General features: G+C 44.4%; 1 protein-coding gene and 1 long non-coding RNA gene across 2 annotated transcripts in view; one reads left to right on the forward strand and one right to left on the reverse strand.

The window, feature by feature from the left end:
- Positions 1–3654: 3654 nt before the first annotated feature.
- wnt7bb (wingless-type MMTV integration site family, member 7Bb) lies at positions 3655–36540 on the reverse strand. The gene is made up of 4 exons (XM_056416510.1): positions 36016–36540; positions 28998–29224; positions 9555–9826; positions 3655–5348 (listed from the first exon to the last, which is right to left on the reverse strand). Exons 1-4 carry the CDS (start codon positions 36084–36086, stop codon positions 4869–4871), a joined length of 1050 nt encoding a protein of 349 aa, XP_056272485.1. The 5' UTR covers positions 36087–36540; the 3' UTR covers positions 3655–4868.
- Positions 36541–64884: 28344 nt separating this feature from the next.
- LOC130195165 (uncharacterized) overlaps positions 64885–72089 on the forward strand; it is a 22186-nt gene continuing 14981 nt past the window's right edge. Inside the window, exons 1-2 of the long non-coding RNA XR_008832026.1 lie at positions 64885–65068; positions 71053–71096. This is a non-coding gene — a long non-coding RNA (uncharacterized LOC130195165). The remainder of the gene's footprint in view (positions 65069–71052; positions 71097–72089) is intronic.

Raw genomic sequence — 72089 nt, forward strand, 5'->3', positions numbered from 1 at the left:
TATGTATATTGGCATAATGGTAAATGCATGTCCTTGACAGCTATGTTACCTCACGACAGTCTCTCCTCAGGGAATAAGACCAGAAGCATTAGCGTCCAGGACGTATATCGAGATGAACCAATGATCCTGACACCTGAACAATAGCCGCTTTAAAAGAACAAAGCAGACTCTGTTTTTCTATCTCATATTTTTTATGACAACATTTTTTTCCTCTCATAGTATTCTGGAAATAATTTGGCATTTTGGGAACTGGGTTGTTCGCTTCCCAGCTGGGAGTTAGATGAGAAGATCAAGCACTCTAATGTCTGTTTGTGAAATGTGTTGCTATGCTCTAGCTTCTTCTAAAGGTTCTGGAATCTGTCTTCTCGCAGCTTACTGATAAACATGTTTATTAGAAAGCAACAAGGGGGGACTATTTCTTGGGCGGGTGCAGTGAACTCCAGCTAAATAACTGTAAATATACAACTTTCCTGGATAGATATGAGAGTGATATTAATCTTCTCATTTCAAAATGTCCCATATGGTCAAACTGTTACTTTAAGGGTTGTTTTTGTTCTTTTTTTTACAAAGAGATGGATGCGTTTGACACTTTGTTGGATCACGCACCGGACAAGCTCAACGTGGTGAAAACGGTATTAAAGACCTTTGCTTTGCATGATAATATAACAATAATAGATGTAGTGGATAGCATAATAATATGATTAGATTGTTTAAAAAAAACAGATTAATAGATCATTGACCCTGTTTCCAGTCTCTCATCACCTTCGGAAACGAATGGATTTATGTTTCCCCCCCAAATCCAGGGGGGGGGGGGGGGATGCTTCATGGTTCCGGTGCCCAGGGCTTCAGACAACTAACAAAACATGTCTTACTTCTGCTCGGCCGGCCGCCTACAATGCTTTCCACATACAGGAGGACGAGTGGGAGCGTCCGGCGGGGAAAAAAAAGACGAATGAAATAGAGCGGGGCCTCTTTCACCACCGAGCCGCTTCAGAGAAAAGAGCTGCGTGTCACCACGTCCAAAAATGGTGATTTTCTGGACGGCGTAAATCACACCGAGGGCCCGGAGAGAGAGCGAGTATGATGAATGAACTATCTTCCGAAGCAGGAAAAACTGTTTCCTCCGTATCTTTTTTTACCATTCTGTGCACATCGGCCCTCACTCGGTTCGAACAGCTGCTCCTACTTATACGGTGCGCCCACCCTTTCTCCAACAAAAAAAAACCCACTCTCAATTAGCTCCTCTCTTAAATAACCACTCTTTTCACTTGCAGTTTCCGGCTACACATGCACCGCCTTGTTCCCCTTTGCATGCCATCCCATCCATCTCGAGAAAAAAGCAAAAAAAACTCACAAAAGAAGTACACTCTTGTGTGTGTGTGTCTGAAAACAAGAGGCACACTGAGCCACTTCCTATTCACATCAGGGTCATTTGCATGAAGGCCCTCGTCCCTATTTAGTGACTCCGAGCCGGCTCACGCCGAAACACGGAGAGGCCGGAGTGGCGAAGGCCAGCTGTCCCCAATTTATCCTCATGGAGTTTCATCACGCGTTGAGAATACACGACGAATATGAACTACCGAGACACTGAATAAACCTGTAGAGTGGAGGTAAAGTGTGCCGGACCCCGAAAAACAGCATTTTCATCCTGAAACAGGGAAGGAAAAAAAAACACAATTCCAACTTGATGAATAATCATCGTTGCCGGGTTGCTCCGTATGTAATTTGTGGGGCATTGTTTATTTATTTTTTAACGGAACATTCCAGTTTTCCATAATGCGTGTTGTGTTTTTTTCTTGTTTTTTTCTCCTCCCCCCTTTCTTGATCACATATTGTGCTTGACACTGACACGGAGGGGACGCTCCTTTCCAAGTGGGGGGGGTGGGGGGGGGTAATTGACTACTGCTCCGTGCGTGCCACAATCAAGACACGGGACCGCAGCGCATTATAAAAAATGCGCTGTCCGCAAAACGACGCACGGCTAGATTTATTTATATGTATTTTTTCAGATTTCTGTAATGATTTATGCTCTTCTAATGCGTTCGCCAGTTACTATATTAGGCGTGGTTGGAATGTTTGAATAACAGACTTCTGCATAAAGATTGGCCTCAGAACCCGGACACACACAATGACTCGATTTAATGTGTGTGTTTTTCTTCACAACGGGGAGAATTTATGAAAATAATAGCTTTGGATATTTGTTGGAACGGTCGATCCGGGCAACTGAACACTGAGCGGGAACATTCTTGTACCAACATGCGCGGAACAATAAAATTAAGAATGTGGATTCCTCACTCGGGGTTGGAGGATAAACTTTCTGGTGTCTTTCATGACGCAACTCGTATAAATCATCGATAAATTAAAAACAGATCAGCTTTTCATGTGAGGAAATACGTTTGCATCCTTGTCAAAGGAAACATGATGATTTGACGTTATTATTTGAATTTATATGTAAGAACATATACATGTCAGAATCAGGCTATGCTAGATATCTTATATTAATAACTTACTTTAATTGAGTAAATATGTATGTACATGACAGTTGTGTTTGATCCATCTGAGTAGCCCCTCCACTGAAATACAATAAGTTAAAGATTGATACTAATCATGCAGAGTTCAAGGCTATAGGGAACATCAGTCTCTGAATTTCTTAAATATGTGGTTATTATTAATGATCAAAAGTTGCAATACATTCTCAAACTATTGTTTCATATGAAAACCAAAAGATACACTGGTCCTTATAGTCCGTAATTTTGAAAAATATGGCATTATAGATCAAAGTTGAATAAACGGCAGCAACATGAATATGTCAAATCAAGTGACGGTCATAACCCACATTTTCATAAATCATAAGTGTTAGCCTCTTTCACACTGCATGGCCATTCTTTTGGAAATTCACTGGTTCACTGGGAGGCAATGGGTTCAGCTTCGCGAAAGATTAAAATAATGATCATGTTTTACATTATTTATTGAACGCTGTAACATCTCCTGGACGACGGCCGTTACCAGCGGCAACCGAGTACTGTTGTTCACGAGGAGATAGTTACTCATTTCTATAGTGTTGCTCCTCATTCCTATCAGTTATAATCACGTTTCACTTAAGATAATAGCAAATGGTCTGGGATCATTTGAAATGGCTAAAAAAGGGAGATGGCTCATAACGTTATTTGGAAAAACAAAGAGCGAGCAGTTGACCGACGGTCCCGGCCGTGGGTGGGCCCGCCATTACAACCGGAATTTTGGGTGTGCTCGTTCCAGCAAAGTGGTCCGACGTCACGGTGTTCCCACATCGCAGCAATTAGTTTGAGTACAATGTAATTATGACCGACCAAAATGATGTCCACAAATGAATATCCCAGTTGTTATTTAGTGGAATTTCCCTTTTAACGTTGAGCGAGAGATGCATCGTCAGGCCCAAGTGAGCCTTGTGTTAAGTGATGAACATTATACTTTTGAACAATTGTCTGGCAACACATCAGCTTAAATGATAATAATAATCATAATAATAATAATATATTATATGGGCTTTTCCATCGCTGCTGTTATATACATAGTTAACCATCACTCCGTTGACGCAGTTCTCCAGATATTTTGAAAAGAACGGATTCGGACGTCTCTCTAAACTAACTATATTTTAGCAATGAACTACCAAACTGAGTCAAATGGGAGTTTATTTAATTCTCATGAGTCGTATCTGAATGGAAAATATCAGTGCAGCACTCAACAACACATTCAGCAACATATCAGCTTCATGTTTATATGAATCGAGGAAGGATGAGTTCTCTTGCTACTGTCAGTTGTTTGAAATATGCAAAAAAAACATTGGATGTTACTGCTGGGGGACGGGGGGGGGGGGGTGCTACAAACAAACTACTCTACAGTAAAATAGAAACCAAGGTGTTTGAACACCAGTAGCAATGAAACCTTTTTTTCTTCCATATTTCTTTCAATTAGGTGTTTTTAGGGATTGGGAGGAGGGGGGGGGGCATTTTTCTAATCGACACATATTTTCAGTCAGTTTCTAAAAAGTATATTTTTTTCTTTACACTTAGTACAAAAAAAGACATCTCTACCCGTTAGTGCTTCGTTTTTTTAAGATACTATAACATAAATAAACAATTTATTTTCAGTGTTCAGAACAGACAGTTCCAGTGTGACTGGAAAACTAACATACTCCACCATATTCCAGTTGGCAGCAGAGGGTTTAACAGAGTTCTCCACTCAGATTTTGGCGCACCCCAACGCACCGTACTTACAAAATGTTCTTCATTTCTACAAAAACAACAACAAAACTCCAACAACATAAGCCCCAGCCAATTTGGGGGGGTCATTCATGTCAAGATTCACTTTTTGCTCCCCCTGTCGTGAAAATACGATCAAAGTTTTCTATAAAAAAAAAAAATACAAAAACTCGACAAATCTCTCCCTCATCAGCTGCTGTCATTTCTTTGATCACCTCCCAGGTTACTGTTTCCTCTCCATGCACAAAGAGTCTCTTTTTTGAAATGAACAATTCCAGATCCCAGAGTGCAAAGAGCACAGGTCCCGACAGGGGGCGCCCTTCGTCGCCCGCAGTCCCGACATCGGTACGTGAGCTCAACCTCTATGTGACGGTAAAGTTCTGGGGTATTACCGAACCGATATTTAGCATTTACTTTCAGAGAAGAAATTAAAATAGATTCTGCTGTGCAAAACGATGCCACGAAGAGCTGATAGCGTAAAGTCCCATTCCTTTTTTTCTCATTTCAAAAAGCTCTCACTGGTCCACGTCACGCGTTTATCATCTCGGGAGGGGGTGGGGTGTGTCCGCTCGAGTCTTCTTCATTCAAATAGTCCTTGGAGCCTCACTTTCTGGCACTCGAGTTTCCTTACTTGCAGGTAAACACCTCCGTCCTCTCGCTGCACGTGTTGCACTTGACGAAGCAGCACCATTGGAACTTACAGTTGCACTGCCACACTTTGGTGTACTGGTGTGTGTTGTAGCCCCGCCCACAGCACATGAGGTCGCAGCCGTCCGTGTGCGGCGAGGTGCGGTTGCACAGGCGTCCCTGGGTGCCCACGCTCCCCGTGGCCGCGTCCTCCTCGCAGTAGTTGGGCGACCTCTCGATGTAGACGAGGTCCATCTCCATGGGCTTGCGGTAGCCCTGAGTCTGCTTCACCTTGAGGTGGGTGGGCTGGCGCAGTCGGCTAGCCCGGACCACCTCCACGTGCACGGCCTCGTTGTACTTGTTCTTGAGTACGTAGCCGATCTCTCGGAACTTGGGAAGCGTCGTCCAACAGGTCTTGGTGGTGCAGGAGCCGGAGACGCCGTGGCACTTGCACTCCAGCTTCATCCTTTCTTCTAGTACCTGGAGAGAGACACAAAACCAAAAAAACCATTGTCGAACTGCAGCAAATATCGATCCAAAAAGGATCCGTCTTTCTTAAAAAGTCAGTTCAGCGAAATCATGATGGGAACGCTTGCAATAACCAACAGTGAATAGATCGTTTGTTTGATCATTTTTTTCGGGTTTTGACACATCGCAATTAATTCAGGGCTAATTTTGTGTCAATAAAACATGCGCCAAGCATCTGACATTTTCCAAGACAAACTTTGCGTTAACTTTCTCTTTTCTCTATTTTCTTTTCTTCTGCATTCCATAAACATTAATGGATACATTGTTTGAGTAAAAATACACTAAACGTTGGGTTATTAAAGGGCCAGTGTGTAGCATTTTGGGGGCTCTATCATCAAGAAATTTACCATAATAACTATGAATTAAACAGTGTATAATCACCTAAAACTAAGAATGGATGTGTTTTTCTTATCTTACAATGAGCTCTTCATATCTCGATAGAAAGTGGGACCCATGTTGCGCAACCACGTTTCTACAGATGCCCAGAATGGACAAACCAAGCGAGAATCTTTTGCTTTTTTATGTCCCCTGAAGGCCACCGTAGTCCTCCCACACACTTGTGAAACTACAATAACATGATCGCATGCTGCTGTCTGACTTCAGTTGCTCGTAAATTCAGTGTTTAGGACTCGGCGGCGGAGCAGAGATCTATCCAGTTGGCGGCAATCTGCTACCTCACCACTAGAGGCCACTAAATCCTACACACTCTCTTTAATCCACCCACAGGCTGGCTGATGCTATCGTTGTGTTGTGCAATGACGTAAATGGAAAACAAATGTGAAATGTGTCAGATCAACGAGATGTTGAGATATTTTATCATTTCTTTTGTGCGTAAAAAAAAAGGCGCTGGCAAAGCAACGTCTCTTAGTGGCATTCAGGGTCCTCGTAATTGGCGATTGTGCTGGTAGCTCATACTGCATTTAAGTACTGAAATTAAATTGCCAAATTGGCTTGAGTGCAGAGTGACAGATCTCTGTAAAGTAGACAATATAATCACCATTATAAATTTCAGTCAAAGATGACATGCTGTTGCATGTCCTTAGGGAGGGGAAATTGCCCTGACTGGTAATATTCCACAGAAAACTACACATACGACTATAAATCATCTCGGTTCATTTCAATCCAGATTATTGCGCATTAAAACAAAGACAAACTAAATGAATTGTTTACGGCTGGACGACAGATCTGACGTTCATTTGACCGCTTAAATGATGTGATAAATGGAAGAAAGCAAAATGTTGCCACATGCATGAAAGTGAATCGTTGTTATAGCTTCAGATGCTTTTAGTCAGTCATTTTTTAGGTTATTCACTTACTCAGTCTTGAACTTAATTTTCTCTTTGAGGTTAAGTCCAACATATGGTACACAGGGCAGAAAGTCTTTTCCTTGAGGCTTAAGCCTGCGGGCATATGGGAAATATTGTGCGCTGTCGTCATAATTTAAGTGTCAATCCTTGAGAAACAAAAAAATAAAAACTGTGCCGTCTTCGTTTTCGGCTGAACTGTTCAAAAAAGGCAAATGGACAGAGGGGAAAAAAGGGGGAAAGAGTTCAAATTGGTCACATTAACACATCTGTAATAATCCCGACATGACTTCTTTCACTAAATTAGGAATCCCCGATTTGCTCGAACGCAGCGCGTCTTTGTTGTATGCGATGTAAGTTTCGGTTGGCAGGGCATTTTTCCAGTGCAGCTTTTTTTCCTGGCACCTCGCCTCGCCAGAAGCACAAGTCATCATTTCTATCAGACACTTACGAAAAATGTACACAAGAGTTGTTCAATAACTCCGTCTGTCTTGTCCGTGGACTCGTGCGGTCGCAGTTTCCCAGATTCGAAGATATTTGATTGAAAAAACATGAGCTCCGCCGACCGTGAAACGGCCGGGGGTCAGCTGTCAATCTGGCCTCGCATGTTGATTCAGAAACGAGGATTTCCAAAAATGTAAGGGCCCGAAAACCACGAAGGAATGCCTGGTAGAAGGAGCCTGACAGATGCATGGAAACATTTACTTAAACTGTGTCCGTCAAAGCCTCTGATCTGTTATTAATTAGTCCAATATGAGCAGATTCCCATCTAAAGATCACTTGTCAAACACACATCCCAGATGGGAGATGAGAGAGGTCAGCTGACTCACCGGGTGTTCACCTTACAGTCACGGAATCTATAGTTTTCTGTTTCAACGACGGTCCTTATCGGTTATTAGAAAACACGATCTCAGCTGTTTGCCAGTGGATCTATTTTAATTAGCTCATTTAACGTCAAGATTGATGTTGAAGGTTGTTTCAAATGTCTCGTCTCCTAGAAAAATGTGATTTTAAAGCACTTTTTCCTTCTTTTTTTGTGTCTTTGTTGGTCGAAATCAGTGGAATCACACTCCAAAGTCTGGTGGTAATCCACTAGAATCTGTTTGGGGACTGCCAAGAGCGTTAAAAAAAAAGAGATGGAAAGCTACCTAAGAACTAGCCACAAACTAAAAACAAATACACGGAGGAATCACGTCCGTGGATTATGAGCGACACCAACGTCTCAGAGGCTCAGACCTTAATAACTACCAATCCAAGAGAGATTTGGGCTTCTTACCGTCTCAGCAAAGAGGAAATCGGACTTTTTGCACATCCTCCTAGAATGCGATTTTCCAACAGCAACAGTGCCAACTCCAACCCCGGCATGCCAGCTATCGGTCGGCCGCGTTAACATCAGCTCTCACGCCCCGAACGGACGCGGTCAAATGACAGCGACGTGTTTTTTTGGGTATCGTGCGGAGAACCGCGATCGCATCCTGTTTTTCCCGACTTCACGATCCCATGAAAGAAGCTGGAAAAAGGGCAACGGCGGTCCTCGATGCGGCGACCGCCGCCTGGAAAGGCCCCATTGTCCCATCTCTGAGTTATTAACTGGATCCATTTGTCAACGTAACATCATCTTTTCTCTTTTTATTTACCTCTCACCTAATGATGACTAATAGCAAACAAACACGTCCACGACGGAGTTTGCCCAACGCGCTCGCTCGGAAATGAAAGACGCCCTCTTTTGGAATGGGAAGAAATGTCAATAATCGGCCGAAGCAGAACAAGCAGCTGAAAGGCGGACGGGGCGATCAATCAATCGGCCGCTCGGTCAAACCGCACTCCTTTTGTCACGTGACTTGTCGCTCTTTATCTGGGACTGTTTGCTCTTCTGCGAAAGGAACACATTACCAAACGCGCGCACGCGTGGAGTTCGTCGAGTTTCGAGTCACGCATTGTTTTGCCCTGAAGGAAGATCGAAGGGATCATTACGCTTTATTACAACGTCGGTCTGATTCCCACCATTTGTATCGCCTGCTCTTCACATCGAGGGTTAATTATCTTAACCGCTGGATCTGGAGATGAAAACAAAAGCGGGCGGGCGCGCCCGACATGTCGGTAACGATCCTTAATCGTCCGGGAAAATGTTGCTTCGAACACAATATACGTCGAGAGTGACGTCTATGATGGATGATTTTAATGGATCATTTCACGTTTCGTGTGTTTTTTACCCACATCTGACTTCATTTTTCGGAATGTCACCACATTCCTAGATCTGAGTCGTTAACTCATTAGATCCAAGATGTAATGAATCGGAAATTGACCGTTTTTAATCAGGTCATTAAAAATAATTCCAAAGGGTTTCGCTGTTGTTCTCCCTTGATCGCCGTGGACACAAAAAAAAGAAAAGTGTGTGTGCAAAGCATTTGAGACAGGCACGTGCACAGACATTTTGGGGGGCAGGTGCTCAAACCAAAAAAAAGGGCACCCATTGCCAAAAAGAAATTCTGACAGAGTTGAAGCATAAGCAGCAATACACTGATGATGCTGTCCTCGACCTGCGTTTCCTCTGGCAGCATCAGACCGCTAGCTTTCATTTTCTTTATGAATAAAGATGAATTATTATATAGCTTGTGAGCGTCGGGGCGAAATTCTCACAATAACTCAAATAAATGCCCCGTCGGATATCAAATCACATTTGTGGGGACTTGATGACAGAGAGTAACTTTTATTCTTAAATCCTAAAGAATGAAAAAAAAAGTGTCTCCGGCAAAAAGGGCGCTTTACTCATCCAGGGCAAAAGGGGAGGAGCCTGAGCACCACTCTACCTGTGCACGTGCCTGATTTTTGAGACGACGAGAATCCTCTTTACCTTTCTCCCCGCCTCGTTGTTATGCAAGTTCATCAAGCGGCGCGGCGTCTTCCTGATCTCCCGGGCGTCCACGAAGCGGCGAGAGAACTCGATCCCGTACTTGATGTCGGCCGAGCAGCCCCCCCACTTCCAGCCTTCCTCCTGGTTGTAGTAGCCTTGCTTCTCCCGGTCGCAGCCGCACTGGCTCAGGTTGCCCTGGCTGCACGCCGCCGTGATGGCGTGAGCCACCCCCGCCGCCGTGATGGCGTAGGTGAACGCCGCTTCCCGACTGCCTGGAAAAAAACGAGGGAAAATAGGTATTTTTGTTTCGGGGAATCGTGCGATGGGTCGTGATGACATAGGAAAGGTCAGGGGTGTCGTGTGTGTACAGAGTGTAAAGGAACATTCGTAAGTTAATGATATTGGGCTATGCAAAATAAACTGAATTGATTTAACCCTCCTGTTACCTTTCGGGTCAATTTGACCCCATTCAATGTTTAATGTCGGTGTTCTTTGGGGTCAATTTGACCCCAGGCTGTTTTTCACTGTCAAACATATAAGAAATATCAACTTTTTTATTTATTTAAAGGGCTATTTAGGTAGTCAACAAACAAACATAAAGTACCTCACACTTAAACTTGGGAAACAATATTAATTCTAATAATTTTCTGGAGGTTTTAATTGCTGGGGTCAAATTGACCCCGAGGGTAAAATATGTTAGTAAATGTGAAGGTAACAGGAGGGTTAAAAATGATTGTTTTCGATGACTTCCGCGATAAAGTCGCTGTACTTTCATTCATCTTTACTGGAGAATAACCAAGTGAGTTCATGTTCAGCACCCACAACCATGGAATACTCATTTAATTTCCCAATTATCGTTCATGTATCGGCTCAAAATGACTTCCGGGGTTGTTGTTATGGACATTTTGGCTCTAATAATTCTGTATAAATGTGTTCATGCTAAAGACGATGCCGACCACCTTCAGACAACTTTCAACACTCCACTCCTGACAGATAATGAGATATTTGAAGCTCGATAAACAGCAGAGAAACGTCAAGTGTGCTCCTTCATCACCGTGATAGGCTACACAAACATGTTTTCCCTCCCCCCCTCTCCCCAAAACTGCCTCCCTCCTGCACCTTGGAAGAAATGTGGTCACATTTCCGACCGCAAAGTCCTCGGGCCCAGCCTGGGAGAGTGTGTGTGTGTGTGTGTGTGTGTGCAGTGTTGGGATTTCCAGTGGGGAGAGCGGGTCTAGGTGCTGTCCAACGTGCTGAATTCCTCCTCCAGGAGCACCTTGCTCTGCTGCCCACGCTGCAGGTGTGCAGGGAGCGAGAGCCCGACGGCGAGAGAGGAGACGCTTTTTATTTATTTTATTGCACCATTTTTTACAGTGTATTGTACTTTGCTCTTTTAACTGTTGACACATTGTTTTAATTGACTACTCTCCTGCACTTTGACACAATAAACTTTACTTACTTCTAATTAATCATACATTTCTGTCATATTCATTGAATGTGTTTATGTAACTCTGTATTGTTTCCTTCTGCTCACATGACATCTGTTGCTTCTGTCCATCCCGGAGAGGGATCCTCCTCTGTTGCGCTCCTGGAGGTTTCTTCCCTTTTTAAAAAAAATTTGGGGAGTTTTTCCTCAACCGATGTGAGGTCAAAGGTCAGGGATGTCGTATGTGTACAGATTGTGAAGCCCTCTGAGGCAAATTTGTAAATTTGTGATATTGGGCTACATAAAATAAACTGAATTGAACTGAATTGAAGCGTGCGCTTAGAAGAGGGTGTGTCTACGCCAGGTGTGTCTGCAACGACCCCCCCCTCCTCCTCCCCTCCCCCTAATGGGCTGGAAGGCAATCGTGAAACACACTTTATTAAAATTCAAAAACAAGCGCCGATGTATGCGGGCGATTGGCTCGAAGTCCTCGCGTAGGGCAAAAAGCAAAAGTAGAACTATCAAGCTGTCGGCCGGTTCAGCAGCGCGCCGTGTGTGTACTCACCAGTGTGTGTGTGTGTGTGTGTGTGTACTGGTAGTTCCATGAGCCGTTAGCCGGTCCCCATACACGCCGTCCAAAACACGCGTGAGCAACTGTTTTCATATCCTGGTTTAAAATAATATATAGCTGCAAATCCTCAAATTTGAGAGGGTCAAATGTGCAAATATTTGACATTTATTGTTGACAAATGCCCTAAAAGATGATTCGTTATCAAAAGTGCTATTTGTTTGAGCGCTGCTAGGTTTATCACGTTATGAAATAATAGTTATGTTATGGATTTGAGATGAAAAGGATGGACACGTTTAGCCACAGGTCGATGACAAATAAACGATGTTGTTGCGTTCCTTTTATTCTTCCTAAATATCTCAGAGTCCTCCCCTCCTCTCCTCCTTTCCAGAGGGCTGAGGGCCTCCCTTCAACTGGCAGTAATGCAGAGACGAGTTCACCGCAGAGCACAGGGGAACGTCTTTTGATGTATGTTGTGTAATGTACTCGGTCTCAATTATTTGAATATTTCTATATAAATTGCTTTTTTGCTTGCTTTTTTTTGCACTCCAGAAAGCCAAAAAGCTCCTTTTATGATTTATAATGTCCTCAAAGTCCTTTCAGGGGAAACAGGAAGCTTGTCGCATCGGTTTGGTGACGTCATCGTATCACGTTCCACAGATTTAAAAGGCAAATCCTGGTTTATAAATTGTATAAACCGTCTGAATCAGCGATTTATCAGAGACATATTTGTCCATATTGGACACGTTGGCTGTAACACACTCCAACATGTCAAATGTGACACACATGTGCAAAATATGTTTCACGAAATATGCAAAAAAAGTTCTGAAAGCTGCAAAGAATTCAAATCCGTCGAAAGACCGAATGAAGAAATAAACGTTGTAAACATTCACTGCCTACAGTAAATAAACTGTCGGATACTCCAGACGGACCCACAGTCCCCTCAGAAAACCGAAATATCCTGAAAGGAGCAAATGGAGGAGATGTTTACATCTGCAGCGGCAAAGTACAACAATAAAGTGAAAGTTATAAGGAACTGAAACGCAGAAGAAAAACATCTCAGTATAGCCAAACAATCTTTTAACAATTTTTAAACGTTACTAGATGTAAAAAAAAACGTTGCTTATTTTCCCCGGTTTAACAGGCCCAGACGGTGCGGTCGCATGGAGTCCAGCCTTGGCATGACAGCTTTACACAAAGCGGAACATTAAAAAGTACTTATTTGCCTATTGCCCGGATTTTATGAAGCTTCTTTTTTCGTGTTATGCACTTTTAAAACAAACTGCTTCTTTGCAGACATCTTGCATCTGTTTTTCATTTGGATTCCTCTTCTTTCTTCAGAGGGATTTTTTTTTAAAACATTTTTTGCACCTCTTTATTCTGCAGTCTCAGGGGGCATTTTCTGAACTCTCACAGACGTTTTCACCCCCAAAAAAAGCCGCCGTTAATTTCCTATCCTGGCACCGGTGCCGCCGCGCTAACACCACGGCCACGGGTTTGCCCGATGGCGACTGACTCACGACCACTTGCTCCTTTTTCGGGTTAGCGGCGGAGCCGTGTGCCACACCGGCTCGTGGTCACTGCCGCCCCCCTCCCCCCCACCTCACACACACGTGTGCACGGATGGTGGCGGGCAACCATAATGCACGCAGATACCGAGTGACCGGGCCATATAATAAAAATACACAAAACACTCAACACTAGCCTCTCCATCCTCTCACGCACACGGTGTTAAAAAGGCACAAACAGAGCGTCGCTGTAATGTTTAAAACAGGATAAAGGCAGTTTCCAGAGAAAGGGTGGTTCCCTGAGCCGGAGATGCGTGCCCATTTCTGGGCCCATTGAGTTGTGCCGCTCATGGGGAAAATGATGATGATGGGGCCTGCACTGGTCGACACCCCCCCGGTGGGTCTGGCACTGCCAAGGCTCTCTGCATGGCCGTGATGAAAGCCAATTACACAAGCCAAGGGACTGTGGCTATCAAGACCCTTCTTCTTTTCTTTGTGCAATAAACCAAAGAAGACATCGGAAATCAGACTTTTTTAAAAACATGTTGTCCGTTGGGTTTAAATACCCATTAGAATGGGCCCTTCAATCTCCCTCTTGCCTCTTCAATTATATTATATGTGAGGATGATATGAATCCAAAACATGAAACAAAAATTACAATCACAGTTATTACCTTCGCATTGAAAATGCGGAAGGTTATGTTTTGATTGCCGTGTATTTATTTATTTATGCGGAAGTTTATGTTTTGATCGCTGTGTACTTATTTATTTATTTATTTGTATGCGTGTTACTCGCATAACTAAAAAAGTATTAAACCGAATCGCATGACATTTAGTGGGATGATTGGTTATTATCCGGGGGCCATTTGATTAGATTTTGGGATTGATCAGGTCAAAGGTCAAGGTCATGAAAAGGTCAAAATCTTATTTTTACCATAGCGCGGTCAATTTGTATCCAATTGCCATGCAACTAATGCCAACATTTTCATAATTCAATGCCCAATCTTGTGGTATGCGAAGGTATGCGCTCTACCGAGTGCCCGTTCTAGTTCATTCTGTAATAAGTGCTTGAACTGCTGTTAAACTTATTTTCAAGTCCGAATTGAAGTAGAAACACATGAATAGAGAATGATGCTGTCCCGAGGTGATAGAAACCCCAAACCCAAAAGGTTCTGAAAACCTCAAACCGAACAACCACGACCAGGAACACTCTGTATTTCAACAACAATGCTCTTGTGTTGGAGGTTATATGTGTGTGTGTGTGTGTGTGTAACATGATTGTACTCCTGCGCCCTCAGGAAAGGAAGGCCCACGGTTTGCTCGACAGCCATGTGGTTGATGAAAAAGGAGAAAAAGCACCCATAACAGCAACTGAAAGCCCTTCAGAGGTTGGCCCCAGAGTCCTGACAGCCCTCCAGGAGGAACCACCCTGGGATAGCCTCGCTAGCTGCCAGTGGAAAATTGGAGTGACCAGAAAAACCTCAATGAACTTGGAAACATCCAGGAGAGAAGGATGGGGGGAATATTAAACCAGATGTCTAATGGAGTTTAGTGGCAAGTGTCTGCTACACTCTCCAAGAAAGTCGGGAGGAAGAAGATGAACCGTTGCTTCCCTCACAACAGGTATATAAAAATACACATAAATATATATATATATTCATAAATAAGCCCAAAGCATCCGGCTCTTTCCCTGCGTCAGCGACGGACTCGGAGGGCCTCGGGCCGCGGCCGTTTGACCATCTGCCCCCGGAAACCGAGACACAAAAAGAAAATCTCTGGATGTCGCGGCTCGCCGCTAAAAACGGTATAATCTGTGTTTAGAGCCATGAGGCAGGCCTCGACCGCCGGACACATTTCCCATGACACGGCACGGGAGATTTACAACCGGCGACACCGTGCAGGCGGTGCTGCTGGTGTAGTTTAGGCGAGCCGGTGTCGTAACACCACCGCTGACCTCAAGCCGGGGCCTCGCTTTCTTCACCACTGTGTTGCTGACGAGGGAGGAAAGGGACTGGAGCTCAGGGCTGGAGCTCACTGCTCCGTCCTCCAGAGAACAGCCCAGAGAGGTTTGATTTATGCCTGGGGGGGGTTAAAGTCCCTTGGTAGTGTTTGCCACACAACTTGTATCGGTAACCCTAACCCCCTTTTTTTTATTGTTAACCTCTAAACCCAGACTTGCCTCAGATGTCCACAACAAATCCCTCCCATAAACACCTTCATTACCTTCGCATTGAAAATGCGGAAGGTTATGTTTTGATCGCCGTGTATTTATTTATTTGTATGCGTGTTATTCGCATAACACAAAAAGTTTTAAACCGAATCGCATGAAATTTGGTGGGATGATTGGTTATTATCCGGGGACCATTTGATTAGATTTTGGGATCGATCGGGTCAAAGGTCAAGGTCATGAAAAGGTCTAAATCTTCTTTTTACCATAGCACGGTCAATATTTATCCAATTGGCATGCAACTAATGCCAAAATGTTCATAATTCAATGCCCAATCTTGTGATATGCGAAGGTATGCGCTCTACCGAGTGCCCGTTCTCGTTCATTTTGTTGTTGTTGTGGACCTTTATCTTCATCAATCTTTTACAGGAAGCTACAGCGGACTGGAGGAGGGGGGGTGGGGACTGTGGACTTACATGGGCTTGTCTGCACTCCCGTTGGTCGACTTGCCTTTGCTCCAATGTTCTGTTCTTTAAAATTTGTTAGGCTTTTTATTGAATTTTTTTTTTCTTTTTTTTTTTTGCATAACCATGCACTTAATATTTTAAATACATTTACATACAATTCCCAACATTTAAAAAAAAAATATATTCCCTGTGTGCCCGCGCCCCACCCACGCCTAACCCTATCGCACGATCGGTCTGAAGGAGCGCCGCAGCCACGACGCAACGATCACAGAGCCAAGGAGGACCGGATGTATGACAGGAAGAGGACAGAATATTCAGCAGATGATGAAAAAAAGGGCTGGAGAGAAGTAGTTTAGGCTGGAATACTGGTGGGGGTCTTGTCAAGCAACAGAAAAAGCACAAACACACACACACACACACTCACACACTCACAGACCGGCAGAGCCCAGCAGTGCAGTTGAATGGCCTCTCCACACAAGCTGAGCCTGTTGGTGGAGCAGTGAAGGGAAACGCTTTTTAAAGGCTCCCACCCTTATCCCGGACATGCACTCACCCCCCACCCCCCCCCCCCCCCCCCCCCGGGGCGGACAGAGGAGAGGACTGGATTGCATAAGAAATGACGTCTCAAAAAAACACGCCGATACACAGGAGTGTTTTTTTTTGGGAGCTTCACATCCATTAAGCGAGAGGACGTCCTGCCACGGACAAACGATGGCCCTGAAGTGACCACAGGGGAAAGTGTCACCTGCTGGTGGGCCGGGGTCTCTGCACGTGTGGTGATGTTGACGACAGCGTACGACAAACAGGACAGGACTCTACTTTTTGTTTTTCTTTCATCCAGAGGATCCAGCATTTCTCCTCAATTGCCCACCAACAACACTACCGTTCAAAAGTTTGGGGTCATCCAGACAATTTTGTGTCTTCCATGAAAACTCACTTTTATTTCTCAAATGAATTGAAAATTGAATAGAAAATAAAGTCAAGACATTGACAAGGTTAGAAATAATGATTAATATTTGAAGTATTAATTTTGTTCTTCAAACTTCAAGCTCAAAGGAAGGCCAGTTGTAGTGCTTATATCACCAGCATAACTGTTTTCAGCTGTGCTAACATAATTGCACGGGTTTTCTAATCAGATATTAGTCTTCTAAGGCGATTAGCAAACACAATGTACCATTAGAACACTGGAGTGATAGTTGATGGAAATGGGCCTCTATACACCTCTGGAGATATTTCATTAGAAACCAGACGTTTCCACCTAGAATAATCATTTACCACATTAACAATGTATAGTGTGTATTTTTGATTAATGTTATCTTTATTGAAAAAACAGTGCTTTTCTTTGAAAAATAAAGACATTTCTAAGTGACCCCAAACTTTTGAACGGTAGTGTATATTTAGTGGAGATTGAAAAGGTCAATTCTCCAGCCGCATGTCGGTTCACTGAAAGTCTACTAACTGTCTACTTATTCCCGGCTGCTTTCTTTTCCACGCTGCACTCCCACTCTCCGAATAACGTGAACATCCTAAAGCCAAGATAGTCCCTATACTCTTCCTATATATCTCTTTAGGTGCTTTTAAAAATAGATTGAAAGATGTGGAGGGAAATTCATCTGGGTGTAGATGTTTTCTGTGACGGAGGGATATGCTCCTGTGTAAGCTGGGTTGTGTTGACTTGAGTCTTAGTTTTGGTTTTATTCATGCTGTGATTTTCTTTTTTTCTTTTTTATATTGCCTGTCACTGTTTTATGTTGTATTGTCTGAAACTTTGCGTGACGTGCTACTGCTGCTGTCTGGGCCAGCACGCTCTTGTAAAGGAGATTTTTAATCTCAATGAGGCGTTTCCTGGTTAAATATATATATTTTTAAATAAATAAATACTCTTCTTACTCTTCTGTTAAAAAAGCAAAAGAAAAACTTATATACGATAAATACAAAACTTCAGCAAGACTGAATCAAATAGAAATCTGAGATTTTGCACAAATTGTCTGTAAAAGTTCACGCACGCACTATAAAAAAGAAAAAAAAGAAGCACATTTTCCACAAAGTCCAGTTATGATAACGTTGTAACACCCAAAACACTGAAAACGATCTCTAACCAATGCCTCGCCGGCGCTGGAGCCGAGTCCCCCGGGCCTCATGGAAGGGGAAGAAAGTTGGAGGAAAACCCCCTCGCTTTGTATACCAATCACCGAACTGACTAACGCGCTCTCTCCTACTGTTTTCCGTTCCGCTTTATGTACCGTTGCTATGAACGTATGCTCCCGAGCAAATTATAGGCAAAGTTGTGGTCCGTGAGGTTTGCAGCTTGAGGAATTAGCGCAGCCGTGTTCCTGTACAATAAAATAATATTGTTTTACCAGAACTAGGCTCCACAGTCTCGGTGAATACACATCATGGAGCTGGGGGGGGGGGGGGAGTGACACGCTTTGGCACAGCCGCTTACTGTATAATAAGGAGGGCTTTGAGCAGTAAAGCTAAAACAATTACGAGGGTATTTAACAATGCCGGTATTAAATGCTGAGAATCTAAGTAAGCTGCCTCCCAGGCATAGAAAATTGGGCTGGCAGAAAACATCTGAAAAGCATCCTTTTTCTTCCCTGATCTCCCTGAGGTGCAGATAAAGCTTTTTCGCTGAATACGCAGACTTGCTAAAACAGGCACAACTCCTCCTTCCTACCCTTTCATCCTAACAAGGAGACTTGAACATCAGGGACCTCACCTGCTCAGTTTTGGAAACGTAGTGCCGGTATGTGCCGCACACGGTATTCATCAAGTTCAGTTTAGGATTATTCCTCAAAATCAGATTCAATTTTATTGTCATTGCACTGGGACAACGAAATGTAGTTTTACATCTGACCAGAGTGCAAAGAAGCAGTATACCATAAATAAATAAATAAATAAAATGCAGTCCAGATATGGTCAACAGTGGAAATGATATATAAAAATATCTATTAAAAAATCTATATATTTAAATATATATATAAATATAAATGCATATATAAATGTATATATATATATATATATATATAAACATGTACAAACAGCAAACCAAAACCCAAAAGTGCAAGTGACTAGATTTAGACGTTTACGGTGCAGTGTGATTGGGGGAGGGTGTGGAGAGAGGTTAGGGATGATGGAAGGGAGGGGGGGATTATTTCAATCCCTTTTGGACTTTGTTTCATCTGCAATAAAAAACATATTTACGGAGATATAAATCAATCTCGCGTCATATGATCGAGGATACCAACACCGTCATCACCATAATCAGCCAGTCAAAATGACACGTTCGGAGCCCATGTTTCCCATATTCGTTGATATTCATCAAACCCCTCGCATAAAGCTCCAGGTGTAACGGTTTAGCTCCACACCTTCCTTTTTTATTAGTTGTTTTCATCCTGTCTCACTAACTATCACGTCATTCCAGATCCTGCTTCCCATCTCGTCAGTCCAACTCCCTTCACCTGCCTCTGATCACTCCCTCGTTAGTCCCTCATTACCTTCACCTGGTCTTCATGCCCATCTCACCTGTTGCCCATTCCCTCGTTAGTCCCTGTCTACTTAGGTTCCCTCACTTGCCCTTGTCCTCTGCCAGATTGTCTTGTGTTCTTCTTGACCAAGCCCTCCAGCGTTACAAAGTGTATTTATCTGTTCCCGTCTGTTTTGTTCCTGCCGGTCCTTGGAGTAAAGTTAATTATTTTCCAGTTCCGTCTCCTGAGTCGTGCATTTGGGTTCACCCTAATACTCCCGTGACACCAGGTCTCTTAACATCCCCTCCCACCAGTGTCCTCTCCGCCTCCAAACCCACTAACTCTCTGAGCTCTCACCTAAGTGGGCCAGTGCGCGGTGTGATTGTTGGCACATGTAGACGTCCAGTGGCGGCCCCGCGTGTAGAGAACACAGCGATCGGCCTGGGATTGTGTGGGACAAAGCGCGCTGTGAGATTACAGCTGATCCTCTCGCATCCTGTTTCCTCCTGCGTCTAGCGGCACCGGCAGACACAGACAGACGCAGATCCCACCGATAACGCAACCACACACACACACACACAGGGGCCCGAGGGCCAGGGCCCGGGACGACCCCAGGCCACGTCAGCAGACGGACGGTGGGTGGGCAGGAGAGAGAGAGTGAAGGGAAAAGAGAGGAAGAGAGGGACCCGCAGCTCTCGACACACCCACACATGTCTGAGACAGAGACGATGATGGCGCTCGTTTAGGCCCCGCCCCTCGATGCAGACACATGTGGTGGGCAGGGGATGCGAGGCCGAGAAATTGGGAAGGAAATTTGGGCAGAGCAGCAACACATCAGACTCCCTTATCTGATAAAGGTTAGGGGAAAACATCCTACACACACACACACACACATGTATACGACTGCTCTGTTTTCTCTGGACTCATACAGACGAGGGCAGAGAGGATTACGGCTACCCACATGATGACGGGCTGAAAAATGGGCCTTTCATACTCCACGGTTCCCACATTAACACAACGCACGCATCATTTACACAACGTTATGCACGTAGCATCGAGCCCTTGGCAGCATGCGAGTGAAACCGCAGTGATAGTAGGTTGGCACTACAGTGCATCAGAGATAGTAACAACATCCTTTTTTTTTTTTCTCTCTTTACGGGATAACAGAATAAGGTGAAATATGACATATGTGAGTCGATATTCACAATGGGCCTGAAGGGTGGATAAGCAACTAGAAACTAATCCCAGAAAAGGGGAACAAAAACCTTGGCGGCAGTGAGATGATTGATGGTACTTTAGGAGACTTCACCAGTTTCAAAAGTACCCAATTAATGAGTTTTTATACTTCCTTTATTACACGAGTCCTGGGTATAACAGTCACGGCCAACTCACTGAGCTCGTATGTCAGACAGGGTAACGGCGTTCGTTTTTTCAAGGGAACATTTAACTGTGAAGGCTCTCTCTATACACACACACACACACATATATATAACTTTTTTTTCAACACACTCCTTTTAAATGACGTCAACTACATGATAAACATTCTTTTAAAGCAGTGGTAGAGTGTAACTGTATCTATCTACGCTGTCAACCCCGTGTTTATTCAACATTTAGAGGAGAGAATTCATATATATATATTTATATATATACATATATATACATTTATATATATACATTCACATTTATATATATATTTATATATATACATTTTTTATATATATTTTTTATATATATATATCTATATATATTTGTATTTTTGTATATATATACATTTATATATATATACATTTATATATAATTTTTTTTATATATACATGTATATGCATATATATATATATGTATTTTTATATATATATATATAAATATATATATGTGAATTCTCTCCTCTAAATGTTGAATAAACGCAGGCTTGACAGCGTAGATAGATACAGTTACACTCTACCACTGCTTTCAAAGAATGTTTATCATCGAGTTGACGTGATTTAAAAGGATTGTGTTGAGAGAAAAAAAGTTCAGCTGGTGGAAATTAATATTTCAACTTGCATTTCCTTTTACTTTGTCAAAATGAGGAAACAAAGCACGCGGGGAACCACAGGGCCATGTGAATAGATGACCTCGTCCGTTCATTATTAGCCTTAGGTTGCTCTGTGATGTGGTACTTGCATTCTGCCGGGATATGATTTCACCACAAATGACCATCAGCTGATTCCGAGAAGGGGAAGGATCTCCGCCAAAGCGTTTATAATCTGCAAGAATTTTGTTGTCCTTGAAAACCAGGAGCTGGTATAGTGCAGCGTATGAGAGGAGAAAAGCAAACGCATGGCTAATTTAATAAGCCTTCAAGAATACAACAAATCCTAAAGCCAAGGAAGTTCCTTCTCCTTAACTTATACGGGGCGATATATACAAAACTTCAGCAAGAGTGCATCAAAATGTGAGGATGGTAATATGACTGCCACTGTAGTGTTTTTTATATTTTTTTAGAATTCCACTTGATTATATGTATCAGATTATTGTGACTCATGTTTGCCTATGAAAGCAGTGACCATTGTCTCTTGTTATTAGTAGAAAGGGTTCTGAAAGGCCTTCAGAGCTGTTCATGAAAATTGGGTTGACGCGACAAAAAAAAAACCTAAAAAAACCTTCAGACCCCAAACCCCAAACCCAGAGCATCTCTCTGACATATTGCATCCAAAAAAACATTCAATACGCTTCAGCTTTTTCGAAGAGTGTAGGCAACGCAAAACTCTCCACCAAAAATCCCCCCAAACTTCTATCTACCAAGTCCTCTTTGAACTCCTCCTCCTCCTCCTCCTCCGACTCCTCTGGGGGATACAACGAGACAACCTCAGCCCTGAGTTCTGTCTGAAGGCAGTGACCTTTCCTCTGCTCGAAGGGAGTCCTGCATCTGCAGCTCCCGATCGAGTACGTGCCTATTCAGGGAGTTCTTTTCCACACGAGTGGTTTTCAGTGAACCTGCTGACTTAAAAAACATCCTTTTTATGTGACCCAACACTGATTTGGCCCCTGAAGCCCTGGAGCCCTGGAACCCTGGAGCCCTGGAGCCCTGGCAGGTGGATCTCGCCCGCTTCCTTCCCCACACACTGAGCGTCCAGGGGGAGATCGATGGAGGATGGAGAGGGAGCGACGGGATGGGAGATGATGATATATATCTATAGATATATTGGGAATGCAGACATGGCCACGCCCTCTTTTCTCTTCCTGTGAGTCTCAGCCTCCACATTTGATCACACTTGAATTTGTTTTGGTAACTACTCGTAGACGTGTGGTAGCCAGTTCCCATGTTCTCAGAGTTTCTAGTAATGATGCACAGCTCGGGGCAACAAGGTGAGAGAGAGAGAGAGAGAGGGAGGGAGAGAGTTAGGGAGAGACAGAGAGAGGGAGAGAGTTAGGGAGAGAGAGAGAGTTGGGGAGAGACAGAGAGAGAGAGAGTTAGGGAGGGAGAGAGAGAGAGCGAGTTAGGGAAATATAGAGAGAGTTGGAGAGAGAGTTAGGGAGAGAGAGAGAGAGTTAGGTAGAGGGAGAGTTGGGGAGAGAGAGAGAGAGCGAGTTAGGGAAATATAGAGAGAGTTAGAGAGAGGGAGAGTTGGGGAGAGAGAGAGAGAGTTAGGGAGAGAGAGAGAGAGCGAGTTAGGGAAATATAGAGAGTTAGGGAGAGAGAGAGAGAGAGAACTAAAGATAAAGCAAAAGGGAAGAGAGGCCTGATGTAGGTCACAGAGAAAAACAGACTTTTCCTTTCATCTTTTCTGAAAAGTCGTGGTGTTCTGTTCTTCAATTTGGGTCTTTTGGCGCTGCTAAAAAAAAAAAAAATCACTATTCCCACTGCAGCAGAAAGGCTCACCTGTTCAAGTGCTGCACGTATTCTTGTGCAATGCCCCCCCCCCCCCCCACGCCAATATGATTGAACTTTTGTTATATTTCACTGCCGGGAAACAACAAGAAACCTCTTTCAGCATGAAAAGCGTGAAAAGCATGAATCACCACGGTGACACACAGGCGGAGGAAGTCAAACAGAGGGTAACCAGAGCGGCCTTCCTACGACGAGAGGGCCGGTCGGCCTTTGATGCCGAGTGTAGCCGTTGAGAGGTGTCCGTTTTCAAGCCCTAATCGCCAACATCAAGTGCATCGCAGTTTAAACGCAGCTGTAAGGCGTCCATAAGCAGGTCTTTTAAGTCTCTATTACACGTGGTTTACCCAAGGAATGTCTGACGGGAGATGCTTTTTTTTTTTGTTGTAAGTCAAAACATAAATACACAGACATGGAGTCATAGTGGATTTGATGAGTTGTGCGATAGAATAAATGCAACAGGAAAAAATAAAGCACCAGCAGCGTAAATACAGTTCACTTGTAGAAGTTGAGAGAACGGGGCGGGGGGGGGGGGTCAAAGGTCACGTCCACTTCTTACGGGAACTACGTGGTTTTTTTGGGATGTACTTCACACTCAAATACGAGTAGGTAAAAAAAATGGCATCAACAAATCACAGCCTATGTCAAATAGAATGATTCATCCAGAAATCAGGCCAAAGGGTTATGATTGGAGGATTGACCACGTTTTGACATTGTTACCACCCCCCCACCCCCTGACTCGCTGACGGACGAGTCTCTCATTTCGTTATTTCTTCTCGATAGACGTGGACACGCCTCTCAATAACTCCCATTTTCTGTTTTCCGCAGGATAACTCATTCCACGTTTTTTGTTGCTGTCCCGACTGAAAGCCAAAACGCCGTATATATCCGGGGCGTAGATCTGCAACCGGAATGGGGAAGCTTTCATTTTTCCGTCGATCCGGTCCACCCTCAGGCAGAAGAGTCCACCGACCGAGCCGAATACACCGCCTTCTGTTCACAGGAGCGGAGTGAAATTAACATCGAATGACCCCCGCCTTTGAAACTGGAAGCCCAGAAGAAGAGACATCTCAGGCTCTAGTAATGCTCAATAACACGACTATTAATGTGGACGGAATCCCAGTGGAGACGCTCCGGGGCAGAAGGAAGACGCCCCCGGGCGGCACGGAGAGAATGCATTAGACTTGCGGTCTTGAAGAAATGCCGACATCTCCTCCCTCCCCGGTCCAAAAGTAAGACTGGATCACCGAGCTGGGGGGGGAGGGGGGGGGGAGGTTTAGTGTTCATAATTTGGGAGGGATTTGAATGAAAAAGTTCAAATGGGAGCGGAACGGGAATATCTTTTCCTCCGCACTTGATTATGCCGATGTGGGAATTTGCTGATTTCTGGTGGGGGTGAAGGGATTGGACTTTTTTTTGTTTTGCCGAAGGGGCGTCAATTAATGGTGGAGCAGTAATGCTGCGAATGACTGAGGCTAATACGGTCGTCATGGATACGACGCCCGTGCATCGCGATATTTCACCATTGTTACTGCTTTTAATTCACACAGGATTTCGGCTCCGGGGGGGGGGGGGCACAACTCGATAACTTCACCCCCCCGCCCGCTGCAACAATAACACAAAAAACATGCGAGTTAATACGAGCGCATTCAAGGACGCCGCCACTCCTCTCCGGATGATGGTAGACAGCTGACATGTTTCTTAACCATAGGTCTCTTTTAGGGGCGGGGCTTGTTGAACTGCATGTTTTCTGATCTACGTATCCCACAATATACACATGAATTAAGTGTCGAGCGTTTTAGGTGTTTTTTTTCCCCCTCCCAATAACGCTGATTAGATTATAGATATGGTTACACTGGAGTGATTTGTTTAATTATTGCTCATATTTTCCATTCAGACCCCCCCCCCCTCCCCCCCACATCACGATGACCTTTGTGCCGATACAAAAAAACTCTGTCGCTTCGGTGATGAAGAATTCTGTGAATTCTCGTTTAAACTTCTCAAAACATCAAGCGACGAACTCATAGCTCAGTTATCAGGCGACATTAATAGATACCTGTGCCAGTTGAGAATCAGCTCAGGCCGGATTATTCATATTTCATGTCTCCAGAATGGAACAGTGGTGAGAGAAGTTGATTCGATACGCCGTCATTATTATTTTTTGTTCGGCTGAAGTTCCAGTCAGTGAGAGAATTTATTGTTCTTTTGTGAACTTTTGTCTTGCTTTTCACCACAGCTTATCAAAAACACATGTATCAAAAAAAAACTTTTGTGTGTGTGTGTTCATCGATCTGTCCCTCGCCAGCATTGACAGAAATATCATGACACATGCACACTGAACTTTTTTCCTCCTTTGTATTGATACTTTTAGCACTTGAAGCTCTTTTGTGTTATCTTGAAGAGAAAAAGAAAAAAAAAACCTGATCACAAAAGCCGAGTGTCTGTCGAGACGGGTTTACCGAGCCGCCGGACAAAGAGCCGCTGTGTGTTCCTCACAATAAGCCCACACTGTCAAAAGGCACTTTCCCCTTTATTTGTGTGTAAATCCATTCACTTGAAGGAGGAGAGGAGGAACTCGGTGTGTCTGAATCCCTGTGACATTTTTGAAAAAATTTTTTTACAAAGCTACAGTCCTCCAGTGAGATCATCGGCTCCCGGTGACGCACACGCGGCGCCACGGTCGCTCTCCATTTATCGAATAAACATCAAATCCTTTCACAACAATCTCTTTCCTTTTTTTTTTTTATTGCTTTATATTGGGGGCAGATTTGTAAGATTTTTTTTCCGAAAGCCTTTTTGTACACTGCGTGGTTCTTTTTTCTTCTTTTATTTCAACCAGAAAAACCCCTAATCAATAAATGTCTCATGGGAACCCGCGACCGAAATCAAGTTCCAAGACGACGTCATCGTTGGAATACTTTTTTCTATCTTTCGAGGAGGCCACAAAGTCCCGTCATTATCGAACAATCACGGGAGTCATCCGGTAGTCATCGCTCTCGGACCAGACGGTCATGTGCTCATTTATATGTGTGGAAACCAAAGAAGATAGATAGATAGATAGATAGATATATACTTTATTAATCCCCAAGGGGAAATTTGTCGTCACAGTAGCAGCACCAATAAACTAAACACACAAGAATAAAAAAACAGGGATGAAAGATATAGGAGTATACAAAGTAAAATATAAAATAAAGAAGAAGAGCGAAGAAGGCGGGCTTGAAATTCAGATGACGGGAATTATGGGATGTCGGGAAGTTGGGATGAATGGCCTCGAATTGCACAAATATGAGATGACAATGCCGACACTCCCCATCAGAGAACAATAACTAAGAGTGGATGTTTATTAAAGGAAGTACTTGACTTCACAGTATAATATGTAAGAAAAACACAAATAACTGATGAACCAATAATGTCTGATATCATTCTGAAGTCTCCACGCCCTTCAAAAGGGCATGAAAGAACAGAGCAAAAGGAGGAGGATGTCGAGTGTTGAAGAAAACAACATGAGCCCCGTTACAAAGAGAAAGCGGTCGCATTCACAACAAAGGAAAGAAAACGTTTTTGAGAGAGAGAGAGAGAGAGCTGGAGCTAATTCAGCGACTCCTTTTTTTAGAGGAGTGATTGTTAACAGAGCCACCGGATTAAATGCACAGCCCCGCCGCAACGTAATGGCAACAAAGCATCTCCGAAATGAAGGGAAATATACAAAAGTCCCCCCGTAAAAAACACAAAAAGCGACGCAGGAGAGGTTTTTGCGGAGAGAGCCGAGTCTCCCGAAACAAAAGCATCGTAAACGTAAATGTGTGTCTGCGTGTGCACAGCCACGCATGGACACAACCAATTTAGCCCGATTAACAACAGATGTGTCCGTCTATTTTTGGGGGGTCAACAAGCGCACTCGGCAATAACACCCGTTGGTTGTCTCGCTATTCGCAATATCATTGTTCACCCAAACGTTTTCCACATTAGGCCTCCGGTGCCTGTCGGTGGCTTTTCCATGAACTCGGCGTGGCCGGCGACGGTCGACCGACCGACCGACCGACCAACCAACCAACCAACCAACCAACCAACGGGCTCGTCTGCAGAACCTTCATCAATCGGAACCGGAGCGCACCGGAGAAAAGACAAACGTTGTACATTTGAAAAGGCGGACGACTAAGATGGGCTGGAATATATATATATATATGTATATATATAAATACACATATATATATATACATATGTATATATATATATATATATACATATGTATATATACATATATATGTGTATATATATATAAATACACATATATATATGTGTGTATATATGTATATATGTGTATATTTATATGTATATATATGTGTATGTGTATATATATATATTTATATGTATATATATATATGTGTATATATCTATGTATACATGTGTATACATGTGTATATATGTATATATATATACTTATATATGTATATGTATATATATGTATATATATACATATAGATGAAGTTCTCTCGAGTGATGCTAACATGAACGGTTATACAATAGAGAGTCGAGCACTGGACTGTGGGATGTGTGCAGCTTGGTTTTGGCTCGCGTAGAGACGTGTTTCATGGGGCTCAGAGGGTCGGGGGGCTGGCACCACATTTTTATTTTTGATACTCCTCTTGTACTGTTTTCGTAAAAAGTGAGGAACTAGGATGGCTTGAAACATGCAGAATGTCACGTCTGTTCCCCTCTTCCTCTGATATAAGCTTTGAGTTCCACACACACACAACATTAAAGTTGTAATCCACGTCCGTCACGTGTTTTCAGTGTATTCGCGTTGTAACAACGCACTCTTCTATCCGTCACTAATAATATCCCTTATTCTCGTGCGATGATCTGATGGACCCCCCCCCGCGACACGACATTCCAAATGCGTCAACCTCGTGAACTTTGATATTCCCCTCTTAAAAAATGACCACTCAGCAGCTTCAAAGTTGCAAAACAACGTGATTCCGTTCAACCGTTTCTCATAAAGTCTTTATGTGCTGCTGTCGGTTCTTTCCAGCGTGCCCTCGGAGGCCGGAGCCCGTTTCGCTCAAACTGAAGACGTAGTCCACTCCGAGTCATGCGACACCGAATGTGAATGTTTTTTTTAACGTAACATTTTTAGATGCATGTATACCTTTTATCTCACAGTGGCAGTTTTCTGGAATATTTGGGAAACCGTGAACTCAGAGTGTGTTGCATGTTGATAGTTTTTTGGGTCGATTCCAAACGTGGCTAACACGAGAGGCTCCTGCATCAACGCCTGTTGTTGTGGCCCTACCTTGAGTCAAAAATATGACATAATTATCTTAATAGTTCAGATTATTTTGTGCTATTCCTCTCTTATTCAAAGAATGAACCCAAAACTATTCTTTGAATGCACATGAATTAAATTCTAGTTATAAGTAACGGCTAATTAAACCAGTTATTATTGTCACGTCAACAGGATCTCACATGCCGCCATGCAGGAACACACACACACACTGTAACAGTTTAGCTCCACACCTTCCTTTTGTATTAGTTGTTTTCATCCTGTCTCTTAAACTATCATGTCATTCCAGATCCTGCTTCCCATCTCGTCAGTCCAACTCTCTTCACCTGCCTCTGATCACTCCCTCGTTAGTCCCTCATTACCTTCACCTGGTCTTCATGCCCATCTCACCTGTTGCCCATTCTCTCATTAGTCCCTGTCTACTTAGGTTCCCTCACTTGCACTTGTCCTCTGCCAGATTGTCTTGTGTTTTTCTGACCGAGCCCTCCAGCGTTCCACAGTGTGTTTGATTATTCTGTCTGTTCCGTTCCTGACGACGCTCTCAGTAAAGGATCTTTATTTGAATTATCTGTCTCCTGAGTCGTGCATTTGGGTCCACCCTAATCCCGTCGTGACACACACACACAAAACCACACACACGATTTACACTGAGCCTCTTCCCCGTCTGCGATAGAACCCAGACTGACCTACTCGCAGCTCCTGACCGAAGACCGTTCTCTCTCCCAGCGCCGAACAGTTCCAGCGTCCGTACCGGAACTGGAACTGGCACTCATTGATGCCCATCTGGGCGCCTTCGCCCACCACGATGATGGCGTCCGGGCGGCTCTGGCAGATGGCCCGCTGGCGAGGTGCCAGCCCGGGAATCTTGTTGCAGATGATGTTGGCGCCCAGAGCCACCACCGAGGACAGGGCCCTGCCGGAGAGAAACACACACACACACACAGACTCAGTTAGGACTTCCAGAGGAGGGTCAGAATGTCTCATTTGGATGTTGCTCCGGGATTCAACTCAACCGCTGATCGGTTCACGTTCTGCAGGGAAGTGAAAGCTGTACCGCGTGAAAGTTCACGGCTATTTAGTGGATTAGAGGTCAATTTTAAAAAAAACTGGAAATGTAATCCAACATTAAACAAGGGGAAGTCTCTCAAACATCCCAGAGAGAGAAAGCAAGATGCCCATTGGACGACTGGGAACGCCACTCCACACTGGTTTGGATGGTGGAGCGGCGTGACCGGTATACAGTATATGTACACTTGCTCAGTGTTTCGTTATTATGGTTTCAAATGTCACGCAGAATATGACTTGTGTGATTATGTGTTTGAAAGTTATTCAGGGTGTAAAGTGCCGCCTATAAATTTCACGAGCGAGTGCTTTTTTCAAAACTTTATCCACATCCTATAAGATCGGTTTGCACGGGGAAAAGACGCCAGCTTTTTTAAACGATATATCGTTGGCCTAATTTGCAGGTTATTAACGCGCCGCGCAGTAAATGACACCCGTCCTCCTCGTTTTCGCCTCCGGGAGAGAGAGACAACCGTTATATATATATATATATATCTGACCGCGCTTCTTCTGAGGATATCAACACGTGTGTTAAAGATGGCTTCGTCACCACGGAGACGGCCAAAACAGACGGAACACAGCTCGGCAAAAAGCGCCGACTCATCTCCGCGGCTCTTGTTTATAGCCCGCGGAAAACCATGTCGATGCGTAGTCTTTAAAACACGAGGGTGTGGGGGGGGGGGGGATGGGAGGGGGAGAGGAGGGGAGGCAAACGGCAGCTTTGGGAGTGTGTCAGCAGAAAAGCGACGTCAGCGTGAGAGAGAGAGAGAGGGGGGGGGTGAGAGACACCGGGAACATGACGCCACGCTTCCTGTGGATCGCGGTTCCCAGCGGTCTTGGTGTTAAGACCCCCCCCCTGACTGTAGAGCAAAGACGCCATCATCGATTGGATCGCACCTCTGGGCAATGTGTGCTCCCTTCTTCCTGCCGTCTCCACCGAGACCGAACAACATATATCTCAATTTCAGGCGCACAACGTGGAAATAAATCCTGACTGAGGTCTGCACACGTTCTCCCCATCGTGGGGAACGCACACCGGTGGATGTAACGAAAGCACCGCGGTGGCGATTTTTGCAGAAACCGAACTGAACGAAGAGTTCTTCAGCGAAAATAAAGTAAACCGAGGTGTTTATTTAAAAAAGTAAATGTAAATAAAAAATGGTCCAGCATATACGAGAGGCTGTATAACCGCTCATCCCCACCGAAAAACCTGCATCAGCTGAATTCAGCATCCACAGGGAACACTCCGGCCCGCTGCTGTTAAAACGAGCTCGAACCCCTCTGACCCTCGGTGACCCCCGTGTATGCGTGGTCGTTCGTGGCAACGATGGCATGGCGGTCTGTGCAACAACAACAAAAAGAAAGGAGAAAATCCTCTGTCGTGCACATGGAGCGCTGCCGGGTCAACGGAACCGGTTTGTTTATGTTCATCCGAAGGCAATAAAAATACATTTAAATCTTTTATATCTCGGACGTTCCAGAGCAACCACTTTAAAACCTCCCGCGGTGCACATTGTTCTGGCAAAGCACAACTGGTAATGACTCTCTCTCTCTCTCTTGGATTTCTCTCACGTCGTTCACCTGCTCATACACCGAGGCAAAGTCTACCGACGGGCGGACGCCGTCAGACAGCAGCAGGCAGAGAATTCCAGAGCTAAGCTTCTAAATCCTTGAAATCATCAAAGTGCACCGATGCCATTCTGCTTGTGCTTGGCGTGTACACCGGGGGGGGGGGGGGGCTCACCCACAGATCGGCCCTCGGATAGACCCTGAAGTATGATTTCATGTGTCGGGGTCGTACGGCGTGGATCGAATACATGCGACGCAGAGGCAGCGTTTGAGTCGCCGCCGGGTGTCTTTACCGCAGCTGCGATGCACAGATGGAAGTGAGTGTTTTTTTGTTTATTACTTAGCAACAGGTGGGAGAATTCATCTTTTTTGTTGCTTTTTGTCAAGCACATGAAATATGATGTCGCCGGAGCTGCTGAACATCAACTTTTTTGTTGTGCGCAAGGGCTTGGGCACCTACGACACCAATCTTTTTATACGTATCCTTTATTTGGGGCACAACATGCGTCCCTCTCCGTTATATAACAGAACCTGTGACGTGAGAGAGAACACACGACACGCGTAACAGCGCTCCACGTCACAGAAAAGAGAGAGAGAGAGGCCTCTGCCAGTTTGACCTCGCTGTAAACGTCTTCATTTCTTTTTAGGAGAAGACCAAAAAAACCATGATTTTAAAAAAAGAAGAGAAATCCAACTCGGAGCATCCAGCTTACACACGGAGCCCATCACAGGCGCAGTTTGGCTTTAAGATAAACTAGTCTACGTCATGGCATCCAGCGTGCTCACAGCCACCTACTCCATCACATGGAGCACTTTGAACACAACTGACACACTATTAAGCTCCCGGGCATGCATCTTCCACTGAGGAATGCACTCTCAAAACTGACACAACTTAACTAAACCGAGTGAATAAATGCTCTTTTTTTTTTTCCGAGGGCAGAAAATTAACTGTTATACGCTCGTCCCCGAATATGATTATTTTTTTCTTCCTATTTTGCTGCTCGTTTACAAATGAGATGCTTGGTGCACCGAAAGGTGTTTATTTCATACGAGAGGAAAAAAATCCCATTTGCCTCTGCGTGAAATTATATATGGCTAAGCCAGCATAATATTAAGTTAAACGGTCCGATTATTGCCATTGGAACATTAAGTGTAAAATTCCAAATGCTGTGCATGGTCGGATCCTTTCGCTGAAGGCTCATTTGTCACCACACAGCTCGACTAATTTTGCAGCCATAACATGAGCTTTGCAATAGGGGCATTGCATTGTTTTCAACCCGGAGGAATAGAAATGTCTTGTGTGGTTTAATGCTCAACAGAAAACACACTTAAATAATCCAAACAAATAATGGTATGTAGCTTTAATGCCATTGCTATACTTAGAAGTGTAGCCCACTTTTAACAGAAAACCCCCAAACCACATCTATTTTCTATTTCAGCATCAGGTTTGGGGTCTCCGGGCAGCACAGGAAGGAGCAGGGAGCACTGGGTGAGTAATTATTCTGGACGCTTTAAAAGAAAGCCAGTGTTCTCCTGCAAGACTAATCCTCGTTTAATTCAAAGCCGAGGGCGCATTATGGTGTCAATCAAGTGCACGTTGCAGCCACATATTCTAAAGATGGAGGCGCAAAACGATAACATCGAAAAAATGCCGAGAATTAACCGTGAGATGAGGTCATGCGCAGAGATAATGTGTTCACACGCTCAGACAGGTTGACGGTGCTCGGATCGTGCGTAAAGAAAAAAGTGCCCATATATTGTCTTCGGAGGGAAGAAGAAAAAAGACACACTGTCGGCATCCAATTGTCTTGAACATCTCTGCCACTCTGTGGCCAAAACGAATTCATGTAGCAGTCACCCGAATGTTTTTTTAAAACAATATTTACAGCTTTAGATACGGACCACAGCTTGACTCGCGAGACACGCTCATCCGCCTGCGCCTTCAGCTTTTCACCTAATGAGTTTATTCCCACGTGGGTCATTTTCCCGCGGCGATGTTTTCCACTGATGGGTATTCTCTCTGCTGAGTTTGCGCTTGCATAACATTAGGAAGTGTGTGACAGTTGTGCTAGAATGAAATCACATTTTCTGGTAAGTTGCACTTTTTTGCTGACGCCTGCTCCCTGCGCCAACAGCCCCGATGGCACAATACGATTAACTGCACGTTCATTAATCTATAATCGATGGATGCGAAGAACTAAAGACACTCATCTCACAACCGGCGTGTAATGATTACAAGGGGGGGGGGGGGGGGGGGAGGAAATATCTTACTGGTTGTCCGGTAGGAAAAGCTGCACGGGAGCAAAACCCCTAAACCGTGCGTCTTCGTATGGCTGAAGGTGAGCGCGCGCACTCCCTGAAGTTAATTAAGGACCCCCCCCCCCCCTCCTGAGTTAATTGGCTCAAACTTACAGGTAGCTGCCGCTCGTCAGGATGAGGAAGATCTGTGGATAATAGACAGACAGCAGTACACTGCGCGACGAGAAGATGATCATGATGACATTGAGCAAATGGCCACGATCGGATAGATTCAGACGACGCGGACAGGATTTACAAAAAAAAAAAAAAAAAAAAAAAAGACTCCCTTAATTCCCGGTTCTTAAGTCCCCTTTCGCACACAAAATGAAAAAAATAAAATAAATAGAGGTCTCTTTGAGCGTCTCTGCTCGTCTTTCTGGCGCGGCGGCTCTACGCAGCTCCGAGCTCCCAGGGCCGTGTGTGCGCTGAGATTGGCTCTGTCATCTCTCCGCGGCGGAGGCTGTTACACAGGACTGTGGGTTCCCGGTCCGGAATGATGATGTTTTTTTTTTTAGGGATTTCGCATGGCAAGAAAAAAGAAGAAGAAGTGCCTCTCTCTCTCTCTCTCGCTCTCTCTCTCTCTCTCTCTCTCTCCACTCTCATGAGAGTCGTGCCTGCCATTGGGCAGAGAGAGAGACACTGCTATCCGCCCACTTTGCCACAGCGGGACAATAGGGTGACACTGATCCGACCCCCCCACCCCACCCCCCCCCCCCCCTCACGCACACACACACACACACATACACCCCCACCCCCCGGTGGACTTGCAGGAACTTTTCATTCATCATCATATCCCCCTCCCTCCATCCCCCTCCCACCGCCACCGCCACCCCCCCAACATCCAGCCAAAAATAAACAAACAGAGACGCTGGCTGCTCGCGCGCCTGTAACACCACCGTCACAGCTCCGCGTGCACAGAAAATAAAATAATAATAATATTAATAATAATAATGTATGAATTCAGCACAATTCTCTGGCAAGATGCGTCGTTCTGAATCACATTAACGCAATGACGTCCATATCATTTGACATCTGTTATATTCTTATAATATGTGTGTTTCCATGTGAGAGTGACTTATCCTGCAGACAATACATGTCCTTACCTTAGCTGTTCCTAATGATATTGTTATAATAATATCCGGGCCTATGGTATTACGTCCTCTTGTACATGCGTTCCTATAACATTTCATTAGAAACATAAAATGAAGCATTTTTGCGGTACTCAAATGTGAGTTTTGGGGACCTTATTATTTCCTGTGGTGAACTATATAGGCGTCTATAGATCATAATATGTCTGCTCTGCCCGTCTGCTGCGCTCTGATGACATTTCATTTGACGGCCGTCTCCCCAAATATCCATTTAGTGGCCCTTGCATGGGAAATTAAATGAAATAATATTCTGCCTTCGATTTGAGGATTTTTTTTTTCTGAAAAGGTGCTGAAGGCATCACTCAAAACCAGCAGACCTCAGATCGGATCTGAGGAGCAGAGAAAATAAAACACTTTGTAAAGAGATTGTGTCGCGCGGAGTTTACGAGTGGAGGCTTTTATAATATCGCCTCTCACTCGACACCTGCGGGCTCGAGTCATTGTGTGAGCGAAGAGGGTCTATACCGTGAGATGTGTAGCATGCATGCAAGAGTGAAAAGGATGGAAGGAATGAGCTGCCCCCCCCCCCCCCCTGCTGTCATGTGATATGAGCGTCTGTGGGACTCGAAGTCATTTACACGCTTCGCTCCACACGAGGTTCTCACAGGCGGGGCCGACGCTTGTTTTGTTTTTCTGAAGGCTGCAGATCAGTATTAAAAAAAGGGGCATTTAAATCGTCTGGGACTTTATTCTGGGGTATTTTATGCGCAACTGGTTGCACTTATTCAAGAACGCATCTGTAATTTATAAATAATACAAAATAAAAAAGCAATGTTCTATAATTGTGATGAATAATCTGCAATTGTGGTCGAACAAAACACATTAGATATATGTGCATAGTTGCGCCCTTACCTGTTGGCCTTTAGGGCCCTACTGAGTGAGTATAAGTTAACTGAAGAGTTATAGATCATAAGTTTCAAGGAGGTCAGAAAAAAACTACGACGTGTTTTTTTTAAATAGAGCGTCCCTTGCATTCATAGCATGGACAAAAACAGCCCCAAAAAACGTTCCCACGCCATGATTCGAATGCGTATCTACACCTGGGTATATGAATATACTTAAGAGGCACAGGTACGCGCAGCAGAGCATGAGCAGAGAAGTCCTTCTGTGTTTATGCATCAAGGTGAGCGATTGCAAAACAGGTAAAAAAGCTCCGTCTGGCCGATGGAATGTGGAAATACAACAACTCAGTCTGCCGCTAATAATGAAGGTATGCTGGGGGGGGGGGATTCTGCGGCAATGACAGCGGCTCAAATGATCCCGTGCGACACAAAAGGAGCAGGAGTGCTCGTGAGGTGAACTAGAGTAGCTCCTTGAAAGCCAACACCGTCGCGTTTTGCCCGTCACCTCACCTGACGCTTTTACGCACGACACATTCCCCGCGTGCATGCGTTACACAGGTATAATGAATGCAAAGGATTTTATTTTATTTTGGGGGGGGGGGGGGGAAACACCTGCTGGAAACTGGTTTCTCCCACCGCGCTAAAGTCGGAGGTCAGAGGGCATCACACGTGCAATAATCAAGAGTGTTTGCATGATTTTGTTTTTTGTGTCTCACTTTTGCGCATGTGAAGAAAATGCGCACGTAAAAACCCACAGGTTGCGGGAGAGAGAAAAAACAACTCACCCGAGTTTGAGGTATATGATGCCAAAACACAGGAACACGTACAGACTGCGCTTGCGGGGGGGTTTGTGCATGGTCGTTCCCACTGTGTCCAGAGGCCATGCGCTGTAACATACAGGAGTGCTCAAGCTTTTTTCTTCTCCCCCCTTGTTCACATGGGCCGGTTCCTTTTTAACCCTTCCAGACGCGCGCGCACCGCCTGTTTTCCGGCGCCTTTGAAATCTTCGACAGTGTCAAATCCATGGTGGTGGTGCAGCGGCGGTGGCGGCACAGGTGAGATGCTGATGGCGACCAGAAAGGACTCCCAACTGAAACTCGAGAGAAAGAGAGAGAGAGAGAGAGAGAGAGACGGAGAGAGAGGGTCGGACTCGAGAGGTGAATGAGTTCTTGGAGGAAGTGCCTCCTATTCGTCCTCCAGCCTAATTAGCGAGTCCCATTTGCTGCGTCACGCAGGTGGAATTTTAAAAAAAACGTTAAAAAAAAGACCTATCCGTGCCCTGCCAACCCTGTGGATATCGTTTAGTTGAACGCTTTAGTGCATCGCTGGGCTGAAGACGCTGAGTCCATGTCACTCACTTGCAACAACCAGGTAATACAGGTAACAAAATAGCTGCACGCCTCCTCCTCCTCCTCCTTCTTCTCCTCCTCCTCCTCCTCCTCCAGCGTGGATATGCAGGGAATGGGACGGGCTTCCAGTGTGAGCTCAACACGTGTAGTTGTTGTACAGAAAACTAAAAAAGGGTCGGAGTGAAATGGCCTTTTTATAGGCCTGTGGCCCCGGGCTATATGGGCTGGTGCTGTGTCGCAGTGCCCCCACCAGTGGGGGGCGGGGGGTCCCCCCCGGATGGGCTCCACCACAACAGTAAGCCCCATAAAGTCAAGCAGACTGAGGAATGGCTTTCCAAAATTGCAATCCCATGACTAATTATGACTATAATAATAATAATGAAAGTGACGTCGTGGTGAGTCAGTCAGTCGCTTTGATTAACAGCCTGAACCAAACAACGCAAACAAAACAACAATATTCCAATATTTTTGTGAAGATGGTGTACATTTTGAGCAGATGTTCAGAGAGTTTACTCCTTTGGGAGCTATTTGACTGAGAAGACTCCCTCTGGTGGCAACAAGGCACTGCTGAGGAGATGTGGGTGAACCTGCAGAGGGACAGAATGAAATAAGGTGCGCGATGCATTCATGTCTGGGGAAAAAATAAGTAAAAGTGAGCTTGAGAAGTAAATGGGAGGGTGAATGGAATTATGGGATTTCTTTTTTATTGAAGTCATCCACTTTGCGGGCCTCACGTTGAGCAGAAAGGTTCACTATGAGTGCTATTTAACTAAATATATCAACATGTCACATATTTTCTAATTAAAATCACACCACAGTTGTAGTAAATCAAAAATGAAGACACATAAAAATATAAAAATGCCACTCTGGTCATACATTTTTCACCTCAACCCTTTTCTTATTGACTCAAATGAAATACTTAAATCTCAAAATTCAACAACACTCAATCAACAATCCGGATACGTTTATGATCTGCTTATCGGTTATAGTCGAAAGACATTAAAAAATCGGAGGATCCCTCATCTCTTCACCGCAAAATTGTACGTAGAAAGGACACATAAATCATCGATTCCGTTCGCTTCCAAGAAACTACGTGAAAAATGTCTTAACGTGTTGTAATAACGATGGCATAAAGTAAAATTACAGACGTGAGCGATGTGAGCGCACAGACTGCCGGGCTGCTGTTGACCACGAGGAGCAGACGTGACCGCCGAGGCCTTTGTTTCAAGACATCCCCGCGTTGTGGTTTTCGAGGCCTTTTTTCCTTCAAAACATGTCTATCAAAATTCCAGATGGAATTTTTAGAAAATAATGAAAGTCCAAAAACACAAGTATTTGATGTCTACCCGGTAACAGATGGTCTTGTTTGTCTCCAAATTGTCGCTCCGTAGCTCATCGCCGAGGGCCTGGGCGGGGATCGTCCTGTTGGGTTTAATTAAAAAACAAAATTCAAAGAGCTAACACTTTTTTTTATTAAAAAAGCAGGGGGAATCGAGACCGTGGACAGTGTGTGTGTGTGTGTGTGTGTGTGTGTGTGTGTTATTTGTCACCCGCCATTGTCATTACAGAAATGTCACACACATCCCCGTCACACACATGATCCGTCTCTGTGTGTCCATGCATACAGTAAGTACGCACACAAATCACACTGTGGACACACAGGGAGACTCACACACACACACACACACACACACACACACATTGGAGCACTTGGGTGGTATATGTGGAAGATCTTGTGACACACTGTTTATTTAACTTTCAAAAAGCAGAGGCAGGGATGAGAGCATCGTGGTCGGCGAGGACACATCAATCCGGGTAAGGCGTCCGCCACGTCCCGGCCTCTGCTCCACGCCGCATCGCGGGCCGTTGTATTTTTAAATATGTCCTCTCGCAGTGTCCCCGCTCACGTACTTATAACATGTCAGCCCAACTTTGCCAAGATCACCCCCTTGTGTATATCTGCCGCAGGGAAACTCTTGGGACCAAAAGGAGGGGACGAGACTTCGGATGGACGATATGTCGCACCGTCTCCTTGAATATCATGAAGTGCTCTGAACCCACGGCGAAATGAGAAGACCCACCGGCTGCCCGTGTGTTTGCATGGGAGCCGCTTCAGCTGGAAACGGTGAGAGGGCTGAAAGGCAGAGCGGGCCAAACCCACGGAGCGGCGTCTGGGGCTGGGTCCACCGCACATCTCCACTGGGCCCCGGGGGAGGGGCGGGGGGAGGGGAAACCTCCATCCTCTCCATCTCGATCCCAACACTTCCGTCAATTAGCTCAGATTCAGACTCTGGACGGGGAGGGGAAGACGTTTTGCAGGAGGTTACGCCGAGAGAAAGCGCCCCCCCCCCCCCCCCTGGATGTCAGATGTCTCCTCGTACAATCCACAAGTGTGAGGTCAGAGGTTAAACCAACTCAACCAGTGCTCCCATCCCGACCAATGGGGTTTGACCTTTTCTCCCCTCTCTCGGTCCCAGCTGTGCATCGGGGAGCTGTGTGACGGTTCCTCTCCATGACGATCTGCCTGCTTCTTACCGGCTGATTCGGCCGCGTTTGAAATGCGACGTGCGCCACGCCCTCTATTGGGAAGCAGCTTTTCACAAGCATCCGATACCACTCTGAGCTTCTTTCTTTTTTCTTTCTTCCTCATGTTAAAAAACCTTCAAACACTTATTTGCAATGTTGCTCTTTTAAAGTAACATTATGCAACAATTGTACCTTAAAATAACAGCTTGAAAAGAATTGCGCCGCTACAATGACTTTTAATATGTCGATTTGCGCCTCCGCCATTGCCATCGGGGGTCTGTGGGGAAATAACTCCGCTATGTAGGATTCTGGAGCCGCCCGATCCGGGGCGGATGTACTTCGACCTGCTTTCTGGCAGTGATTACGCAATGTCATAGTGCCAGTCCACGCTCGCAGCTCCAGTATAAGGGCGAAGCAAGCGAAGTCTCTTGTAATGAATTACACGTTCCAATGTAAATTATGAATATGTAGCTTTTTGGTGTTGTCAACAATATTGTATTCGATCACACGCACTCCACATTCAAACGTTTAGAAAACAACGTATATAGGCTGAAAACGCGATCGGTATTTCATCTAAACTAAATGTCATTCTTTTGGTTATGTTAGCATTCATCTCCGATATCACAATGAATAAAACTATGCAGTCATATTTATGTGAAATCTTTGAATATTCTGACCTTATCGGTTGACATCATTTCTTGGTTTCTGACTTCGTCTGGTCATCAATACAAGTGTATGCGAGGCTGCATCTATCGTAACTGGGTATTTACGACACTGAAGTAAACGTTAAATACCTCCAAAACTGAAGGGGGCGATAAAAGGGAAAAACTCCATGATGGGGCTTTAAATAGGACTCGCTTCTTAGCGAGGCCGCTTGGCCAAGCTGTCGCGGCTATGTGTTCCCGATCGGGCCAACGGGGCTCCGAGTCAGAACAGGGGAGGCGGGATCAATTTACCCAAATCTGACAGTCCGGAACCCCACGCCAACGCTGCAGCTCCCTATTCAAGATCGCACTCGGGAAAATGAATGAAAGCATCTGAGAGGAAAGGAAAGAGTCCAGTTCCAAGTCGGAGGCCTGAGATTAGGATTTGTTGCTACTGTGCCATGTCTGCAGACCTCGCTCCTGAGTACATGACTGGAGTCAAGTATGTATATTTCACAGAGGTAATTTAATATACACCTAATAACTACTGGATGTGAGAGTCCAGCAGGAATAAATGAGGCTCCAACAGACCCAGAGGGCCACGATCAGCCAGACTGGCCACGCAACCCAACATGACTGATGCTTTTTATGACTTTATGACATTTATGATTTACAGGCTAATATGTTTGCTTATGAGCCGGAAGCTCAACAAAGTATGATCGGTAAAAAATAAATGTCCCTAAAGTTCAATTCACGCCAATTCCTCACTCTTATGTAATCCATTGTTGCATTTATGATTTCCCATCAGTGCATTTTGATTCATCTCTATTTTAAACTTTCACTTCCCAAAATGTCGGAAACGATAGACTGGAACGCCGGAATGATGACGCTGTGTGTGTGCGTGTGTGTGTGGAGTGGAGGGGAGGGGGAGGGGGGTTCACAATATCTCCAGTGGTCCCCACATGCCGACTGAGACATGGACATGCATAACCTACAGGTGATACAGCAGGTGCTTGAAGAAGGCAAATTCATTTCAATCCGAAAGGCGGGGGTGTCCGAGAGTGAGAACGGGACGTCCACAAAGACATTCGTGTCGGGTTTTAAGTGCCTTTAAGGGTACGTCACTGCTGTTTTTAAATCCTTACAGATGCCGCCCAGTTGGACTTAATAGAGAAGGCGAAGCCGGGCTCAGGACGGGGATCACTGAGCGCAGGAACAATGAATGTCATCGCTACAAAAAACAACCAACAAAAAGGACTGACGTTACAATAAAAAACGGGGAAAAAACACACAACCACATTCTGTCTCCTTCGGTAAGAGAATGAAACCCAGGCATTCGCATTCACAATAAAATCTGACAGACATGTGTGTGTGTGTGTCTGCAGCAAAGGCCCCAGACCGTATGTGTGTGTGTGTGTGTGTGTGTGTGTGTGTGTGTGTGTGTGTGTGTGTGTGTGTGTGTGTGTGTGTGTGTGTGTGTGTGTGTGTGTGTGTGTGTGTGTGTGTGTGTGTGTGTGTGTGTGTGTGTGTGTGTGTGTGTGTGTGTGTGTGTGTGTGTGTGTGTGTGTATAGAGTCGGCCTCTAATAAGCCCGAGGATATGAGAAAGAGTCTGAGAACTGACAGTCCTCGTCAGCTTGGCCCTTTTTGGGATTCCTCATCTGACATATCGACGCCGTGATCCGCTCCCCACTTCCAGAAGCAACAAGTCGACTGGATAATTGCTGTTTTGTTTTCACGAAAGGGCGGCTTGACGATAAAGAAAAAAAGGGATTAATCCAGCATACGTGACATAAAACAATAAGTTTGAGGTTAGTGTTATGGCATTTAGAAAGCTTTTAGCGCTCCAGAACGGCCTATATGGTCGTTGAAATAACCGCATTGCATCATCGATCCCATTGATCGAGCGCTATTAGTGAATGTCCCAAGCGTGTTTTGTCCTCAATATGCCAGGAATATGGATGAGATAACGTTGCAAGACCGAATTAGCTATTAACTTTCCTCCCTCTTTCGGGGTAAACTTTGCGGACACATCAAATGCATGCTTCGCCGTAGGAGTTTACATACCTGTGCAAGTTAAACACAGCGCATTGACATAAGGCGGGGTTCCATATTTGTATCTGAGCGCGGAGCTATGAACAGGCACACACACACACACACACACACATCGGAACAGCTGGGTGTGTTTGCCGTGCGCTCTCCTCCACAATGACCCGTGCCCTGTCTGTGTTTGCACTGCGCCCAGCTCAAACAGCGCTCGTTTCCGTCCCCTTTTCGCCAAATCCAGCGCACTCTTTGAGGCTGGCCTTTTGCGAAGGCTCGGCCCGAAAGGTCGCGCTCGGAAAACACACGGGCCAAGTTCATTGAGAAATCGCCTCAGAGGTTTAGAAAAATGCACCTGGTCGACGCTTCGTGCCCGTGTTTTCTCCTCCAGGCAATTGATGGTGTGTTTGGGCATTCCAGCCGGGGGGTCGCAGAGATTATTAGCCGTGCGATATTTCCTTTCCTGAACAATGGCGGTCACAGGGGAAGGAGCCGGTGCACCGAGTTCACGGAAGCCAGTGGCTTTCACTGTCTGACGTATAGAGGTCAGTACAAAATGTGGACAAAGCAATTCAATTCAGTTTATTTTATTTGGCCCAATATCACAAATTACGAATTTGGCTTTTCAATCAGAAAAAATTAACTCACGTTCGTTGGACCTTTTTCTCTCATGAGATCACACAGAAGAAACATGAGGAATCAACAAATCAACGATGTCTCCAGTTCCATTCGGTCAGAAAGACAAAAAAAGGAAAAATAAAAGTGTTAGCAAATATTTTAGTTTATTGGAGCTCCTTGTGCAGCAGCCGGAGACGTGGAGTCATAATCAGGAATGCATAATTACAGAGAAATCACGTGTTCTTGTTTTGGGGAGGCACGAACAAAACAATAATAACTAGAATGGGCACTCGGTAGAGCGCATACCTTCACATATCACAAGATTGGGCATTGAATTATGAACATTTTGGCATTAGTTGGATGCCAATTGGATAGAAATTGACCGTGCTATGGTAAAAAGAAGATTGTGGCCTTTTCATGACCTTGACCGTTGACCCGATCGATTCCAAAATCGAATCAAATGGTCCCCGGATAATAACCAATCATCCCACCAAATTTCATACGATTCGGTTAAATACTTTTTGAGTTATGCGAGTAACACGCATAAAAATAAATAAATAAATAATTACACGGCGATCAAAACCTAAAAGTCCTACTTTTAAAACCCTTCAGACGATGAACAGAAGACATTTTATCCATGACGTGTCATTTAGCTGACGCTTTTATCCAAAGCGACTTACAATCACCTGAGATTCATACGCCGTAGACACAGCTACAGGGAGCAGCTCAAGGTCACGTGTCTTGCTCAAGGACACATCGACTCGGGCGGGGATTGAACCGACAACCCCCTGATTGAAACATGGACCTGCTAACCACTGAACCACAGTCACACAGTCTTTTCAAAAGAGCAATATTTTCTTACTGTCTTCCTGTAAATCAGATCATTTTACAATTACTCTTTTTTTTTCCCGAAGTCATCAAATAAATACAAAAGATTTTTTCTCAAAATGCAATGATTCCGACATCAATCACTCCCTTTAAGTGTTTGGCGGTTCTGGATCAGCTCTCTCTGTACGCCGGTCCCTTCCACCCATCCACGCTGTTTATCTTCAGCACTGCATCGGCTCATTGAGGTTTCTACACCGATGCTCTGATATGTTTGGATACGAGGATGCGGTTTTCCCGAATTTGGCACCGTCGGTGTGTGTTTTTCCGCATATACCATCCCGACATCAAACATGGAGCAGGAGGTAAAGGCCATCTGTGGCGTTCACTCCTGCTCACTGAGGCCTAATGACACCGGCCTGATAGACTGCGGTGGAGAGAAATGGCCCAAAAATGTTTCCTTTACTGAGCCTTTTCTTTTCGAGAGGGCCGATGTGAAATGATATTCAAGTTAGATTTGCTGTTGATTCAACGGAGCAATAAGCTCGACCAATCGTCCTTTCAATCGCCAGTATTTTAGTTTTTTACTCAATGGTTACATTACTCCCGAAAAGACTGTGAAATATCTGGTGCATTCTTAAAAGCCGCGACATTACTGTGGTTGGTATTGTTTTCACCTCGTGAGTGTGTGTGTGTGTGTGTGTGTGTGTGTGTGTGTGTGTGTGTGTGTGTGTGTGTGTGTGTGTGTGTGTGTGTGTGTGTGTGTGTGTGTGTGTGTGTGTGTGTGTCATCATGGTAATATGTAGCTCCAGAGACACCTACTGTAGCGGGAACTCTACCACCAAAGTGTTCTGTCTGTGAACAGTTTATATCTACGTCATAACCGTGAAAGATATGATGCATGATATGATGCATGACACTTGATATGATGCATGACGCATGATATGAGGTATGATATGATGCATAACACTTGATATGATGCATGACACTTGATATGATGCATGACGCATGATATGAGGTATGATATGATGCATGACACTTGATATGATGCATGATATGATGCATGACGCATGATATGAGGTATGATATGATGCATAACACTTGATATGATGCATGACGTATGATATGATGCATGACACTTGATATGATGCATGATATGATGCATGACGCATGATATGAGGTATGATATGATGCATGACACTTGATATGATGCATGACGCATGATATGAGGTATGATATGATGCATGTCACTTGATATGATGCATGACACTTGATATGATGCATGATATGATACATGACACATGATATGATGCATGATATGATGCATGACACTTGATATGATGCATCACACATGATATGATGCATGACACTGATACATGACACATGATATGATACATGACACATGATATGATGCATGACACATGATATTATGCATGAGATTGATACATGACACATGATATGATACATGACATATGATATGATGCATGTTCACATGATATGATGCATCATGCTATCATGCATGATATGATGCATGACGCATGATATAATGCATTATATGATGCATGATATGATGCATCATGCATGACGCGTGAATTTTGAGTCAATGTCCAATTTCCAGAGTTTTACATACAGCTCAGAGTCTTCCTTGACGGATGGAGTTTGATCATCTTTCCTCACCGAGGTATGCAATCATAGAGAGATCATAACCTCGTGGCATGTGGACGACTGAGCACACCCATGGGAAGCACTCAAAAGCTCTGAAATACAATGTTCACGGTCAAGAATAAACTGTTTTAATCATCAAACATAAAATCATATTGTATGTCTACATTTCAGATGACATGGCATCTTATTATTAAATATTTCAAATGTCAGCGCAGCAGAAGAAATAAAGAAACCGCTTTTGATATAAGTCAAATATTGTTTTATGAAAATACTTCCCTTTTTCCCCTCATCTCCGTCTTCTTACGATATTATATGACCAAACTAAATAAAGTTAAAAGATGAATAGAAAACAAAAAGGAGCTCATATTCACTGTTTTTCGGTTTCATACCTGAGTGGTAAAGAAGTCAAATGGGCACATGCACATTGACGCTTTTTAGATTATATAAAACATATGATGCGCTTAATTACCTTCGCATTCGAGAATGTGGAAGGTTATGTTTTGATCGCTGTTGTAACAGTTTAGCTCCACGCCTTCCTTTTTGTTATAGTTGTTTTCATCCTGTCACACCATCTCGTCAGTCCAACTCCCCTCACCTGCCTCTGATCACCTCGTTAGTCCCTCATTCCCTTCACCTGGTCCTCACGCCCATCTCACCTGCAGCCCATCCCCTCATTAGTCCCTCACTATTTAGCTCCCTCACTTCCACTTGTCCTCTGCCAGATTGTCTTGTGTTTTTGTGCCAAGTTCTCCAGCGTTATTAGAGTATATTCCTGACCTGCCTGTTCTGACCCTGCCTGCCTGCCCTGACCTCTGATTCTCTGCCCCGCCCCTTTTTGGACTTGTTTGCTTCTTCGACTGATCTCCCGGTTTTGACCCAGCCTGTTTCCAACCAAAGACAGTATTCTTTGTTACTCCTGTCTGAGTCGTGCTTTTGGGTCCACTCTAATAGCGCCGTGACAGCTGTGTATTTATTTGTACGCGTGTTATTCGCATAACTCAAAAGGTATTCAACCGAATCGCATGACATTTGGTGGGATGATTGGTTATTATCCGGGGACCATTTGATTAGATTTTGGGATCGATTGGGTCAAAGGTCGAGGCCATGAAAAGGTACCCAAAAAGTGGCTGCGGCGAAGGTATGCACTCTACCGATTGCCCGTTCTAGTTACCTTTGCATTGAAAATGCGGAAGGTTCTGTTTTGATCGCCGTGTATTTGTATGCGTGCGTGTTATTGGCATAAGTCAAAAAGTATTGCACCGAATCGCATGAAATTTGGTGGGATGATTGGTTATTATCCGGGGACCATTTGATTAGATTTTGGGATCGATCGGATCAAAGGTTAAGATCAAGGTCATGAAAAGGTCAAAATCTTATTTTTACCATAGAGCGGTCAATTTCTATCCAATTGGCATGCAACTAATGCCAACATGTTCATAATTCAATCCCCAATCTTGTGATATGCGAAGGTATGCGCTCTACCGAGTGCCCATTCTAGTTCTCATATGTTATCATCCTAAAACAGAAAATAAGTCACTAAGCATTTTACATTCATCCCAACTGGATATTTTACGTTACAAGATCCACATCGGATAGCAAATGAACGGCACCGATCCTCCTGAACATCCAAATACATCACCTGTATGAATTTGTGTACGCATGGTGTCCCCGAGCTGGAACACCCAGACTCAGGTGGGCTCAGAGTGTCCCGGGCTCCTCCGGCGGCCCCCGGGTTGGGCCTGGCTCCAGGCTGCTTGACAAACACAGGTCCCCTTTGTTGTGTCAGCCAACACACTGAACCTTGCAGGGGCCTCACGTACACAAAAGGAATGTTTGGATGGATCCGTTACACACAGCCACACACACACACACTGCTTGTTTGCTTGTTTGACTCCACGACAGTCAGCTGACGTCTAAATTGGGTCAGGGTAGGTTTCTCGTATAGTGGAGTGGAGGAGAGGCCTCGCAGTGGATAAGGAGGCGGGTGGGGGAGAACCCGAGAGCCGCAGTCGGGAATAAAGGTGCGAGACGTCGTCGCGGTGACATTCGGTGTGAAGACGCTGACAGTCTGCCTAGCGACACGCGTGTTGAAAAGGGGGCGGGGCAACCAGACCCCACAGAGACGATAGTGTGAACCTTTGTAGTTCATAGAACTGAACTCCTCGTGAACACACCGTGCCAGGCTGTTTGTCATTCTGCCGTGTTGTTTACTTCGACTTCATCCCACCCGACTTGCACACACACGCGCTCCATTTCCGCTCCGACGCTGCCGCTGTCCTCCGGTTGACCCCCGCTCTATTCCTTCCTGTGGTGTTTTGGTCTGTGAGAGCCCACTCTGTTGTGTCTGAGCAGTGGAGCATCCCCCCGTGGGCGACGGCTTCCTGCGGGAAAAAAAAGGCGAGTGCAGAGCGCTGGGCCGCCCACGGTCGGTCGGTCTGAGTGTCTGAGTGTCCGCCCTCCAGCTCCCCCTCGCCGACGGAGAGGAAGAAGACGTTTCCGTGGAGACAGACGGGTGACAGCCAGGGTTGCCAAACCCGGAGCTTCCTCCCGGCAGGCTCAGCTCCAACCGAGGCCACAAGCTGAAGGAATTGTTGAGCAGGGGTCAAAGGTCACTTTTGCATTCCCTCGGAACCGTGCTGAAAGCCTCCTTCTTCTTCTTCTTCTTCTTCTTCTTCTTCTTCTTCTTCTACTTGTACTTGTACTTGAACTTCTTCTTCTTCTTCTTCTTCTTCCGGCAAGCTCAACTCCAAACGAGGCAGCAAACAGAACGAACTATGGTCAAAGGTCACTTTTGTATTCCCACCGACTCGTGCTTAAGGCCTTCTTCTTCTTCTTCTTCTTCTTCTTCTACTTGTACTTGTACTGGTACCTGAACTTCTTCTTATTCTAATTCTTCTTCTTCTAATTCTTCTATTTCTTCTTCTTCTTTTACTTGTACTTGTACTTGAACTTCTTCTTTTTCTAATTCTTCTTCTTCTTCTTCTCCTTCTTCTCCCGGCAAGCTCAACTCCAAACGAGGCAGCAAACAGAACGAACTATGGGGCAGAGGTCAAAGGTCACTTTTGTATTCCCTCGGACTCGTGCTGAAGGCCTTCTTCTTCTTCTTCTTTGTCTTCGTCTTCTTCTTTCTCTTACGTGTCTTTTCCTCGCGTCGTCCTCATGTTCCTCCTTCTGTCTGGTTTCGGGGGCGAAGATGACAACAGCGGCTGGCGGACCCAGAAGGGGAGCCGTCCATTACCTCAGCCGCCGCCGCCGCCACCAGGGCATGACAATGACATTTTCAGTCACAGCCAGAAAACCCCCGTTGTAAACCCGAAGCTGCAGACACATGAAAGGCTTCCACTTTGGTTTTATTTTTCTGCGGCGCGTCCAAAACTCGTAAGAAACGTCTCCTTTGTTCGGTCCGCCGTACAACAATTAACCCCGGTGCGAGAGTAAACGTCATCATCGGCTTCTGATGAGAGGCGGGTTGCAAGAATGGAATGGCGGCGTAGCGTCAGAGGCATTTGTGTGGAATACGCCACTCTGGAGAATCCCCTGACCACATCGTTCATGAAATTCAAAAGATTCAAGATTTATCAAGATGTAAGGTTTTAGTTGCCATTTGTGACTAAAGACCGACAGTCCAGACCCATTGGAAATTAGAAATAACAAAGAAAACACTATTCAGAAAGGTAATATGTACAAGATCAACAAAGGTGCTAGTACGTACAGTTTGGGATATAGTTTTAAATTACAGATAGTAATAATATGTCACATATTGCACATGATAAGTGGAGTGAGGTAGTGTTGGGTTGTTACACACCACAACTAAGTATCCAGGTGTTCTGCACCTTTTTTTTTACTCACTTTTTTAAATTTAGTTTTTCAACTTTATAACAATGTGTATTTGTCACTTTCTTTGTCGATTCTCCAGTTGCATGTGATATTCAGGTTCAGTACAACATACAAAGAACATAAAACATCAAATGGTGCTCGCTCCAAGAAAAAAAAAGGGAAAAAAGGATAATAAAGAATAGATTGCATTAAAAAAATAAAGAAATACAAATAATCCGAATAAGATACAATATTGAAAAAATATATATAATAGAAGAGGGTGAAAAAATTATAATAATGAATACATTGCATTCAAAAATAATGAAATACAATTAATCCAAATAAAATGAAATATTTCATTTAAATAATAATTGTCCACTCCTGAGTGGTATTGTATGTGTTGTAGATGCTTCTCAGAGAGGATGATGTGTGTGTGTGTGTGTGTGTGTGCACACAGAGAGTTCACACAGAGGGCCGAGCAACATTCAGTAATCACGATCATTGTAGTAATAATGTGTGTTGTACTTTTAGTGAAACTTGGACCTCCATTTTCACAGCGGCATGTTCTCATCTTCGAAATACAGTCGTAATGCAACCAAAAGCGACTGTGGGAAAACAGAGAGTGAAATGTTCTTCCGCTCCCCACATGCTGTCCCGCTCGCAGTATTTATTTCATTCTTCACAGCATGTATTTGTCTTCGGTGGAATCGGCCACCTCCGGAGCCAATATTCACCCTGGAGTGGTTGGCCTGTGAGTGGATTAGGACTGTTTCCATTGACCAGCGGTTTGCAGAGGTTATAATCTTGCACCCCCAAAGACAGATTTCCCGTTAAGCCCGGGAAAGATGTCTGACACAACTTACTGGAATCTAGTGGAATTTTAGCAAATGCTTGCTTGGCAGAGACGCAGACGGACGGAAATCTCACGGAAATAATGGCAGATAGCAAAATGTGGACAACTCAATTCATCTTTTCCGGCCCGACGGTGCACGAGAGCAATAAATTGGTCTTTCCTTTATCTTCGTTTAGCTCGAACAGGATAATGAGTCCCGAGCGTGCGCAGGAGCTGGCGCCGCATCTTGTCGGGCCAGATAAATCATTCATAACCAAGTGATTAAATATATTGAGGGATATATTGGTGGTTAATGGGGGCGGTTGGATCCTGGCGCTGCTGTATAACATTCAGACTTGACTGCTGTCATCAGGAATCCAGTCGGTCCGAAAAGAAACGATGTGTTTGGGAATCGCTGGCCATCTGTGTGCGGTTTAATAAATTAGAGCAAATTGACAAAACTTATTCTAAGCTTGGTGCATTATAATGTGTCTGAAGTATTCTGTGTTCATTGTGATGTGATCTGTTTCTGATTCTACCTCCTTATCGGCATCAGAAGCAGAATTTAACTGGACATGTATGTGTGCACAGAGATGGAAATTGAATCCCGTTACACATTTATTTTCTATTCTGACATGAAATATGTTCCCAAGTGCAATATTCCGGAATGCTCTTAACGGTATCAGCTAAACCTAAAATTACCCCCTTTTTTTTCTTGACTGTTGTAAAATGGCCAGAAGTTGATGCCACTTCGAAAAACAAAGGAACAGCAGCGTCTTCCCAGTAGATGGAGACAAAGCATGCAACACAATGAGCCTGTTCACTTTGGCAGCCCCCCCCCCCCCAACGAAATGTTCGCATATCAGTCAGTCGCGCGCAATTCCAGGATGCTTTATTTTCATTGGTTGCTGGATTAAATCTTACCCAGATACAACAGATACGTTTTTTTCTTCTGATTGGCTGATAAGTGGCTCCTCACAGCAGAACTCCAGGGGAGCGCTTGATTCCTCCACGGTGAGGGCAGCGCGGCCAGCTCATGTTTGCGCGCTGCACCACATTAAAACATTAAATAGCCGAGAGTTTTTTTCAGCGTGAGAAATACGATGTGTGGCGGGAGCGCGTGATTTAAGACCGAAATGCGTGAGTCTCACGCTCAATGCGTGACACTCGAGAGCCCTGATCACAACTCTTTAAAAAGTTGGATTACACCGAGCTCACTCTTGAGCGATGAGGTCACACCCAGCAGAGGGAGTAGTTGGACAAGCAGTGAGGCAGCAGTGGGAAGGAGGTCCCCTCGGAGGGGAACCAGTGGATCCGGCCAGCTTGGAGTTGGGGTCTGACTGCCCCCCCCCCCCCTCCAACAAAAAAATGAAACAATAGAACGTGATAACCGTCCGACTAACCGCCGGCTCGTGCAATCAGAGGCCGTTTCAGGAGATTAGCCCCTAATCGCTTCATCAGACGAGGGCGTTTTCCCTTTAGCGGCGAGAAGAAAAAAGTGGCCACTTTACCGCGTGTTGGTCTGCAGGAGCTCTGCAACAAAGCTCAAAAGAGTGAACGTCTCTTTCTCCCTTTATGACTCACAATCAACTAAAGTTGAGACGGATCGACCAGCTGGCCAGTGGAGGCCCGCCCCCCCCCACCACCACCACCCTCCCCCCTTTGCTTGCACGCCACCGCACACATGAATATAATTAATAACTTCATTAGCACTTCCTGACCGCAGCCAAACACGACGGTTGGATTGGCTTGCCAACTGGATTGTGTGTGTGTGTGTAAGTGAGTAGGAGGAGGAGGGGGGGGGCTCTTGACTCTTGATTGCACACCACTTTCTTTTTTTTAAATCCAGAGGAACACATCTCCTCCAATTGCGGCCTTGCCGTGTGATTGAAACAGTGTCTGCCTCGTAGGCTCCGCCCCCCCCTGGTCGCACCAGGCGTATATGTATCGCTGTGCAGTAACAGTACCTCCTATTAAGACTTTTAAAAAACAGCTTGATCAAAGATAGACATTGTGCCCGGCCCGCTCGACAGCGCCGGCTCGTGTTTTTGGCACTCGAGCCTCAAACGTATGTAAATCCCGTTTAATCGTTCAATCTCAGGCCCGATCTCGACCGGAACGAATCGTCAAGAACCGTCCCCTCTCGTCGCTCACGGACCGACGTGAGAACTCTGGCGGTGTGCGCTACTTTAGACAAACTGAATGCTAATCTCAAATCGCGCTGAAGCAATGTGATTAATCCCCTGTGAGGAAATGTCATTCACGTCCATGATTGCAGAGAGGAGACCTTTTAAACCTCGCAGAGCGCCACAGTTTTCACCCCCCCCCCCCCCAAAACCGTTTGCATTGGTTTCAGGGCCTCACCAGTTCAAACCACACTCTGTTGTGTGCGCCTCACTCCTCCCGAGGAACATTTAGTGACTGCATTACGATCTTCTTTGAGACGAAGGGGTGTTTTCTTTCACTCGTCGGATTCTTTTCGGGCCGCTTATTTTTTTTTTTTTTTTTTTTCTCCTGTTACCTTCACATTTACTAACATATTTTACCCTCGGGGTCAATTTGACCCCAGCAATTAAAACCTCCAGAAAATTATTAGAAATAATATTGTTTCCCAAGTTTAAGTGTGAGGTACTTTATGTTTGTTTGTTGACTACCTAAATAGCCCTTTAAATAAATAAAAAAGTTGATATTTCTTATACGTTTGACACAGTGAAAAACAGCCTGGGGTCAAATTGAACCCAAAGAACACCGACATTAAACATTGAATGGGGTCAAATTGACCCTAAAGGTAACAGGAGGGTTAAACAAGACAAAACAACAACAAAAATTACACAAACTTTTCCCCATCCCACCCCCTCCCCTCGCATGGCTCTCAATTTCCTTTCATCTATACCTCTACAGTATTATACATACACCCATCCGCACACGGCCATAACTTTTCGGGCCACTTCTAAGTCTGGGGACTCTTTATTAAATTACATTTTAGTTTTGTGATCGGCGAGTAGAAAGGTGCTCTGAGAGTGTGTGTGTGTGTGTGTGTGTGTGTGTGTGTGTGTGTGTGTGTGTGTGTGTGTGTGTGTGTGTGTGTGTGTGTGTGTGTGTGTGTGTGTGTGTGTGTGTGTGTGTGTGTGTGTGTGTGTGTGTGTGTGTGTGTGTGTGTCTGCAACAACCGCTGCTGTGTTGTGTGACTGAATGAACACAAGCCACATGATGTATTCTCTGCAGATGTCTGATAGGCGTGTGCGTCCCTTCAGCTCCATCTCACTCTTATTTGGTATTTAGTCTTTTTTTTGGTCGGATTTCTCGATGAACATAAAATATATGAAGTATAAAGTATATGACGAGCCGTGTTCGGTTTGCTGGCTCCTCCGGCCCCGTGGCTAAATGTCCTTGGGGCAATATTTTTAAAGCACGAATATTGCCGATGGTGCACGAATGGGTGGCAATGTGTTTAGTGCTCGATGGGCAGGTGGCACCTTGCATGTCCCCCCCCCCCCCACACACACACACACTCAGTGCATGTGAGGCTTGAACTGCTTGTTGCTCAAGTTGCTGAAGTTCAGGACATGAATTATCCTTTAATATGACATGAAATTATCAGATATTTGCCTTCGCTGGATTTGTATTCCCTACTCTCTTGTTGTATTCATTTCATCCTGATTTATTTATCCCTCTGGTATTTCTGCATTTGGTAAACACCAGTACATATAATGCTCCTAATGATCTTATTTTAAGATTATGAGAATAATAGAAATTCGAAATTTAGGGACCCTGTAAATTACACACCAGATTCCTTATACAATCCATCTTCGCCGTGTCCCATTCTCACATTTACTAAAGCAGACCATAAACTGCTTAATTCTGCCACTCGCTGCACGTGTACGCTCACGGTAACATTCACATATTCCCTCCTTCCTTTGCTCGATGTGTGTAGTTACCAGGCCGCATTAGAACTTCGCCGCGTATTTCGACATGACAAATACTCTGCGGTCTTCACACAGCGAAAGTGAACACAGATGTCTTTTACATGTTAAAATGCAAACGAGAGCCAAAACAACATGACAGAGAAGCTCCGTGAGCTCTTTTGGATTTATTATGCCTGTTTCCCCTTAAATGTCAGTTGAGCAAAAGGGGGCTTGTTTTATTTACTTTTTTTTCTCCCAGCTGATTCGGCCTGTGTGGAGAAGGAAAGGTGAAGGGAAAGAAGGAGCGACGCCTGAAGGGGACACGACCGTCTCTCCGTGCAGCGGCCCGAATATCGACAGACGGGGAGGCTTCACCCCCCCGAACGCCCCCCAAAGTAGGAGTCTACAGTCACGTGCATTGCAAAAGCATCCTTCTGGTGTGAGGGAGAGTCCTACGTTCCCTTTCCACACATCCAGTATGTGCATTTGTTACAGTCCTCCAGCTCTCTTAAAGATCCTTGACCTTGCCTGACCTCGAGCGTAAAGCACAAAGGAAGTGATTGTTCTGGCCCCTGGACGAGGACAATGCATGTTTGTCATCACTGGGAGCCGTGTGTGTGTGTGTGTGTGTGTGTGTGTGGGGGGGGGGGGGGGGGGTGTAAGAGATATACAGTAATCGCATTGTGCAGTACCTAGCGTTGATTGCTTCATGCTGTCAGTTCGTCGGGTTCACTTTACTGGATGGAGAAGAAAAGAGTGTGTGTCGGGTCCACATATCTGACCGTTGATTACACTAATGGCTTTCCTGTTGTTTTCTCAGCTCTGCTCACCGCACTGACATGTGGAGGAGGATGTTTCTGTTTCGTTGACGTTGCAAAACAGAAAGAAGAAGAAGAAAAAAACGTCCTCCCGCCTCTTGAGTTGTGGCGTGCCCACAAAACAGATTTCGGAGGGGTATTTTGAGGTAAACATTCAGACGCCTGCATGCAAAAGACCGCCCGTGCAAAAACACACGGCACGGATATATACACACACACACACACACACACACACATGAAAAACAAGAGTAAATGCAAAACGCAAACGTGCGTGTAGCATGAGCCGCGATCGTGCCGGTGCTGCATGAATATGTGTCTGAAATAGTGCAACAAAACACAATCCCATGCTTTGATATTTGAATCTGTTTTCCATTTGCGCCTGGCTGGCTGACTGACTGGCTGACTGGCGGAGGGGGTGAGCGAGTTCATGGAGTCCAATGACCGCGGATAGGCAGCTCATCCGAGTTTGTTATCACGGCCTGCCCCACATCTTGTTAAGGCATGTCTGCCAGCCGATCTAATCCTCCGAAGGGGGAAAACAAATTTTAAAAAAACCTACGTATCTACAAAAACACTTGGCATGCGCGCTCGCTCTCTCTCTCTCTCTCTCTCTCTCTCTCTCTCTCTCTCTCTCTCTCTCTCTCTCTCTCTCTCCTCCTTTTAAAGACGTGTCCTTAAAAAGCAGGTCGCAGGTGAATGGAGGGCTGTCATGAGGCTTTGTTTGTGCACGGCGTTCCTGGCTCCGGCTTCACGCGTCACAGTCCCGACTCTCTCTCTCTCTCTTTCTTTCTCTCTCTCTCTCTCTTTCCGAGAGCGGCGGCTTTTTCTCTCAACAATAATAGGATGAAGTGCCAGAAGTGAAGTGCCAGGGGAGCCCACGTGATCACTTCACCTGAGATGACCACCCCCCCCCCCCTCCTCCTCCTCCTCGTCCACGTGAATCTGACTCACCCCGGGGTTTATATTCATCCTGTAATAGACTAACGTGACCCGCCGTGCACTTTAATACTCAACCACCAGTTGAACGCTTTGCACTCGGAGCTTATAAAGATTATTAGTTGTTACGTGACGAAATCGGACCCGCTGTTCGGAGACTCTTTGCCCGACATGTTGGAGTCATTTTCTGAAGGAGAGAGGTGCAGATTTAATTTAAAACTAATTCTTCACACATGGGGACACTTCACAAAAACTGCCGTGTGCATGTGTGCGGTGGCAACACGTCGACTAACATGTGTAACGCCGTGAGCTTTTATCGTGTGTATGATTTATTTTGAATAACGATTCACAAAATGAAGCGTCAATTTTTACATAAGCGCCCAATATTCCCTCTAATTAGAGGGAATATTGGGCGCTTTTGGGCGAATACCGAATTCATGAGGATTAATCCTCATGAAGTCGGTATCCGTGAGGTCACTACATTTTAAGTACGGACTTTTGATAGAATTAGACATATTAGAAGTAATGGAAATATAGAAATTTCGTGTGTATGATTTCTTTTGAATATATTTGAAGATTCACAAGATGAAGCGTCAATTTTTACAAAATCGCCCAATATTCTTTCTGAAGTCGGTATCCGTGAGGTCACTACATTTTAAGTATGGACTTTTGCTAGAATTAGATATTTTAGTAGTAATAGAAATATAGAAATGTTGAGTGTATGATTTATTTTGAATATATTTAAAGATTTACAAGATAAAGCGGCAATTTTTACAAAATCGCCCAATATTCCTTCTGAAGTCAGTATCCGTGAGGTCACTACATTTTAAGTACGGACTTTTGATAGAATTAGACATATTAGAAGTAATGGAAATATAGAAATTTCGTGTGTATGATTTATTTTGAATATATTTAAAGATTTACAAGATAAAGCGGCAATTTTTACAAAATCGCCCAATATTCCTTCTGAAGTCAGTATCCGTGAGGTCACTACATTTTAAGTACGGACTTTTGATAGAATTAGACATATTAGAAGTAATGGAAATATAGAAATTTCGTGTGTATGATTTATTTTGAATATATTTAAAGATTTACAAGATAAAGCGGCAATTTTTACAAAATCGCCCAATATTCCTTCTGAAGTCAGTATCCGTGAGGTCACTACATTTTAAGTACGGACTTCTGCTAGAATTAGAAATATTAGTAGTAATAGCAGTATAGACATTTCGTGTGTATGATATCATTTGAATATATATTTAAAGATTCACAAAATGAAGTGCAATTTTTACAAAATCGCCCAATATTCCCTCTAATCCTCATAAAGTTGGTATCCGTGAGGTCACTACATTTTAAGTACGGACTTTTGCTAGAATTAGAAATATTAGTAGTAATAGAAATATAGAAATTTCATGTGTATGATTTATTTTTAATACATTTGAAGATTCACAAGATGAAGCGTCAATTTTTACACAAGCACCCAATATTCCCTCTAATCCTCATGAAGTCTGTGAGGTCACTACATTTTAAGTACGGACTTTTGCTAGAATTAGAAATATTAGTAGTAATAGAAATATAGAAATTTCATGTGTATGATTTATTTTTAATACATTTGAAGATTCACAAGATGAAGCGTCAATTTTTACACAAGCGCCCAATATTCCCTCTAATCCTCATGAAGTCCGTGAGATCACTACATTTTAAGTCCGGACTTTTGCCAGAATAAGACATTTTAGTAGTGATAGAAATATAAAAGGGCCTTGTTTTATCCCCATACGATGAACGACAACCAATGTGTGTCAGCTGTACACAGATGAATTCACAAAGACAGAGCTTGTCCTTTTGGAGTTTTATTGCACTTCAGACGGTTGACATTTGCAAATGAACCGGAGAGAGAGAGAGAGAGAGGGAGAGAGAGGGGGAGAGAGAGACTTCTTCTTATACACGTTTTGTCTGTGGATTCATGTCCAGAGGGAATGATTTTTTTAGTTTTGCTGATAGAGGCCGCTTTGATTACCCAATATTACAGTGAAAAAAACATATAAATATGCTTCCTGGAGTCTTCTAAGAGTTGTTTGTGTTAGCATAGTTACAGGGTAATAATAAAACCAGCCTTTACCCGATGGCTTCATGAATGTCTTGATTCGGAAACTTTGACAAACATTCTACTGTTACATAAAGGTATTAAACCCAATTGTCTCAACATTTTATGAATGTACACTACCGTTCAAAAGTTTGGGGTCATCCAGACAATTTCGTGTCTCCCATGAAAACTCACTTTTATTTATCAAATGAATTGAAAATTGAATAGAAAATATCGTCGAGACATTGACAAGGTTAGAAATAATGATTAATATTTGAAGTATTAATTTTGTTCTTCAAACTTCAAGCTCAAAGGAAGGCCAGTTGTATAGCTTATATCACCAGCATAACTGTTTTCAGCTGTGCTAACATAATTGCACAAGGGTTTTCTAATCAGACATTAGTCTTCTAAGGCGATTAGCAAACACAATGTACCATTAGAACACTGGAGTGATAGTTGATGGAAATGGGCCTCTATACACCTATGGAGATATTTCATTAGAAACCAGACGTTTCCACCTAGAATAGTCATTTACCACATTAACAATGTGTGTATTTTTGATTAATGTTATCTTTTTTGAAAAAACAGTGCTTTTCTTTGAAAAATAAAGACATTTCTAAGTGACCCCAAACTTTTGAACGGTAGTGTATATTACATATGAGTTTTTTGTTTGGCGTACGGCACGGTATACGTGCTGTTTCATTTATTCTTTAAGATGCTGGCAACTCCTCATGTTGGAATAATCCCACGAAGAACACAATAAAGTTTATCGGAGGCTGAAGTCATGGCAGCGGTGCAGCGGTGAGCAACAGATCATCATTTTATGACCCGAATGCTCCCATTTGACGCTCGGCCTCCGTTTTCTCTTGGGGTTTTTTTTACGTCCGAGACGATCTCCAGGTTGGTTTCTCAGACATTTCCTCGGTGATCGTCAACCGAGTGGAGACGTGGCTTCGGGGTTCATTTCACGACCTCCTCGTCCGACCTGTCTGGCTGTCGCGTTTCCCCGTTGGACGAGCGGATCGAGTAACCTTGGCGCTGACATCTCGGGGGTTATGGATCCCTATCATATTGTTTTTATGCACCATCAGGCCCTGTATTCCCCGCTGCAGGTTTTAACAGCCTCTCGGCCTCAGACCCTCGTGAGTGACGTTACGGGCGAGAGCCAACGCTTTACAACATAATCTCGAGCGACGTTCCAACCAGTGAGAACTGGTCGAACAACATATTGCGTTCCTCCCCAAACACTGCACCTCGTTCATAACAAACCCAACTCATCTTCACACGCTCCAACCGGAGACGCCCGCTGAGAGATAAACTACGAAAGTGTTTTTAACCCTCCTGTTACCTTCACATTTACTGACATATTTTACCCTCGGGGTCAATTTGACCCCAGCAATTAAAACCTCCAGAAAATTATTAGAATTAATATTGTTTCCCAAGTTTAAGTGTGAGGTACTTTATGTTTGTTTGTTGACTACCTGAATAGCCCTTTAAATATATAAAAAAGTTGATATTTCTTATGTTTGACACAGTGAAAAACAGCCTGGGGTCAAATTGACCCCAAAGAACACCGACGTTAAACATTGAATGGGGTCAAATTGACCCGAAAGGTAACAGGAGGATTAAGAGATCTGCGTCTTGCGACATTAAGAAATATGACGCTGGTAACTTGAGTGAGTAATTATTATGCTGGGATATGGCACTATAATTTAATTTAATTGAATACAATGTATTTCAAGGTGCTGTACTTGAACTTCTTAAGTGTTTAAGTATTGCACTCATCAAGTCACTGAACTGTGTTTGAGAACTACATCCTGAGCTTTTGGGGGGGAAAACTTTCAGTCAGAGTAATTCATGTTTTTTTGTGTGTTTTTGGGGGGGGGGGTAATTTGAGACACACGTCTGAATTCTCAGTTGTTCAAACTGTAAATGGACCGAGACTCACGGGAACAGACTGTGAAGCCTGTTGCAAGGCCTCAGAGAGTCTTGGGTATCTGCTGCAGGGTAACGTGAGCCACGAGACATGATTGGTAGGCCAGTAATGTCTTTTCCATGAGCTAATTATTATTTTTCTTCTTGATTGGATATATCTCGTTAGGGTCCTGTATCCGGTTTCATTTGTGTTTGTTTTTTTTGTCTCTTTTTTCGGGAATTGGTATGAAACACCTTTTCCACCCCGACGCGTCACATGACTTCTACAGCTCAGAAATGACAGCATGAGAAAATGAACTTGACCTTCAAGTTTCAAGTCTTCATGATGCCGTGAACTCGCGCTTCAGACATCACAATGATTGACCCGCTGCAGAGGAGAGGACGGAAAGTCACTTTTCCAGTGTTTTAATGTCTAATATCTTCTTCTTTTTTAAAAGCAAGGATGCAAGGAAGTGAAAATGTTTCGCTTGGTAGTTGAAAGAACTTGAATTATAATCCCGCACAACACATGTCATTTATAATAACAAATACAAGTTTATATTTTGTACTAGAGATCTGTTTGTTGGACCGAATTTATGATCGACTGACAACGTTGGTGAAGTGTTGTATGGTTGTTTTGATTTTTTTTGCTTCCTTATGTATAATTACTATCCTGCTTTAACATTTTCTATTTTTGTGTTTTCTTCTTGGCCAGATGCATGGTTAATTTTTACTTTATTTTAATTTATTTAAAGGTTTTATTATTATTATTATGCATTCTTACTTTTGAAGGTTGTATTTCTGTAAAAATACCTAAATAAAATGTAAAATAAAATGTAAGAACAAATAATGTGTTACACAATTCACGTGCAACCTCCAGATTGTAAGTGTGGCTCTTATTATCAAATGATGCCGTTTTAAACTAACTTCCATAGCGATCTGACCCCCTGTGTAGGAGAAACCAACATAACTATACGTTGCAATACGTTGGTGTGGTGTTGAAGAGGAAGCCGTGGGAAAGGTATGGGGCCAGGTCCAGCCAATGCATCAGCGTGAACCGAACTAATTGAAGACTATAGTGGGGAGTATGCCGTGCCTCGGCCAGCAGATAATCCCTCATCAGCTGCCATCTGTACTCCGAATGAGGAGTGCATTTCATGGAGCGACTCCCCCCATGGAGCTGCAGAAACTGAGAGGTAGCTCCGTATAATTACCGGCCCCACGAACGCCACTCAGAGCTGGTTCGGGAATACAGAGACGTGGGGTGTGGGGTGGGACAGTGAGGTTCTGTGAGTGTTATGAGTGTGTGTGGGGGGGGGGGTGGGAGTATGCCTTCACCCCCTAGCTGTGGAAAACAGGAACAATGAGATTGTGTTTAGACTGAAGGCCTCTGCCGCTTCGCCTCCGTTGCCTTTTGTCTCACAGGATTCTTTTTTTTTTTTTTCTTCCTTCTTTTTTCTTAAGCCCTCGCAGGTTACAAATCCAGACGCATATTGAGTCATTCATACATCTGTCAATGACGTATAGGGGGACTCCTGCTGGGAATTTAATGAACATGTTTTTTGAGGTCCCGGGGGCCAGTTTTGGTTCACAATCTAGTTTGATTTCACGCAGTATTTTTTGAGGCGATGTTCTGTCATTGAGGTCGGTGGTCCGGCCCCCGACGTCGAGCATCGCCTTCAAGTCATTCGCTCGCAGTGCTCTCTCTCTCTACGTGCTTTTAAAATGCTTTTTTTTTTGTACACAAAGTTCTCAATCCAACGCAAATGAAGGGCCTCTACTGCAAATAAAAAAGTATAACGAGCCGAATTGGGGTCCGACCGGCAGAGAGAATGGCCCCTTTGTGCAGAGTGGCCTCATTCAGAGGCTGTGGGCTGAGCGTGGAGAACTTTAGCAAAGCATTCTGTTGACAAATAAGCATGGCTTAGCGTGTAAAGAGCTTCCAGACAGTCTGAGGTCAAAGAGCATTCAAGCAGAAAAACATCTCGGCACAGCCACAGGCGACCGAAGCTGGAATTCCCATGCTTATGGAGAACTCTCCATGGAGTGTTTTTTTTATTTTTTAGACGAAGCAATGGGACAAGTAAGTCGTAATCCTCAATCTAAATATCAAGTGTTTTTTTGCATTTGCAAGCGTGTTGTGTCCGGACTCTTGATCGAGCGGAATAAGAGATTCATTGTCTGAAACAGAGTCTAGGAACACGGTGTTGTGCGTTCAGGGTCCGTCGCACAACTGTTGCAATGACTTTGAATTGAGCTTTTTACCTTCGCATTGAAAATGCGGAAGGTTATGTTTTGATCGCCGTGTATTTATTTATTTATTTGTATGCGTGTTATTCGCATAACAAAAAAAGTTTTAAACCGAATGGCATGAAATTTGGTGGGATGATTGGTTATTATCCGGGGACCATTTGATTAGATTTTGGGATCGATCGGGTCAAAGTTCAAGGTCATGAAAAGGTCAAACTTTTCTTGAATCGCATGAAATTTGGTGGGATGATTGGTTATTATCCGGGGACCATTTGATTAGATTTTGGGATCAATCGGGTCAAAGGTCAAGGTCATGGAAAGGTCAAAATCTGCTTTTTACCATAGCACGGTCAATTTTTATCCAATTGGCATGCAACTAATGCCAAAATGTTCATAATTCAATGCCCAATCTTGGTATATGCGAAGGTATGCGCTCTACCGAGTGCCCATTCTAGTTAACTTGTGCGGAGCTAGAAAAAGGGTGGAGACCGAGAGCAGCTGCCCCCGGGAGCAAGACAAAACACGTGAATTCAAGGACAGAATACATGTGCATGGGGCGTGATCATTATATAGGGAGATACTATGACAATACTACTTGCCTAATGATCTTTGAAAAGACGATAAATATGCAAATTCACCTCCGAGAGATAACCTTTGGTCTTTTTATCTTCATATCTCATCAGGGAACGCCCTCACGGTGCAGCGTATGAACGGCCTGACGACCTCCTGACGGCTGAAGATGCGAAAGCTCGGTTTCCGGTAGTCGACGCAGATCGAGGCGTGTTGTGTCCGGACTGTTGATCAAGCGGAATAGGAGATTAATTGTCTGAAACAGAGTCTATGAACACCGTGTGGATTTGTGCTTTCGGGGTCCGTCGCACAAATGTTGTCGTGACTTTGAATACAAAAAAATAAAAGTACTTTTTAACTTGTGCGGTGCTGGAAAAAGGGTGGAGACCAAGAGCAGCCATGCCCCCCAGGAGAAAATATCATTCAAGGACAGAATACATATGTGCGTGGGGCGTGATCATTATATAGGTTAATATAATGACAATAATACTTGCCTAATGATCTTTGAAAAGATGATAAATGTGCAAATTCACCTCCGAGCTATAAACCGTGGTCTTTTTATCTTCACGTTTCATCAGGGAACGCCCTCACGGTGCAACGTATCAACGGCCTGACACCTGATGTCTTCACGACCTCACGGTGAGGCACATGAAAGGCCTGACAACCACCTGCCAACTGATGTCTTGAAGGATCAATAGAGCTTATCTTATCTTAAAACACCCTTAAATACAAAGTATACAAAGATACAAAGTATTTAAGGGTGTTTAGGATGCCCCTACACCAATGGGCTTCTATCCCTTATCTGAACAGTGTATGGGAATCCTAACGGAAGAATAGATTACAGGCGAACATCCAAACAGTTTTTACGGACGCCGTAAAATAAATCTGAAGTATCACTGGCGCTTAAAAGCTGAATCATTTGTCCGTGCATTAAAATAATAGGCCGTACCAAATATCATAAAGAGGCAGGAAGTCCTTTGTGGAAACAGGCACGACTGCCTCACATTTCATGTCACTTCCTTTGGCAACGACCTTGGCGCTGCCGCTCTCGGTGTTTACGTTAATAGATAGTATCAAGCGGTCTAAGTGGCCCCCGGAGTTAGAGCCGAACACGCTGCCGGGTCGGTTCGTGTCCTCGGGACGGTAAAGCTCGCGTTTACCGTCTGTCACGTCTGGCATTTCAGAGCCGTTCGTGCAAACAGGTGCGAGTCGAGATAGAGTGAGAGTTATTCTGACTGATGGGCTCAAGTCCCTATTAAAACCTCCCTGAGGCCTCGGCCTGTCTGACGGAGTGCAGAGTGATCAACTCTCTGCTTAAGTGCACAAAGAATACCGGAGGATGCTCGGCGCTCCACTGCTTGAGCTTTTTACCTTCGCATTGAAAATGCGGAAGGTTATGTTTTGATCGCCGTGTATTTATTTATTTATTTATTTGTATGCGTGTTATTCGCATAACACAAAAAGTATTAAACGGAATCGCATGAAATTTGGTGGGATGATTGGTTATTATCCGGGGACCATTTGATTAGATTTTGGGATCGATCGGGTCAAAGGTCAAGGTCATGAAAAGGTCATCATCTTCTTGAATCACATGAAATTTGGTGGGATGATTGGTTATTATCCGGGGACCATTTGATTATATTTTGGGATCAATCGGGTCAAAGGTCAAGGTCATGAAAAGGTCAAAATCTTCTTTTTACCATAGCATGGTCAATTTTTATCCAATTGGCATGCAACTAATGCCAAAATGTCCATAATTCAATGCCCAATCTTGTGATATACGAAGGTATGCGCTCTACCGAGTGCCCATTCTCGTTAAAAAATTTGTTTATCCTGAAATAGATAATCGTTTTAAGAGAAACACTCGGGACACAGCTCACTGGATCTGGTGGGGGGGAGTTGCAGTTTTTCTGTCACGATTTGGCTCCTATAGAGTGAGCATCCGACTGGTGAGACACAGTGGGGATTGTACATGATTTAAAGCGTACGACTGGTGTCATTCGTCAACACGCCGTTGACCACGTCGGCAGCTGTTTGGAGATATGTTGTGACGACATCACGCCTTACTCACAAGAGCAATCGTTCATGAGTGTTTTTTTAAATTATTTCGCTTTCTGACTTTTTATTTTTACTATGTGCTCTGATAGCTCATCTGCTAAAAAGCATATGCATTCAAATATATTCTCACCCAGGCAAGAGGAGCCTTTTTTTTTTCCCCTCCAAAAAATATTTGTCACTGCATTGTCAAGCTGACTTTATGATAATGACATTTTGATCTGCACACATGTCAAAGTAAATCCACTTCATGGCCAACTGAAAGAGGATTTAAAGGGCTGCTGCACAATGCCCCGTGGGTCAGTCGGTTCATCACGTCTTCACGACAGCAGATGTGTGATATTGATCAGTCATCTGGCATCAAATATTAACTTTCATTCTCCCAGCAGCCAGAAAGTATATAGGCCACATCATATGACACGCACGCGCACCGTGGGGGCAACGCGACTCCATTACATGAAGCTCGACACTCCCACCCAAAAAACAGCTCCACGTGATTTTAATCCTCCACTGAAGCTGAATCATTCGCAGTCCCAGCATTAAAACGCACGACGGAGGTATAGTCAGAGGCGCCATGGAGCCGTGTGCGCGTGCGGGTGGGAGGGGGGGGGGGGGGGTAACAGGGACAATCTGCGCACCGGATGAACCAGATGGGAAGCTTTTTTTCCGCGTAATCCCGTCAGAGCGACAGCCGTCAGAGCGCCTCGTTAGATTATAACCCGGCAGAGCATCACTCTCTAGAATCTTTGAACTGGCGGCGCTGACACGCACACTTCTTCTTCTTCTTCTTCTTCTTCTTCTTCTTCTTCTTCTTCTTCTTCTTCTTCCTGGTTTATTGTGTGCGGCAGCCACAGCTCCTCCTCAGCCGGAGAGAACGACGCCTCGTTGGGCCACTCGGGTTTTTCCACGCGTGCCTGTTGCTCTCCGTGGAGGACGCGCGCGCGAGGAGGAGACTCGCAGCTGACAAGCAACGAGCACATGGCGCGTTATTATGGTGAGTCCACTGCTGCCATGCTTTTTGCGTGGATTCCATGAAGTCTATTTTTTAAATTAATTAATGTATAGGCCGAACGGGATTTATGATCATTACGACATGTCTGTTTAAAAAAATATATATATATATATTTACATTTGACAAATACAATGTATTTGGGCACATTACAGACTAAGTGAATAGACTGTGTGTTTAAATTAATGACTAGACTGTCGTTACATTCATAAATAGGCGGTGTCTTTACAGTAGTTCGCCCACTAGTGTCTAATAAAACCCCTCTGTGTAGCATTGCAAATACATATCATAGGCTACTAACAATGCAATACTATTATTTTGAGAATGTCATACTAGTGTTTAAAAGTGTTTTTTGCACGTGGTGCGAAGTTCATTCCGGTTGTGGTTCTCTTCTTTTCGCGTTATTTCCGGTGTTTGTACACAGAGCTTCTGGTCGGTAGGCGTCACGAGGTTCCAGGGTCAGACTATATCCTCTGTAGCACGTGACCAGTGTCAATGTTTGGTGTAATAATGTATGCAGCTGGTGAGGGCAAACATAAACAGAGCTAAAGCACATAGGGAGGAACCCCATCAGGCACTATGGTTATTAGTTTGGTGTATTATTATTTTTTAAATATGATAGAGTTGCATTAATGCCGGAGAATAAATGTGACGAGGGATGATGCAACACCGAGGAAACCCAACATTATTAGTTCAGTAATTTTGAAGAATGTTCACGTGGCATAGAGAGGTCCAAAGACTACAGAAAGATGAGTTACCGAATCTAAACGAGGATATCGGGTCGAGACGACCTACAGAGGAAGAGACTCATTAAAGTTATTGAAAACATAAAACATCGAGGTAATAATTGTCAAAAATACAGCGCACAGTACACACTTAAGTTAATACAACACTTTAGTAGAACAAGATGTAATATCTCGTGTGGGTCGGGTGCTACAATAACATTTGAAGTACAGAATGTATATTTCGTCGTGTTAAATAAAAATATTACAAAACGCCATCCGTTGTGTGAGCTGGAAAATAATATTACGGCTTTTGTGCAGCTTTGAATTGTTGGACATCCTTTTTTTTCTTCTTTCCTTTCTGTGTCTAGTTTGTTTAAGGGAAACAAACGATTGGCCTGTGATGACCTGTCGCTGTGTGCTGTCTGTAAACAGACTGGAAATCTCACATTTCATCACGACGACCTCTTCTATCGGACATTTTCAAGGCACATGTGGAATTTGTGTCCTTATTTTCCTCCTCAAACTAGGCAGCATATATGAACTCTGAAACCCTGTACCACATCAAACACCCTCGGAGGTCAAAGGTCACAGATTGAGTTCCTCGCTCAAAGACCTTTCGGCAGCTCTGTAGTTCTCACCTGCCGTTCCCAACCAGGAAAACGCTGCTTTTCTTGACTCAGGAACATCTGGAGCAAACATTGAGGAAAAACCTGCTCTTTTATACTCCTGTTTACCTACATTTTGTGTAAATCGCGAATTTTTGTCGTTTGCAGCAACGTTCAAGGTTGCGTAATATGACGCGGCGGCGGCGGCGTGCTCATTCTCGCTTATTCCGGCCCGCCGTCTGAGCTGAGCCTCTGTCCAGATGTTGCGCGTCTCTCCGTCTCTTTATTGCTCGGAGAGCTCGTCTGTTTATAGCTGCGCGGAAAAAAGATAATGATTTAGCCCGACGGTAAAACAACCGCGAACGCGACGACTTCCACGCGTATCTTTTCGGTCCTCGGCCTCCTTTGCCTGCTTCACTCCATCATTCTTTTTGATCTAATATTCTATCTGTCGCGCAGCAGCTGCACAAATATTCATCATCAGTAGCGGCATAGTTGTGAGCGCATAAAAGCTCCCGGCCAAAAACCACGCAGAAGGCAATTATCTTTTCTATGTCACATAATGTTTGCACAGTGCAAGATCAAACTGTGAGACTTAATGAGTGGATATGTGCTGCTCTCTCATAAGCTTTCATGTTACACCAACAACACAGAATTCTTTTTTATTTTATTTTTTTAACTAGGTACTTTTGCTGATAAAAGCATTTTATAATGTCGCCGTGTTTATTGGCTGTATGTCTTCATTTATGTGCATTTATTGGACATAAATGGGGGATTTTTTTGTTGGAAAGGCAGTCAAGTCGTTTTTTTTTTTTTTGTGGACGGTGGAAGAAGAAAAAAATATGGCGATTTTGAGTTTGGGGCTTCCTGACTGTTGAGTGCCGTCCTGCAGGGGGAGAAGGAACAGGTGAACGCCGTCAGGCCGCGCAGCCAGACGAGCCAATAAACCGGCCTCGGGAAACTGCTGATTGAGGCGAAAAGCCTCCCGTCCTCCCTCATTCCTCTACTGTGCTGCTGCTGTTATGGTACGAGCTGTGAGTGTACAGGACGGGCAAAATGCCTCTTCTTGTTTGGGTTTTTTGAGATTTTTTATTTTTTTTGTGTGTGTGCACAAGTGCATGTTTATATGCGCACCTGTGTTTTTATGTGCATGACCTAATTCCACGGCGAGGCAAAGAATCGACAGTGACGACCGTGTGGTCATGTGCGGCGCGTGTGTATGTGTGTGTGTGTGTGATTGAGTGTGTGACTGACACAGAGAAAAGTAAAGTTCATCTAAGGACGGTGGAAATGCTTTTTTTCCTTTTCTTTCCAGTGTGAATCATTTTGGAAAAATGAGCCTCTGGACTGAATTGCTGCAGCAAATTTGGCGTGTTTCTACTATTCTGCTTTATTGTCTATTTTGGCTGAACTTGCACTTCTTCCGTTTCACTGCCAAGAAAGCTTCAGGTCCTCCGCGACAGGCAAAGCCCGTTTTTCTGAGTCTAGCGCGGCGGCGGGCGGCCCTTGTGCAAATAAAAAGAAATCTGCCATATAGTTCCCCGTCCAGTGAATTCCAAAGAGAAGTTTCTGTACTGTGAATCCAGTGATCCCCAAAAACACTTTAAAACAGTGTGGGGCAATACCCATCTGCAGGCGTCACTCCTACACATATAATTGCACGGACAAGGTGGGGGGGCAAAATGACACTTGTCCACTCTGTATAAAGGCGTTCTACATGTGTTCGGATTGAGGCCCTTCCTCCTTTCTTTTTTTTGGGAACGGCCATTTTCTCAGCGCAGGGTATCCTTCGCTCTCCCACGTGCCGTTCGGAGAGAACAAAACTCTGCAGTGCAGTGAAAAGAAAAACAGTGGGAGCGGTTTTGGGGATGGAGATGGGGAAGGAGGGAGGGAGTTTTAAAAATGTGCAGTCTGCCTGACCCCCCCCCCCCCACCACCACCACCACCACCACCACTACCATCAGAGGGAGGGGAGAGGGAGGGGCCTGTGTTGGGGTCTGGGTGAGCCAGGGGTGGGCCGTGGCAGCTGGGCTCTCACTACCTATGTCCTCCAGCTCCAGTCTGAATTATGAGGGCTCGGTAATGGCGGCCCGCCTAATTACAACGACTGATTGCTCGTCCGTTGGCATTTCTCAGACGGTGATTGTCTTGTGTGTGTGTGTGTGTGTGAGTAGGATACGAGGGGAAGGAGGAGGACCATTCCTCATTGGCCTCCCCCCCCCTCCCTTCTTTTTTTGCATGAGAACAGCCAGAGATGGAGATTTGATTGGTTGGAGAGAAAAGAGACGTTTCATGATTTGGCGAGGCCAGAGACAGGTGATGCCGAGAGTAGCCTATTCAATAGTCTTTGGCACAAGATCCTTAAAAAATATATATATATACTTTATTCCCTGAAATCCTTTTTTTGCTGCTGATAATTATAATATCTGGTGAAGATTGTAAGAAAAAAACTGAACCCATCTCAAAATGTGGCAAACCTTCAACCTGTTGACTTCCCACTGGTCATTACGAGCGTGTTCTTCGTCCACCCCTTACTATTGGTACAAAATAAAAGAAATACATAGCTAAAAAAGAAGAGGTCTTGAATTGTCCATTTGTATGTCAGCAGCGCACGCGGAGGTGTGATGTGTGTGTTAAGTGGGAGCTGGTTTGAGTTGGTCTGCCCCGCTTTGTCCACTGCTTTTGGCTTTTGTTCCTCCAGTAATGAATTGTGGAAGCCTTGGCTTCAGCTGGAGGGTCTCATAGCAACTGAGGGAGGGAGAGCTGGTAAATGGAGAAAAAGGCCAGGGCAGATCATGTGCTTCTTTCAAACGGGGCAAGATAGACCCAGACCATCATTGGGGGGGGGGGGGGGGGGGAAAGGAATAATGGAACTGGACGGTTTCTTCTCATACCCAGCGCAGCGTTATGTATGACCTTATTTCTAATGGGGTAGTGGCACGTGCGATGAGGGTCCTCCTTACATGTCCCATCCATCCACCTCAACCTTCCCCGGGCCCTGTTGCCGTTCACCTGTCATTGTGACTCGTGGTGGTGTACGCGTAGGGTCGGGTACCGACCCTGGGCCGGGCGCGATGGGGAGACCGGTCCCCCTGAAAACGTGGAAACCGATAATGACAAGAGCAGCCTTAACCCTCCTGTTACCTTTCGGGTCAATTTGACCCCATTCAATGTTTAACGTCGGTGTTCTTTGGGGTCAATTTGACCCCAGGCTGTTTTTCCACTGTGTCAAACATATAAGAACTAGAACGGGCACTCGGTAGAGCGCATACCTTCGCATATCACAAGATTGGGCATTGAATTATGAAAATGTTGGCATTAGTTGCATGCCAATTGGATAAAAATGGACCGTGCTATGGTAAAAAGAAGATGTTGACCTTTTCATGACCTTGACCATGACCTTTGACCCGATCGATCCCAAAATCTAATCAAATGGTCCCCGGATAATAACCAATCGTCCCACCAAATTTCATGCGATTCGGTTTAATACTTTTTGACTTATGCGAATAACACGCACGCACGCATACAAATACACGGCGATCAAAACATAACCTTCCGCATTTTCAATGCGAAGGTAAATATCAACTTTTTTATATATTTAAAGGGCTATTTAGGTAGTCAACAAACAAACATAAAGTACCTCACACTTAAACTTGGGAAACAATATTAATTCAAATAATTTTCTGGAGGTTTTAATTGCTGGGGTCAAATTGACCCCGAGGGTAAAATATGTTAGTGAATGTGAAGGTAACAGGAGGGTTAACTCAGATTAGTACCGGAACGTTGATTGCAAATCTTGCATTCATAAAAGTAGGCGAACAAATAATAAATGAGCCTTTATAAACATGTTTAAGATAGCTCGTAGCTACGTTTTTTAAGTATGGGTTCAGGCACAGTTTAGGCACCGGTATTGTTTTAAAAGTACCGGTTTAGCACCGGTATCGGAAAAACCCCAAACGATACCCATCCCTATATACGCGGTGAAGGCCGCTTTTAGCCGTGTTGGAAATCCGGTTCCACTGTTGAAAAAAAAAGAAAGCCACGACCGCTCCGTGGTGGTTGTATCAGTTGTCAGCTCAACTTCCTGAAGCTGTTTTTTGTAAGTGCATTTTTCTCTTTGTGTTATTAACCGCTGGCCGGTGACGTCTGGCCGTGTTTGCCCTGTGACCCAGACACTACCTGTCTGCTGCCATGGTTACAGGGTCGGAGCAGGTTTAGCGGCCTGACTCCAGGGATTACTTTCCCTGGTCTTACCAATCAGGCGTGTGCCCTAGTGGCTGTAAAAATGGACCGAGCTGCACCCTAACAGTTAAGGGAGCTCCGCAGTGTGCGCCGGTGGCCTTTTAAACGTGTCCTAAGTGCTGTGTAAGGGATTAGACATGTACAACGTAATTGCTCTGGTGTCAGTGACGATCCCTTTGTGATCTGGTCCACGTGAAGTGATTAGCTCTCATAAATGAAAGGGGCCAATCGTGCACTGGATACACGTCCAAAGTGCTGGAGCTGAAACACATGGTGAACCGTTTTCTTTGTCTTTTGAGAGTTTAAGATTTAGTCAGCAAGACACAATTCATCTTCTCCTTTTTTTTTATTCCACACACACTGACAATGGCGTGTCTTTTTTCTGCTCACCCGACAGATCCGCCAACGAAGAGAGAGAAAACCGGCCCTGAAGCCATCGCTGTGAGTACTGTGTGCGTATAGAAGTAACATGAACGTCTGGGAAATATAACATTGTGCGCTTTTTGTAACATACAAAACTAGAATGGGCACTCGGTAGAGCGCATACCTTCGTATATCACAATATTGGGCATTGAATTATGAAAATGTTGGCATTAGTTGCATGCCAATTGGATACATATTGACCGTGCTATGGTAAAAAGAAGATTTTGACCTTTTCATGACCTTGACCTTTGACCCAATTGATCCCAAAATCTAATCAAATGGTCCCCGGATAATAACCAATCATCCCAACAAATCTCATGCAATTCGGTGTAATACTTTTTGTGTTATGCGAGTAACACGCATACAAATAAATAAATAAATACGCGGCGATCAAAACATAACCTTCCGCATTTTCAATGCGAAGGTAACAACAGAGGCAGTTTAAGATATAAAATAATAAGATAACTTGCAATAAAGAGAAATAACACAGAAACTATGGCTTCAAGTAAAAGAAAAAAAAGCTCTCCATACAAATTGAACATACAGATGGACCATGTTCTTTTTTCCCCTCGTCTGTTTGACGGCGTTATATTTTACAGATGTTAATTTACTTGTCCACTGTTTCTTTACGTGTATCGATACATAAATCTGCTGTGTTACATGTCAACTCATAACTTTAATAAACACGTGGCGATATCCACAATGTTTTTAAGACCCGAGTCACATCCAGAAGCAGTTCTCTCCCTTTTTATACTTCTTTAAACTTTCCCGGGTCATGCCGGGCTCACCAGATTGCCGTTTGATGTATTTATTGCCGTTCGCTGACTTCTCATTGTTATTTTTTTTTACATTTTGTGATGGAACGCTCAGATTAAATACCCCACATGGCCGCACATGTTAACGTCTGTGGAAGAGGCTGGAGCACTGAGGGGTCAGGACACTCTGGCCCAGAGCTTTGGCCTCTCTCATCCACCCCAGAGACGTGCAGTCTTACAGGTGTCCACCAGATGC

The sequence above is a fragment of the Pseudoliparis swirei genome, chromosome 6 (genome assembly GCF_029220125.1).
Source record: "Pseudoliparis swirei isolate HS2019 ecotype Mariana Trench chromosome 6, NWPU_hadal_v1, whole genome shotgun sequence".
NCBI classification, from domain to species: domain Eukaryota; kingdom Metazoa; phylum Chordata; class Actinopteri; order Perciformes; family Liparidae; genus Pseudoliparis; species Pseudoliparis swirei.

Bases quoted from the DNA above. Each gene is read 5' to 3' on its own strand.
- wnt7bb (XM_056416510.1), bottom strand. From the start codon at position 36,086: ATGCACAAACCCCCCCGCAAGCGCAGTCTGTACGTGTTCCTGTGTTTT. The intron at 29,225-36,015 runs GTGAGTTGTTTT...TCTCTCCGGCAG, and splicing joins ATCATATACCTCAAACTCGG to GGCCCTGTCCTCGGTGGTGG. The intron at 9,827-28,997 runs GTCAGTCTGGGT...GTTTTTTTCCAG, and splicing joins CGGTCAGGAGCTGCGAGTAG to GCAGTCGGGAAGCGGCGTTC.